The 72,089-nt window shown below is 41.1% G+C and overlaps 3 protein-coding genes, 1 long non-coding RNA gene and 1 pseudogene across 4 annotated transcripts; 3 read left to right on the top strand and 2 right to left on the bottom strand.

Moving 5' to 3' along the window:
- The first annotated feature begins 17,798 nt into the window (after window positions 1-17,798).
- On the top strand, window positions 17,799-25,806 carry LOC124271497. The gene is made up of 8 exons (XM_046706650.1): window positions 17,799-17,957; window positions 19,810-19,989; window positions 20,870-20,968; window positions 21,118-21,144; window positions 21,623-21,667; window positions 23,606-23,683; window positions 24,942-25,010; window positions 25,429-25,806. The coding sequence occupies exons 1-8, from the start codon at window positions 17,858-17,860 to the stop codon at window positions 25,497-25,499; spliced, it is 669 nt and encodes a 222-aa protein (XP_046562606.1). The 5' UTR covers window positions 17,799-17,857; the 3' UTR covers window positions 25,500-25,806.
- A 6,037-nt stretch (window positions 25,807-31,843) lies between these two features.
- On the bottom strand, window positions 31,844-33,423 carry LOC124271494 (involucrin-like). Its single transcript, XM_046706647.1, has 2 exons — window positions 33,364-33,423; window positions 31,844-32,857 (listed from the first exon to the last, which is right to left on the bottom strand). Exons 1-2 carry the CDS (start codon window positions 33,421-33,423, stop codon window positions 31,844-31,846), a joined length of 1,074 nt encoding a protein of 357 aa, XP_046562603.1.
- Window positions 33,424-36,486: 3,063 nt separating this feature from the next.
- On the top strand, window positions 36,487-50,578 carry LOC124271496. The gene is made up of 8 exons (XM_046706649.1): window positions 36,487-36,771; window positions 46,111-46,272; window positions 46,571-46,663; window positions 46,813-46,839; window positions 47,340-47,393; window positions 47,519-47,617; window positions 48,152-48,224; window positions 48,889-50,578. Exons 1-8 carry the CDS (start codon window positions 36,675-36,677, stop codon window positions 49,004-49,006), a joined length of 723 nt encoding a protein of 240 aa, XP_046562605.1. The 5' UTR covers window positions 36,487-36,674; the 3' UTR covers window positions 49,007-50,578.
- Window positions 36,989-37,113, bottom strand: LOC124271498 (annotated as a pseudogene).
- A 1,041-nt stretch (window positions 50,579-51,619) lies between the features above and the next one.
- LOC124271493 lies at window positions 51,620-52,617 on the top strand. Its single transcript, XR_006897054.1, has 2 exons — window positions 51,620-51,891; window positions 52,276-52,617. It is a non-coding gene; the product is annotated as an uncharacterized LOC124271493 (long non-coding RNA).
- Window positions 52,618-72,089: the final 19,472 nt, after the last annotated feature.

Raw genomic sequence — 72,089 nt, 5'->3', positions numbered from 1 at the left:
GGCCCTGAAAAATTAGAGTTTCCCCAAATCCCAGATCACCTGGTTTACATGTTAGATGCAACCGGGGGGAATGCACGGTTATCATTTTATATATACTCTAACCTACCACCATTGCCTAAGCTTATGCCTCCAGACTCCACATTAATCGTAACACTCTTTTTAAAAAATACCCGGGGGTTCCCATGGAACCTTTTATCTGGGGTGCTAATAAGACCATCTATTCAGGCCACTAAAGGCAGCTATTGTAGTCTCGTTATACGACAGGATGGTGAGGGGTTGCTGCCCCCCTTTTTCACCTCCTGTATATTTAGAAGTTCCCCAATTTTACCTATTGACCTTTCCTCTATTGAGATACCCGAGAACGTAGGCCTTATAAACTTCAAGTACGTTGATCGGGTATTAACTGATCCCCAATTAAAAAATATTTTATCAGATATATTATAGACACACAGAATGGGGCTATACCCAGGCATAGATGAAGTAGCGAAGACCCTGGAAACCGTAGACGGGTTTCGCTTGAGACAGTTATGTGATGTAAAACGTCAACTAGAACAAGACCGTGACACGCGGAAATCTCTATATAAAAAATACCATAGAGCTTTCAACATTGTGGATGGGACTGATACTACCCTTATGGCAACCAGCATGGGACTAGGAGCAGTAGGTGTTGGGTTGTTGACAACCATCGTGGCTGCACCCATAGTGTTGGGACTTGAAATAACGGCTGGGGTGTCAGGGTTGGCTGGATTGGTATTTAAATTTGTATCTCGCAGACTGCATCGTAAGGCATTGACGCATGACGAGATCAGGGTTCTGGCCGAAGCGAAGTTAAACACGGTGAGTGAGCGTATTTCCACGGCACTCACTGACAGTAAGATCTCGGAGGAGGAGTTTCGGTCAATCCTCTCTGAACTCACAAAATATGATAAAATGAAACAAGATATTCGATCCAAGTCTCGTAAGTCTGCTATAAGTGAGGACGAGAAAAAAAAGTACATAGAACAAGGGGTGGAAAAAGCCCGGCAAGCCTTTATAACGAACACCAAAAATATAACAGACGATTTACATTAAACTGTTTCGTCGAGGTAAACATGACATAGTGTCATAAATAAAGTTGACATCAAAGCAGACGAGCCTAACTTGTACTACTTGAGGGATGGGCCAGGGAGGGGTTTTGTAAGAGAAGAATTATTGATCGTACCGTACGGTACAGTGTTACCTCCTGTCAACACGGCATAGGGGGACATTTTGCTTGAAATTTTTATAGGTTGAGAAAGCAGTAGGGGTAATGGTAGCAAGAGCTAAGGGTCCGACCAAAGCCTTATTTGGGGAATAAGGCTTTGCAGAGGCTTTTGTTGGAAGTGATCCCGGACTGTCTTTCCCTATACTACTCTATTTGATAGTTAATAGGAATTTTACACCACCCAAATGTCAACTGGCTCATTCAACTACCAACATGACCGCAAAAACATTAAGATGTATTATTTTACATAATTTGTGCCACCGGAGTGAGTACAAGATTTATAGACTCTTCAAAGAAAGAAACTATACATAGGAAAAAATTGAATTTTAGGAAAATATTTCACACAAACCAATCCATACTGAATCCAAACATGCAGGGGAATGCTTGCCGACGACAAACGTTTGAAAAACGTTGAACAAAACGCAACCTTACACTCACGTCTGTAATGAATCGCTAAAACGCACCCAACATGAAATGCACGTGCATCATGAAATTGTGTATCACCTTGAGGTCAAGCCTGTGACTGTAGGCTTGAAAAAGCCACATCAGTGGTACTCCACATGCATTGCTTTAAGCCACGACAAGAGAATGAAAAGACTGATAGAAGCTTAACTGCACCACGCCATCGGCCGTTTACAAGGACGCGCATGACAGCTTGAGGTGGGAAGGCATTTCAGCGTGTCCAGATAGACCATCTCAAACCTATGGACCCGATACAACAATACTGGGAGTGTTAATGACAGACCCAGGTCAGGTCGACCTAGAGTTACCACCGCCGCCATGTGTCGCTACATCCGGGTTGTGACATCTTCGTTCAAACAACACGGCCGCATCATCCACAACAATCCAAATCCCTGGACTGCGCCGAATCTCCGACCAGACAGTGCGTGGTTGGCTATGGGAAGCCAGACTTTTTCCAGAAGACCAGTTCAACGTAGCGTCAGAACCTTCATCAACGTCAACGGTTCATCTTTGAGCATGACAATGCTTGACCTCACGTTGCACGTGTTTGACAGGACTTCCTCCAGCAAAACAATGTTCAGGTGTTAACTTGGCCTTCTCGATCACCCGATTTTCCCTCAATTGAACTACTATGGATACTCTTGATGCCAGCGTAATCCGCCAACCTCAGACACTCAAAGAGACTGCACACAACACTTCCAGCAAGTGTATCAAAACATTCCTCAAGACAGCATTCGGCAGTTCCTTTCTTCTATGGGTCACCGCTGCCAAGCTGTTATCGATGCTCATGGTGGTCACATCAGTTACTGACATTTTACTCTAGCCAAGCGGGCTTATATAGCCCTCTTCTGCTTTTACTCAAACACTTTCTGGCGAATCATGTTTTGGAAATTTGTAAAGTGATGATTTTATTGAATCTGAGCAATGTTGTCATGTTTGAATCAGTTATATGCACTCAGTAAGTAAACTCCAAAACAGCATGTATAGTTTCTCTTTTTTAAAAAGTATATTTCAGAGTTGATTTATGTCGATATACACTTGTGTACTGCAGTTATGTTGTTTGCTTTATATTTCATTATATGATGCTTGTTTATTGGGTATTTATTAAAATACTTATTACCTTTTTTAAGATTTTCGTCACTATATGGAGATGGAAAGTATGTGACTCGATGGTATGGCTGTAAACATTTAAATCTGCCCTCCGAAACACATTCACAAAATCATAACTCAATACCCAAAGGTTAACACGTGCTCCATATCCTGTATTAGGAACACACATTGTGAATATACAGCTAGCGAGCCTTAGTGGTGTAAATGAATTCGGAGGTAACCGCAAGTGAGGTATATGATGTAACACTAGGACACATATTAGCACCCGTGAAGAGCCACCTCCTCGTGGTGGGTGTTGGGTAACGCTAAGAGCTCTTCAACCCCCAGTGTGGACCCGGGGGTATATTTGGTCCACCAACCTGTTTCCCGGTGGAGGACGGGAGTCTGGTGGTTGAGGGCACTGGTTCATGGAATAGTGTTCCTTTGTCTAACACACCACTTCGCCCCTTACTTCACCTAGCCGGGTGGTAGAATTTGTCCGATTCTGTCAATCGGCTGGTCACGCCAAGCCCTGTGCTACAACTATGTACTGTTGCACCACATTTTGAGAATTATAAAATGATATTTTTAGTCTTAGCGAATATTTTGAACTCAGAATTTCCAATACACAATTTAATGAATGTCCAGAGTCGAATGCCCAGAAAGCGGTGGCTCATGGGCCAATCTGGTGGAATCATAAATCTTTTAATTTTTTCTGCAGCTGCTGGAGCATATCATCCGGGTATCCTTGGTGCTGCAAGTCAGAGATCCATTTGCTTTCAGCAATGTCCGTGTGATACTCCATGGTGGGTGGGGAGCTCGGATGACGAACCATTAAACATGAACCGTGGCTTTCGAAACCCCCATATAGAAACCAAACAAGACACAGATCCAGTTGATAATGATCAAAGACTGCCCACGTCCATTGCATACAAACTCCGATTTCTTGTAATTGAAACTGTTGACAAGACACGATTAAAGTTGAAACCTTTTGCCATATCTAAGGGTATTCAAGACATCGCTGGTGAAATTGAAAAACATTAAACGCTTATCGTTCCGGGTGTTCTGTTGGTTGAGTGTGGAAAACGGCAACAAGCCACCAACCGTATGAGTACAGAATCGTTTGTCGGGCGTTCCAGTCACAGTCACGGCTCATAAAATATTAAACACAAGCAAGGGGAATCATTAGAGACCGTGATCGATTGTTTGCTGATATGTCAGAACTTGACATCGGCTCTGAGATGAAAGATGAAGGCATACTCTATGTAAAACGTTTCACAACCCGGAAAAACGATGCTGTTATAAAAACCAATACCTACCTGCTTTCATTTTTCTCACCGAATGCGCCAAAATGTCTTAAAGCAGGTTATTGTAACATCAATATTGACACGTACATTCCGAACCCTCTAAGGTGTTTCAAATGCCAAAAGTTCGGTCATGGCGTCAATACTTGCACATTGTCTGTTGTATGTGCTCACTGTGGTGAAAAGACACATACGACAGAAGATTGTGACAGTAATGTCAAATAATGTACCAACTGTGCAGGAGATCATTCCTCTTACTTGAAACGTCAAATGGAGATAAATAAGATTAAATTCACCAAAAACATTAGTTTTCCAGATGCCAAAATACTAGTCCAAAGCTCAGAGCATAAGGAGAGTTATGCTTCTCTCACCAGAACACCATCAGGAGGAACCACTAGAATAACAAAGTCATCTGCATGTTGTCAGACAAACACACTTGACCTGGATTAAATCGGAATCTCCTCTGATATTTTCAGCTGCAATATCTACACAAACAACAGAATCACTTCCTGGTACGTCTAATAGCCAATCTGAAACTTCCTCAGATAATGACTCGCAGGGGTTCAAAGAAACATCCTCAGATCATTGAAGTTTACACGTTTTGACTGTCCAATCAGTCGAATCACACCATCAAAAGTACCATCTTGGTGTGAGTACAGATCCATGAAGGCTTTGGGGTTTTCTCCTTTCTCTGGCTGGACTTTTAGTTGGGTACGTTTCAACATAACACCTTCAATTTCCTGGGAAACTGTAGTGACAAGAAGGTCCTCCCTTTAGAACACGATGACTACTTCAGTGAGTAGAGGGAGCACATCCAACAGATTAAACGATGTCTTAATGAAAATCACAGTTTTTATTTTTGCAAGCCAGCCCTTTGCTTTAGAGCTCTGTTCAGTTCGCCCAGTAGCAACATTTTCAATGTGTTGAATCACTGAATGGAGACTTGTCCTGAGAGACCTCACAGCCATCAATTTGTTTGCCAACCACCTCACATTGTTCACATCCCTCAAATGAACAAAATCTGTTTCAAAGATCTGAGAAATAGTTTTAAGTTCTCTTCTCATGTTGGGGCTATTGTGGGAGAATGTGAATATCTGTTTCAATGCCTCTTCAAACTTACTCCAGTGGCAACACACCTTTTACTGCATCCAACAGAGACAGTTTTAGCTTGTGTGCTACACACTGAGCAGGTACAACATAGGGAGCTTCCCGTTTGATTGTTTGCCACTCCTGAACGGTTACCCATCATCACAGATGCACCGTCAAAGTTTACAGACACTAGTTTGGGCCCCTCGTGGTATTGTGATACAAGCTTTTCATAACTAATGTCATTAATTTCAAGAGCAGTTTTTATTCCATCCAACACCCCATCAGCACTAGCATGATCTAGAAATACAACTGCAGCATGGAATAAAACTGGAACCCCCTGGCTTACGTAACGAATAACACAGTAACAAAAAAGTACCCCCTAATAAATCCTCCAAAAAGATAGTTTATCACAATCATATTATACAATGGAATTGTAGAGGACTGAGGACAAATGTCAGTGAATTACAACTCTTAGTCCAGGATTTAATACCATCAGCGTTCTGTCTGCAGGAGACATATTTAAAACAGATATTTAAGACAGATGCTTTTGTCCTGCGTTCTTTCAATGCATACCATTGTTTTTTACCTCCGGTTGACAGGGCCACTGGAGGATCTTCCATCCTAGTCAAACAGAACGTTATCCATAGCCCTGTTGCACTTACTACTAGTCTTCAGGCTGTTGCAGTGCGACTAACTTTGCACGTTGCGTTTACATTATGCTCTCTATATATCTCCGTCTTCAACGTTTCACAAAACCGATCTTCCAAGCTCTATATGACCGACTCACGAAGCCCTGTATTATTATGGGAGATTTAAATGGTAAATCACTGGAGGAGTTTTGTTCAGATAATGATTAATGTATTTATAATGATGGTTCCAACACATATTTACACTCTGGTAGAGTAACCTATTTTTGCTCTCGACTTGTTAGTCACAAACTCAGAACCATTATATGAATTTGAATGGTCAGTCCACGATGACCTCTGTGGAAGTGACCATTTTCCTACTATACTAAAACCTGTAACTCCATCTGATGCACCTCCATCATCAAGGCGGAATTCTAAAAAGGCTAACGGGGCTTTATTTGAAACACTGTGTGCTATAAAACTAAAACCTGTACTTTTTATTGACGTTCCTGATGCCATCAGCTGTGTTTACGATGAAGTGAATACCATAGCTGATGACTGTATACCACAGTCCTCTGCAATTTTAACATATCCGAAAACCATGGTTCAACGATGAGTGCAAACAAGCTAGGAAGGCAAGGAAAAAAGCAGAACATTATTTCCGTCGCCATCCTATGGTGCATAATTAAATACATTTAAAATGTAAAATGCTTAAGCGCGGCGTACCTTTAAACAGAATAAACGCCAATCTTGGCAAAATTATGTATCCAAAATATGTTTTCGAACGCCCATGTCAAAGGTATGGAACATGGTCCAGAAAATTAAAGGTAAAGGTACTACATCTAGTGTCCATCATCTTATACATGGAGATCAGTTACTTTCCAATAAATCAGATATTGCGGATAAACTGGGTGAAACTCTCGCTTACCGCTCTTCCTCTTCTAATTATATGCCTAAATTCCAACAAAAGCAAAAACAACATGAAAGGAAAACTATTAATTTCAATTCAGATAATAGGGAAGATTATAATGAAACATTTTCTATTCACAAACTCCAGACTGCTCCTGGGCTCACGATACTGCTACAGGAGCTGATAACATACATTATCAACTCCTCAAGCACCTACCAGAATCATGCCTTGAGACCCCCTTACACATTTTTGATGATATTTGGACGTCAGGGAAATTTCCTTCCTCATGGTGTGACACTATAATAGTACCAATACCAAACCTGGACGTGATGGCACGAATCCGTCTTATTATCGACCAATCTAACTAACTAGCTGTGTTTGCAAAACCATGGAACGCATGCTAAATAATCGACTTGTTCGGTACTTGGAAACAAATAACCTTATAACAGATATACGGTTTCTGTAAAAACACAAGTACTGTCGATCACCGAATGCGTTTAGAATCATTTGTTAAAAACGCTCTAATTAATAGACAACACACTGTGTCTATCTATTTTGATCTTGAAAAAGCATATGACACTACGTGGAAATATGGCATTTTAAAAAATTTACATGGCCTCGGATTGCGAGGCGGTTTGCCTCAGTTTATAACTAACTTTTTAAATGACAGACAATTTCAAGTCTGCGTGGGTTCATTACAATCAGGATCAAGGTCACGTGGTTTTTAAGGCAGTATTTTGTCTGTGATTTTATTTAGTATCAACATCAACAGTTTATCAAAGGTTTCAAATGATTCAATTGATGGATCACTTTTTGTGGTTGATTTCAAAATATGCATACTATTGAAAGGAAAATGCAGTTGTGTCTAAACAAAATAAATAAATGCTATTTAGAAAATGGTTTTAATTTTTTAAAATCCAAAACTCATTGCATACATTTCTGCCGTAAATACAAACCACATAAAGACCCTGAACTATTCTCTAAAGGGCACACCTATCAAAGTTGTAAAGGAGGCCAAGTTTCTGGGTCTTATTTTTGACTCCCACTTGACGTTTTTGCCACATATTAAATCTCTTAAGGCTAAATGCTTGAGGGCGTCCGACTTGTTAAAAGTTGTTTCCAATTCAAAATGGGAGGGGATCAAACTACTCTACTTCAGTTATACAGATAACTCAATCGCATGAACTTGATTTTGGCACCACTGTATATGGTGTAGCCTGTAAAAGCAACCGTAAAATGTTAGATTCTATCCATCACCAAGGTCTCAGACTCTGTCTTGGATCTTTTAGAACTTCTCCTGTTGACAGTCTCTACGTCGAGGCAGATGAACCATCTCTTACACAACGACGTATAAAATTATCTTTACAATATACTACAAAACTATAGTGTATGTATGATACAAATGGTAAGATAAATTGAGACATATGCTTGAAACTTGTGGATTTGGATATGCTTTTAAACTTGATTGTATTAGCTTCCCTTATTAAATCTGTAACACAAAGGTTAAAAGATATGCATTTGCAACTCTGGACTGCCTCGATAACTCTATCACCCAAACCCTCATTATATAACACTTTTAAATCAGATCTTATTGCAGAGCATTACCTCCTTGATGTTAACATTAAAAAGTTTAGGACGGCAATTGCACGACTACGATGTACATCCCATTAATTAAATATAGAAAAAGGCAGATATCATAATGTTCCACGAGAAAATAGACTGTGTATGTTATGTGATTTAGGAGTGACACCTACTATGGTGATGTACCTACAGTTGTTGGCGATCTATAGCCCGTGTTTCATATTGTATTGTTTTCTTTAATTACACTGTTTTAGTTTTACATGCTAGTTTTATGTTCATATCTGTGATACTCTACTATATTTACTGTCCATCGTCGACAGGTTTAACTCTTCACAATGTTTTCATATTTGTATTATATAAATTGTGTTCGTCACGACATGGCTGAGATATTGCCGATGTCATGTAAAATATTAACTCACTCACGCACCAGGACACATATAAAAGTGAAACCAGTAGATAGACCTTTATTCATGAAGGATGTAGGCCTCCGACCCATGTTCATACAAAAAGTGGAACCTGTGAACGGATATTGCATTGGAACTAGTATATTATTTTCTTTCTACATTCCGTTTACATTCTTCTACATTCCCGTTTGGCGTTTGTTGTCCAATTTTATCTTTAGAAAATGTTAAAAGAGACACTGAAACAGTGAGTACGAGCGGACATCCATCTGGCCTCTACCTCGCTGACCTCAGCCAACAAATCAGCATTTCATTTCTGAATATGTCAGTATTGATATAACATTCCGAATAACATGTGTCATTGTAACTATTTACAATACATACTTCTGGTCTACTTGTAATATTATTTTGTGCAATCATTGAGACTCGTGAGTAAAAGAATCCATGGTGCATGCACTCCTGAGGTTCGATGAAGTGAGTTGGGTAAGATTTATTTTAGCCATCTATCGACCAAGCGTTTTCGTAGACAAATGGGTGGGGTAACATAGTGGTTAAAGTATTCGCATGTCACGCCAAAGACCCGAGTTCGAATCGCACATGGGTACAATGAGTCCCGCCCGTGTCTGGTCTCCCTCGCCATGATAGTGCTGGGATGTTGCTGAAAGCGGCGTAAAAATACTCATTTACTCTTAAACAAGTCATTGCAGCCTGTAGCAATCGGTCTTCTATGTTAAAAAACCATCGCCAATATGACTGCACTGCAAGCGAAGTCTACCTAAAATCAGCTGTTTTTGGCTTCAGTGTGGTCTGTCGTCAGCTTGGCCCCGTTGCACAAAGCTGTCTTAGCGCTAAGGTGTTCATAGCTCCCATACTTTAACATAGACTACTATCACCGTAGCGCTAAGATCGCTTTGTGCAAGTGGGCCCTGGTCATTAGGTTATTAAGTGCAGATTCACAAATACCTCAGTGATACAATAAACAAGGTGCGTGTCAATTCTGAGATATATTTTATGACTCAAAATGTTAAAAAATGAGGTAAACAGATCTCCTATTTCATCGTTGTAGTGATTGATCCACACGAATATTGTTTGGCTTTATCTTCTTGTGAAACCTACCCATTTTCATGATAATGTAATTTATGCAGATCTTACATAAACTTCAAGCACAGTTCACTGATTTCAGAATAATTTCGGACTTTTCAAGAGAACAATACTTTTACAGATAAGAGACAAAGATATCCATTGTACGCAATTGATCTCATTCCTGAGTGTGTCTTCAACCTGTGTTTTTACTAAAAGTGCAATCCTTCCGGTACTACTAGTTCCAAGGATGAGAGATATTACCCAAATTTCCAAATTATAATTCTAGGCGGTGTCAAGATATTTTCCACTTTCAACGGATGGCATTAGAAAAGTAGCCAACATGTGCGCAAAGGAAACAAATATGGGCAGGTTACCTGAATTAACTCAAATGGGCACACAATGTACCACCACACCAATATCTGGAGATTGGTAATTTCAACAATTTAACGTTTCAACCCTGACATTCACGAAGATCTACTTCCATCGTCTATTATATACTACCTACCCATAAATGTGAGTGAGTGAGTGAGTGAGTGAGTGAGTGAGTGAGTGAGTGAGAGTGAGTGAGTGAGTGAGTGAGTGAGTGAGTGAGTGAGTGAGTGAGTGAGTGAGTGAGTGAGTGAGTGAGTGAGTGAGTGAGTGGGAGTGAGTGAGTGAGTGAGTGAGTGAGTGAGTGAGTGAGCGAGTGAGCGAGTGAGCTTTTACACCGCTTTTAGCAATATCTCGTCGGGGGACACCAGAAATGAGCCTCACACATTGTACACATAAGGGTGATCGAACCCGGGTCTTCGGCGTGATGAGCTAACGCTTAAACCACTAGGCTACCCCACCGACCCAAAGTACTGTAAAGTGCAATCAGACAGATTTAGGTTCTTTGTATGCAGGTGTCTGGGTACCCTTTATGATATGGTGAAGTGCACTTAGCAAGCTTTTAGTTTTTGTCTCTCGGGCTCTGCAAGCCCTTTGTAATATTGCGAGTCATCAGTGTACAGAAATTAGCTACTTCGACCAGAACCCAAGAAACAGACAGCTATTCGAGACATGAATCAACCGACATTTCGTGCAGTTGATTGTATTTTGTTTAATGCTACACTCAGCAATATTACAGCGATGTGCCGGCGGTCTGCAAATAAACGGGTCTGGACGAGACAATCCAGTGATCAACATCATGAGTATCGATCTACACAATTGGGATACATGTATCAATCAAGTCAGCGAGTCTGACCACCGATCCCGTTAGCGGAAGACTAATCCTAACGGATCTTCACGGGTTCACAAATCGTGCAGAGCTGGAATCTTTGCTAGGTATGATGAACTATCTTGGAAAAATTGCTGAGTTTTAAAGATCACTTATACTCTAGGGGGTCATAAATACATAAATCACTAATTGGTATCGTTATTAGTGAAACCCCGTCTTTAAAACTACTCATTTCGATCTTTAATTAACTTAAATCGACCTTTTTGACAACAGTGCACAATTCTCACCCGCGAACGAAATTTCAACCAATCAGAGCGGCGCGTCTCTGTGACGTCATATGATGAATAGATATGAGGGCCGATGCCGAATTCATGTACATTTCAGGGGGTAAATGATCTTGTTTACAGGTTTGTATAAACCTGAAATCGTGACAACTGTTGTGAAAAATGAAAGCTATATGTTCTCACAATCTACTGTCATTTCATTTTGTCTCCTGCTTTGCCTAGTTACCGAGTAACAACTTGTTTTCATAGACGATTCTGTCAAAATCGCTTGGTGTCGCTAGGCCTTATTTGTTCGCGCCAGACGCTAGTGATAGTGAAAACGATGATCAGCCTTGCCCATTACGGTTACGGTTCATTTCTTCAACCTAAACAGTGCGACATTAAGAAGGGTGGATGCCCATTAGATGCAGTTATTGGAAATTATCCCGGTAGTTCTTGTCTGATTGTAATCAAGTATCATTAAAGCAGTGTGGGCTTTTTCAGGTTTTCTAATGCCTGGATGGTATAATGACTGATCCAAATTGATCCCATTTCTGTGTTTTTTTCCCTCGATATTTAATCATGTCATGTAACAATATGACGTCTATTACGTATGATATTAAAAATGGACTTCTGATTTATTTGAATCCGTACACTAGACAACCCTACTTTGCCATTGCTAGAAGAATCTGAAACTTACTTAGGTAAATAGGTACATACAGTTTTAGCACACAGCAAATGCTTATATGTATTTCTTATGCAACAATGAAGTTCTGTTTGTATTTTCAAAAAAGTGTCCGCCCATAAGTTTTTACATGCAATTAAAATTGCATGCAATACAGCAATTAATACTCCCTTGTTGTAACCCGTGTTAGGTGGTACAACCTACACATGTTATTTGTCATCATTCACGTGATGGTCAGTTAATGAATTTATAACAGGCATAATTAGTGGTAACACCACTTAGATTACCCGACAAAGGTTCCCATTTGGCATTTCTTGTGTCTGGAGTAAATATTCAATATTTTAAACATCGATCAAATGATTTACCAATAACACGCTGATTGATTAATTACTTTTATCTTACACAGCGGATTTGTTGTCAAAAGGTAGTGTTATGTATGTAGATTTAGTAATCTATACTGAATGCACTCTGTCGTGTCTGTGTCTGTAAAAACAACGCCCTTCTTTCAAAGAATTAACCCCCAATACATTGATTGATTACTCATTATTGGCTAACTAAATTACCCTTTTTTAAAGAATAGCAGACATTATGCAATAATTTAGTTGCTAGTTGTGCTATCTTGGGTGACCAATGAGACTATACACCAACGTGAAATACCTGAAACGAAAGATCACCTTTTCCTATATTAGACTGTTAAAAGACACATCTCATGGAACAGCTGCAGATGAATGGCATTTCAATCGTTTTTTGTGGATATTGATGGATACATTTCTCGAACAAGGTAATAGCCTGACATTGTTCCTATAACTTTAATCTGTTTTAATTTTGATATTTGCATTTTGTTTCTATTCATTTGTCGTAGCATTCAACATAATCATTGTTTTCGCCGTGAAGTGCAATGAGACAGACAACACACTGGGGCGTGTGTGCGAATTATGATTCACATTGGTAAACGATAAAATGTCTGGATATTACAGTCCTGTTATAAATTCATTATACGTATCAGCAGATCGCCACCTTTATATTTAATTTCAAAATGCATACAAGTATGATAATAAACTAATTTGGACCAAATATAAAGACGTACTTGGACTAATATCTACATACTGGTGAGTTGACGTTAACCACGTGAATGCAGCAAGAAATTTATCGCGCAGTAACACGAACTCCACATCCGCCTGAAACGATATCCTACTTGTGTTCATATCGCTTCATATCGCTTCACGGAACAATTTCTCTCGTGGAAGCGAGGTGGGTGTCAATATAATACTACTTACAGTATTATTGTCACTTCGACCACAACCTCGCTTGCGAGGACTGACTGACTGAGTTTAGTTTTACGCCGCTTTTAGCAATATTCCAGCAATATCACGGCGGGGGACACCAGAAATGGGCTTAACACATTCTGCCCATGTGGGGAATCGAACCCGAGTCTTCGGCGTGTCGCTTGCGAGGAAGAAATCGTTATGTTACAAGTTGTGTCATTGAAAATCTTTATGGTCATCAATCATATACATATTTTACTACAACTAGTAAGTAGTTTTGATTCTTTAACTTCCGTGAAGCGATATGAACACAAGTAGGATATCGTTTCAGGCGGATGTGGAGTTTGCGTTAAATTGCGTTATATATGGTGCAATGCACGTTTGATTGCTAATTGGCGCTAATTGGGAACCACGCCTCTAGGTCTATACTTATCTTGGTACTTTTGGAAACATCAATTCAGGTAGAATGTGGGTTAATTGTACTGAAAAGGAATAGAAACAACAAAACTATTTGCAGAAATGGAACCTCTTACCTTACATTAGCATTCAATCATGGTAGATATCTTTGGTAATTTCATTCCAAAAAATCTGTTTTAAATACTTTTCATCACCTTTATTCGTCTAATAATATTTTAATCATATAAGATGCGGCATATGCGATAAATTCACAATCTTGATATAACTGAAGCTGAATTGTGGAGTTTGCGTTAATTGCGTTATATATGGTGCAATGCACGTTTGTTTGCAAATTGGCGCGATACTGCAGTCTATCGAAGCGTCGTAAAATGTGTTTGAAATTGTCGTTTTAAGCTTTGTGTTCTTATCCCAACATTGTTCTGGTGCGTATTTGTTTCGCAACTGTTCACGCCGCACACCACCAGTCTGTTGGTAACTGAGTCTGAGCCAGACAATACAGTGATTGCATCATGAGCGATTGGGAAACGATGCAATGCAATCGTGTCAACAAGATGCTGTCTCCCCTTATATTGATGTAATACGCTGGAAATGTCCTGTAAATACTTACTGTGCAATTCGTTGTGTATATATAATGTATTATTATGTTTGTTTGTCTGCTGTTTTACGCCGCACTCAGCAATAGTCCAGCTCTATGGCGGCGAGCTGTAAATAATGGAGTCTGGACTAGACAATCCATGAGCATTGATCTACGCAATTGGGATACGACCATGTTTACTGATTAATCTTTGCAGAATCTATAGTGCACATGCTGATCTCAGCATTACTGAGGAAGGAGATTTTGCTGATGCTTCTATGTTTATCAGTCCACGTAATAATGGCGACTAGGCTGACGAGGACAGTGGTGAGGGGTTAACTGTTAACAGGTTAACTGTTCACAACACCACAGGTTGATATTTATCATGGGACGCTATCGCGGTGGTTAATGTTGTCGCCATCGGGATTATGAACGGCTACTGACATTTAGCATTACAGATATATTTTCAGTTGACTGATGTTTAATCTTCTTTTCTGTCACAAATAATGTGACACATAGTCGCAACTCGTGTAATACCATTGCAGCAATTCCGATTGTCTCGTTTGACCGTGAAATTGAAGCAACTCTCCATTATCGCGGTATTGCTATTTTCTTACTGTGGCATACGACAATGATTACTGATTTTGCTGATGCTTCTATGTTTATCAGTCCACCTAATAATGGCAACTAGGCTGACGAGGACTGTTGACACCATGACAGGTTGATGTTTAATGCAGGAACGACGTGATACAATTTACCGCGAACTGGCTGAAATTGAATTTATAATAATGTATATCTTGAGAGAGGGAGTTTATATGAATTTACAAGAAAGATCCAGTATATTAGTATGTAAAAGGAGTGAAACTCAAAAATATATCTCATTTTGTAAACTGAAGAAGGCAAATAATAAATATGCCACATTTATGAATGCATGTATCTGAGTGTTGAAATCACACTCCCTTTGCATTGCTGGGGTCAAACGTGAAAACGTTGCAATGCTCTCGGTAAAATGTTATCTCAGGACTAAGAGGGGTAGCCCAATGGTTAAAGCGTTCTCTCGTCAGACCGAAGACCCGGGTTCGATTCGCCACATGAGTACAACATGTTAAGCGCATTGCGGGTGTCCCCACCAAGGAATATTGCTATAAGCGGCGTAAAGCCATACTCAGTCATTCACTCGGGACCAAGATAATCAGCGCTGTACATCTTTCATAACTATCATACGATGACAAAAACATCTTATTATGGTAATCAATGTAATGATTAATGATTGAATGTAGGTACCCTTATTGTCACTGATGGATGACTGCGCGTAAATATTTTTAAGTGAGTGAGTGAATATGGTTTAATGACGCGTATGTCCAGTTGTATGACGAGATCTCTGCTGAATGTGGGACGTCACCCGGAAGTGATCCAAGTCTTAGGCGTTTACCACTATGCTGAAACTAGCAAACCATAGGCGGATCCAGAGAGGTGGGGGGTGGGGTTGCAGAGGTGCGCACCCCCCACCGCCCCTTGTGCTCAAAGTTTGTTAAATGACCGTTGAAACTTGGGTGAAAATGAAGTGTGCACCCCTCCTTTTCTCAATAGTGTGCACAAACACCCTCCCCCCCTTCTCAAAAAGCTGTATCCGCCCCTGCAAACACTGGTATAATTCTGACAATCATAATCATTATTCGAACACACAACCATTTCAGGTTTCTGACATTCCTAAGGGAGACAAGTCCGCCTGTCATCCGTATCGCCCGCCACATTCGTAACCCACTCGTGTTATTCTTGGAGGGTACGGAAAGGGGCGAGTGGTGACGAATGGTATCACCACTGTAAGCAAGAGTTGTAAATTGCTCTCATCTTCATATAAAAGTGACTCTCTCGAACACTGACTGTGGCGTGAATAAGATCGGGGACATACCATTTGATTCACCAGTTATGCAGTTATGCTAATCTGTGTCCATTGTGACAGAACGCGTTTCAGTTTCACATGTTAGACTGTGGCTTACCCAACCAGGAAGTAGAGGATGCAGCTGTTACTGTACGCGCAACCTGGAGCGTGGGAATCCTTACGTTAGGTTGATATTCACGTGGTACACTCATTGAGCCCATCGTTGACAAATCCTTTCAAACTCTTCCAATAGGGACTAAATACGATTGATGTGGAGTTTAGATTCTGAACATGTTTCATGTTCGGAAAGAGTCGTGTGACTACCTCAAGACGTGAAATACTGTTTGGTGCGGAGTTAAGCCAAAGTAGCTCTTCCCATACCCACTCATCCACCTCGCTTACCATTCCGCTGCCCAACTCGCTCACTCACTCACTCACTCACTCACTGTCACAGTTGAATAACTGTCATGCACCTCACTATCTCACTTACTCCACTCACTCGCTCCACTCACACACTAATTGTCACTGTTGAATAACTGTCAAGCACCTCACTAGCTCACTTGCTCACTCACTCACTAACTAATTGTCACAGCTGAATAACTGTCAAGCACCTCACTAACTCACTTTCTCCACTCGCTCACTCACTCACTAATTGTCACAGTTCAATAACTGTCAAGCACATTCTGTTGGCATGTGTGGATTTTTCACTTATTCGCCATCGTTTTTATATCGATCATGGGATTCACTCAGGCCTCACACCGTCACTTGAAACTCACCAACCCTGAACCCAACCACCCTTGTTGTTGACAGAACGAAAGGTTAACAATAGACACCAATAGATGGGGAATTGGAGTGAGTGGGTAAATGTTGTTTTACGCCGTTGCAGTGCTGTGTCTGTACCTCGTACATCACTCTTGACAGACAAACCAGTTTTTAATCACCAACCTTATGGCGCTGTTGATGTGGGGACAGAATAACGCCGATAACATTTCTAACCCCTTAATGTAATTATTTGGGGAAAACTAAAACAATTACGATTGCTCGTACAAATCACCAATCATTTTTCGAACTTTTCAACGGGCGGTGGGGTAGCCTGGTGGTTTAACATTCGCTCGTCACGCCGAAAACCCGGGTTCCATTCCCCACGTAGGCACAATGTGTGAAGCCCATTTGTGGTGTACCCCGCCGTGATATTGCTGGAATATTGCTAAAAGAGGGGGAAAAACTAAACTCACTCACTAACTCAAACTTTTCAAAAATACGTTTCTGTACGGGATTCTGAATTTTCACGATAGGCCGGGTTCGATTAATGAAATATTTACAGTGTGTGGAGCCTATCCTTCGTCTCGTGATTTTACTGAAAGTTGCATCAAACCCAATGAGTGAGTGAGTTAAAACTGTACATGGCATCGGCAATATTACAGCCATATAGCCATGAAAACAAGGTATTCCTTGTAAAATATCTGTCCACAAAGGACATTAAAATATATAGTTAGGTATATCACATGTTGTCCTCATGGAAATTAACACAGAATGATAATCAATTAATTCATTGTCATCAATTAAAACCAGGCTATAAACCACTAACAACCCAAGTTAGACCACCTTACTGGGGATGACTCACTCACTGATCGGGGAGTTACGACACACTACCCAGCCCCGTCTCATCACAACGAGTTTCACAACGACTCACAGTCTACATTTACAGAGAATCATGACTTAACCCCGGAAATATTTTTGAGCATTTCGATTAATGTTAAAACTTTGGAACTACTGACACAAAGTATGTTTGCAGGCTCAACACTCGCAAAACGGTTTTTCTTTGTGCTTGTGTTGCTGTTGTTGGTATACACAAAATTTATATACACACGGACTATTTCTTTTGGTGAGTATCATTTAGCAAAGCTTCCATTCGTGACTTTGCCATGTTGTGTCTGGCGTTATCATGTGGGCGGTTCGTTACAGTGGTACATGCTTTCACTTTGTGAAATTTCCAGTAATTGAAAACAGTGTCACGAGTGCGTGGATGTCGTGATTGTGTTGTGTTTATTTCACGAGTGCGTCCTGATTGTGTCAGGGTTGTGATGATTGTGTCGTGATTGTGATTGTGCTGTGTTTATGTTACGAACGTGTTGTGATTGTGTCAGGGTTGTGATGAAGGTGATTGTGTTGTGTTTATGTCACGAGTGTGTCATGATTGTGTCATGATTGTGATGAATGAACTGTGTATATGTCACGAGTGATATGTGTGTCGTGGTTGTGTCAGGATCGTGATGATTGTGTTGTGTTTATGTCACGAGTGTGTTGTTGTGTCAGGATTGTGATTTTGATTGTGTTATGTCACGAGTGTGTTGTGGTTGTGTCAGGATTGAGATTGTGTTGTGTTTATGTCACGAGTGAGTTGTGATTGTGTCAGGATTGTGATTGTGTATATGTCACGAGTGCGTTGTGATTGTGTCAGGATTGAGATTGTGTTTATGTCACGAGTGTGTTGTGATTGTGTCAGGATTTAGATTGGGTTGTGTTTATGTCATGAGTGTGTTGTGATTGTGTCATGATTGTGATTGTGTTTATGTCACGAGTGTGTTGTGATTGTGTCGGGATTGTGATTGTGTTTATGTCACGAGTGTGTTGTGTCAGGATTGTGATTTTGATTGTGTTATGTCACGAGTGTGTTGTGATTGTGTCAGGATTGTGATTGTAATGTGTTAATGTCACAAAAAGGATTTTGTCAGTGATATGTAACCATTGTGTCACGGGCGTGTCCTGATTGTCATTTCTCTCACGGACAGACAGTTTATTCCGTACTTCAGACATCACGTAATGAAGCTGACTGCAGAGTGTCATTTGTCACGTGGTCTACATGGTAGATTTTATATCACATTCACATAAAAACAACAACAGTATGGATAATATCACGGCTGTATTTTAATACTTTAGAAGATTTATCATTAACGAGCGTCTTAAATATACCCAGCACCATCGGGAGAAATGTATGTATGTATGTATGTATGTATGTATGTATGTATGTATGTATGTATGTATGTATGTATGTATGTATGTATGTATGTATGTATGTATGTATGTATGTATGTGTGTGTGTGTGTGTGTGTGTGTGTGTGTGTGTGTGTGTGTGTGTATGTATGTATGTGGTGTATGTGTCGTGTGTCTGTCTGTCTGTCTGTCTGTCTGTCTGTCTGTCTGTATGTATGTATGTATGTATGTATGTGAATGTTGTGTGACGACAGATTGATTGTACTGTGGATGTAATGTGAATGTTGTGTGACGACAGAGTGATTGTAATGTGGATGTAATGTGAATGTTGTGTGACCACAGATTGATTGTACTGTGGATGTAATGTGAATGTTGTGTGACGGCCGAGTGAATGTACTGTGGATGTAATGTGAATGTTGTGTGACGACAGAGTAGTTAATAAACATAGTGTGAATACAAAACGGATATAATACGGAAATTAATAAAGAGTAAATACATGACAGATGTAATGTATTAAATCCATAAACACAGTGAATACAGTGCGAACACATTGCGAATACAAGACGAGAGTGTTGCGGTACATTGATAAACAAAGTGTGAAAATATGACGGATATTATTCGGTAAATCAAGGTACAAGTGTGACTACTAGTACATTGCATGTCTAGAAGGGATAGGAGATGTGAGTGAAGTACCGAAGTACTATAGAACACCAGTACTATATAAAACTGATGTTATCTTGCAGGTAAAATTGCCTTTGAATCGTCCTGTGAACGCAAGACATGGATCTCAGCCAACGAGACATGTGCTGAAAAAGGGGGAGTGCTGTACAGTGTGTCTGACCTGAAGCACCGCTATGGGGGATATGTCAACAAACTGGCCATTGAAGAACACGCGACGATATGGCTCGACAAGAAGATACAAGGTGAATACGTAAACTTTATATGTCATGTCTCCACAGACAGAGAAGTTACAACTTCAGGACACGGTCGACAAACTTATATTCTCTTCGCCCCTGACCTCCCTTGCTCATCGTCATGCTCACCCTCCCTTTTGTGACGTCGTCGCATGTGTTCTCTGACGTCACTATTGTTATAACAGCGGCATATCTTGGGAGGTTCTTCATACAGTCACCAATCTAGGGCCTGTAAGTCTTGTGAGGCGCTACTTCCGGTGCTCAGCTGGTTCCCGTCTCCCCTTGCGCTTGACCATTTGCGATATTCGAGACGGGGCCCAGCTTCCGGTACTAGATTTCTGGTGACAATAATATATTCAAGAACCAGTTCAGGTTCCAAATTGCCCGACCGCCAGATATGACTTTACTAGACCGGACCAGGTGTACAACCATGCTCAGCTGTCACATCCGTTGGCAGATGTATTAGTTGGCTAATTAAGGGATGGTTAGATATGTTATTCCTGCAAGAATTGTGGGTTCCTTACTCTCAACTGACCACCATGAGACCTTTTGAAAAGGTATGAAACGTGTTTGCCACGGGAAGTACTAAGTTCTCCCGAAGTGCCGTGACTTACTTACGGGCCCTATAACTTGCAGACGCCCAAGGTCAGTTGAAAAGCTGTTAGTCGGGGATTTAATTTCAGACCTCTGTCTCTGCACAGGATGATGTCATGCGCCTCGTTCCACAAAGCGGATCTCAGATCATCGTAGCGCTACTTTGTGCAGCAGTCACCTGAACAATAAAGTGCTTTATACATGCATTAACGTTTGTATGTGTCAGTGATATAAGTACCAGAGGCTGGATTGTATTTGTATCGCTGTTAAACGCTAGTAATTGCACTTTTTTCAGAAAATGAAACCGAGGCCTGTCCTGTTTTGTCCAAAGAACATATCCGCATCGACAACAGCTGTGAAGAGAAACATTACTTTGTCTGCCGTGTGACATCTGGTGAGTAATAGCACACGTACTTCTACACTATGGACAGCTGGAAAAGTCCAACAAGGTTTAATATGTTCAGCCTCGGTTAGACTTTCGTCAATACAAATGAAAAAATATCTGTTAGTATACATGTATATGTGGATTTCTTTGATTTGTAGATGCTGATTTCATCTTCAATGGAAAAAGTAAGTATCCATGTAGGGTTTTTTTGTTTGTTGACGCAATCTGGTAGCTATTACTAACATTCTACGTGTATTTGTTGGTGTGGTGGTGCCTATCCAACCAGAGAGGTAGAGCGTATAATTTTAAAAGAAATGTCAACCGTTTCTCTTGTCCAACGCAATACATTTTGAGTGATTGAGTTTGTTTTGTTTTACGCCGCACTCAGCAATATTCCAGCTATATTGCGGCAGTCTGTAAATTATCAAGTCTGGACGAGATAAACCAGTGATCAACAGCATGAGCATTAAACTGCGCAATTGGGAACCGATGCAATACATTTTGAAATGCAATGGCAAAACAGGTAACATACAGAACATAATTCGTATTATCAATACATAGTGTTATCATGCCAACGTTTTTGTACCTAGTACTTACTGTATCAATAAGTGCATTGTTAGATGTATGAACTCAATTTTATCTCGGTAATGCTTCCTCCTATAGTTGCAGATGTGCCATACCAAGGGTGTAATAGCGGTACTACTAAAGGTAATGATTATAATAATATGGATTCTTATATTGCGCTAAACTCCACACCAAAGTATGCTCAAAACGCTAACAGAGTTCATAGATATCACATGTTTACAACCAATTTCTATTGAACAGGTAGGTCTTGAGATGTTTCTTGAAACAAGTTAAAGTTGAAGTTGATTTCAGATCAAATGGGAGAGTGTTCCATTCAACGGCAGCATTATATTCGATGGATCATCCGCCAAATGTTTTGAGCCTGATGTCCGGGACCTTTAGTATTATTTGATCACTGGAATAGAGAGTTCTTGAAGGGACATAGTCTTCTACTTAATCATACATATAAGCAGGAGCTGTATCACTGATACACTGATATGTGAGGGTAAGGATTTTATGATGTATCCGTTCTTTGACCGGCAGCCAGTGGAGATACCCGAGTACTAGAGTGATGTGACAAGACTTTTCTTGACAGTGTGACAATTCTAACCGCTGAGATGTTTTGCAGCCTTCTGATTTGTTACGCTGGAGCAGACTATTACAACAGTCAATCCTGACCAGGATCATTGAACGTGCAAGTGCTGCAGAAGGTGGCGTATGTTACCTATGTTTCGGAGGTGAAAGTAGCATTTTTTACGAGGTTATTGATGTGCTTGTCCATGTTGAGTGATGAGTCTAGCTTCACACCATAGTTTCTAACATCTGTCGAAAAGTTGATTTCATCACTGTCGACTGTGATATGAGTTTCTTTTATCTTAAGCAGCCTTTTGTCGGGTCCTACGAGCAAAGACTCTGTCTTATCGCTGTTTAACTTCAGCATGTTGGCGTTCATCCAGGTGCTAACTTTGGATGTATGGCTAACTATCCAGGCGCTAACTTTCCATCCAGGCGCTAACTTTCCATCGCACTTAGTCCTGGCCCCTGTGACTGGTCATCAAGAGCAAAACTATTGTTTGTCATCAGCATAAAAATGATCATTGATGGCACAGCTACTAATGACTTGAGAGGTTTGCTTGCTGTAAAGCGTAAATAGAACCGGACCCAGTACCGAACCTTGGGGTACACCACAAGTCAAAAGAGTGTTGTCAGATGATGTAGCATTAATGCTAACTCTCTGGTATCTGTCTGTCAGATACGAGCTGAACCAGTCCAAACAACGACGTCTAAACCATATTCAGTATGAAGTCAGTCTATTAGCAAGGTGTGGTCAACAGTATCAAATGCCGCTGATAGATCTAACAGGAGCAAAAACGCAACATTTCCATCATCCAAACTGGTCATCAAATCGTTTAATGTTCTGTTGAGAGCTGTCTCTGTACTGAATCCACTTCTGTAAGTCGACGGATACATATCAAGCATATTGTTTGTACTGGTGAATGTTTGTGCATGAGTGTACATGCGTGTGCGTGTGCGTGTGCGTGCGTGTGTGTTTGTATGTGTCTGTTAGTAAGTGAAAATACGCTTGAGTTGTCTTTTTGTTTGTATATGCGAGCATGTGCGTTTTTATTGTTGTCTGTGTGTGAGTGCTCGTTCCCGTGTGTTCAGTTGTGAATGTGTGTGAGTTCTTTCCCGTGTGTTCAGTTGTGTCTGTGTGTGAGTTCTCATTCGTGTGTGTGCTTATATGTGCTCGTTCCAGTGTGTTTATTTTTTTCTGTCTGTGAGTGCTCGTTCCCGTGTGTTCAGTTGTGTCTGTGTGTGACTTATCGTTCCTGTGTGTTCAGTTTGTGTCTCTGTGTGAGTGCTCGTTCCTGTGTGCTTAGTTGTGTCTGTGTGTGAGTGCTCGTTCCTGTGTGTTCCGAGTTCGCATTCATTGTGGTTCGTGATTTGTCATACAAACTCGTGAGCTTCTCTGGGCTGGGAATTGTCTAAAACATGCACCCTGTTGTATTTCCCTGTTAGTGTAACCTGTATTCTGTTACAGCGACAAGCCATATGTAACTCATTCACTCTATCTACTTTCAGAGCCTTTCAGTGAAATAATACTTCAAAACATTCCTACCACCAGACCACCCTCTTCATATCTCTCCTATACTCACAGAAGTATGTATGTCGCTCCCGAACTATTACCAATACCTACAACGGTGGTAGGGGACGGGGGCAGCTTACTAGTTGATTAAGCTATTTTGAAGGTGTCTAGTTGATGCCCAGTGTTTACCTGTACTATTATATAATAGAAACATTAATGTTGTGATGTTGATCTCTGGGTTCCTCCATTTTATATTGTGTGTGCCGGGGTCGTGGTTGGGTGGGGGTTCTCATAGTCCTAATGTAGGAAATGTAGGGTTGGTAATGAAACCGAAAACTGTAAATCCATTTAAATCTGCAATGGATCTGGATATAGCCAAAGCCCTACATGCTATGATTTGGTTTACACGAAGTCTAGAATATAGATATAAGAATGTTTCCATAACGAACATAATCTGACGTGCGAAAGATAGAATACCCAGTTTGTTTTTATGTAATTAATAGAAAAAACGAAGTTTATATAATTATCTTTATTAAACCATCGCTCATTTGTGCGCAGTTTGTAAAGTGAGTGAGTGAGTTACGATTTAAGTCACATGGGCAATATTTCAGCCATATCGTGACTAAAACTAGTTTTAAATGCATGATAAATGCATTTATAAATAAATCCATGTACATATAATGTATAAAACTCTTTCAACTGAAAATTAAACATATGTTAAAATCAGTTCTCTGGTTTGATTTTATAACATCTGAACCCATGGAGCCGTAGAACCGTTGTTAAATATGGGGGTAAACACACAAAAATATCAAGCTTATGTTACAGCAGCATTAGGTTGGAAATATGGTTCCGCAGTGTTAGGCAACAAACACTCACCTTATAATGCAAGCTATATTAATAGCGGGCGCTACCCTTAAAGCGGACACCTGGTGTTCATGCAAGGAGGGGCGGAGGGGTCGCCGAGTGAGTAAAGCGTTCGTTCATCACGCGAAAGACCTGGGTTCGATTCCGTACATGGGAACAGTGTGCGAAGCCCATTTCTTGTGTCCCCCGTCATAATAATGCTGGAATATTGCTAAAAGAGCCGTAAAACCATACTCACTCACTCACTCACTCGTGACCAAGACAGTACATCTTTATGTTATATTTCCGTAAGTGTATGTTTGAGAATCATAACGATCACTCACTCACTCACTCACTCACTCACTCACTCAACAATATGTTCACAGTATCTGCTCTCTGCGCCCATTAGAATCTGTTTCGGCAGATATGATCTGGTATTTGCGTTCTATATTTATCCTAATGGAAATGTTTTCCCGCTTCTATTTGCAGCTATACTCATCTTTGTCGTGTGCTTTCTGGTGATTGCGGCGGGTGTCGTGGCTGTCTGTTATTTCAACCGTTAGTATGAGTTTCCATATGTGTCCTTTATTACGACAATAAATATCATTTAAACATAGAACTGTCTCTCTGTGCAGTAACCCGTGAAGATCCTGGTTAGAATTGATCTTCAATGACCCATACTGGTCGTAAGAGGCGACTAACGGGATCGGGTGGTCAGGCTTGCTGACTTGACGTCGTCGTACACCATATGCGTAGATCGATGTTGTTGATCACTGGATTGTCTGGTCCCGACTCGATTATTTACAGACCGCCGCCATACAGCTGGAATACTGCTGAGTGCAGCGTTAAGCAGCAAACCAACCAACCAATTCTGTGCAGTAAAAGTTTTCTTCGCCAAGGGGGGGCACATGTTACCCAGGATAAAGGTTCGGTAATGAATGTAAAGAAATATTTTCTTTTTTCTTTTCTGTTTCAGGAATAGGAAAGAAGATAGGGATGTCAAGGAAACGACGACGACATAGGCGGCACAGATGTAGCCGATGTTGAAGACATGACTACACGAAGAATGGATGGTGGACAGATTCAGTTATGTGTTTTAAGACATCAACAGACTGACTGTTCTACATGCAGACGGCCAGTCACACAGATATGTTGCTGTGCACGGGTGGTCAGTACTCCTTATGTACTGTATTGGTTTCTGTGATGTGTTTACACATCACTTTCTTCGAAATAGTGAATAATGTGATGACTATATATATGAAGGACACCAGTCTCGCAAATTCGTATGTAATGAGACCGAGTGTGATATTTTATTTATTACCCACGTATTACCTGCATAAAATTGACAAAATAGCGTATTTTTTATGCTTTCAAACCGAAACCGGTTGCGGAAGAATTTTGTTGATGACTAACCTTTGCACTTCTTTGACTTTCCTGAATATGCGCAGTTGTATATAATTCTCACCCGTTTTACATAATAAGGAAGACAAAATATGTGAAAACGCTTTCAAATTTTAATAACAGCAATTCTACAATGCCTTGCTTAGAAGACAAAACTACTCTGTTTTTAATTTTTGCGGTCCTTTTAAATATCATTGTTTTTAGACCGCTAAATATAATTTAAAAACCGAAAGCGTCAGCGTGAGTTTTTAAAATGGAACATTTAGCGGTCTTGACGTAGTAAAAGTTGTATGAAAGAATTCACGTTTTTCATAAGAATGAGAAAGTAGTTCCGTCACAACGTGACCTAATTGAGAGGTCATCGGTTATCCGATCCAGTCGTTAGAATCTCAGGTCAAGTCGTTAACGTTACGGTCAGGTCAACGCGATACGACACTCGTGTGACGTACGATATTAGTATGCAACTAGCCATACGTTAACCACGTGGGTAATAAATGCACGTAGCATCCGAGAAGATCCGGGATTAGCTGGGCTTCAGCAACCCATACTTGTAACATGGGTATTTGGTGGACAGTTTTTTTTATATATTTGTGTAGCTTGATGCTCATCATGTCAATCACTGGACTGCTCTAGTCTCGATCTGTAAAGGACCACTGTCATACAGCTTGAATATTGCCGTGTGTGGCGTTAAACAACACACACATATGGTCAGGGTTGATCCTCATTCTCCACACTAACATGTCGACGAGCAGGCTATGCCCTGCAGTGACTTACTCGGTGTATTTTCGAATGTCACTTCCCTGTACATCTTCCCTGTACATCTAACCTTCATCTCACGTATATAGCACAACATTGAATAATTGTTCAAAATTTATCGGCCAGGTGTTTGCGTCATAGGATGTCAATACCAAATTAAACAAAAACTAATTTGTGCAAAAACACGTGAAGACCCGGCTTAAATTGATCTCCAGTAACCCCTGCTTGTCGTAAGAGGCTACTAACTGGATCGGATGGTCAGGCTCACTGACTTGGCTGACACACGTCATCGTATCTGAAATGCGTAGAACGATGCTTATGAGGTTGATCACTGGATTGTCTGATCCAGATTTGATTATTTACAGACCGCCGCCATATAGCTGGAATATTGTTGAGTGCGGCGTGAAACTAAACACACTCACTAACTCATTTCTGTAAAACGTTTAAAACTATCAGGAAAAAAGTAAAAACAGCAGGAATGCCATGGCTGTGTTGACCTGATGACCTGTGAGTCGATGGCGTTACAGCAACGGGAAACAAAACGAAAACAAACATAACAATAACAGTTCACATGAATTATTATAATAATTTCAACCATTTCTGTTCCCCCTGACAGGGAAATAAGAATGACTGTATTCACGGCATCTATACTGACGTACTAAAGAAAGTACACACCTGAAGCTTTGGTAAAATGTATTCCTAAAAACAGCGTAATATTTAGAAAAGTGTTTTGGCTGTGACTCACAAGTCACCAACATTGTGTACGTGTTGCAATAACACCATAGATATCGTGCCCAACTCGAATATTCCCAGCAAAATATTTACGGTTTTTTGAAAGTCTCAAAACACCAGGTGTATACTTTCTTTTGTACATCAGTATAGTTAAACATGTACTGCGTAAAGCAAAGTCCATAAGGAAAGAAATGTGACGCGACAGTGGCATAAAACATGCGGAGTGAAACTGCTGATATGTGATAAAGTTGAAGCACGTGGTCCTGCGCACAGCGCTCAAATCAGTTGAAGTTAAGAAAGGTTGGTCATGGATTGACCTGGATTGGCAGGTTGGCTCCTGTATGTTTGTAAGGCTTCAGTCCGACATTGGCGATCACGCGGAACACGCGGCGTCTCCTTCAGCATATGGCTTTGTTCGAAATATGCCTCTGTTCACCCAGCAGTGCATGGGTACCCGGAAGTATGAGGAGACAATGGGGCAGTCAACCTTTCAACGCATAACGCATGGCACGCAGCTTATATTGTATGCTCATCAGGAAGCTGATATGATCCTTTGACTGGTCTAATTATGCCCTTAGACGAAAAAGCCTGGAAAAAGTTAAATAGAAATACCCTATTATTATATTGCATATTGCTGTGGTCTACCATGTCACATGCAATCAAGTCGATATGAATATATCCTGGCACAGTTACAAATCTACTTCTATTGTTTCCGATCTCTCTAAGAAAGTTGCTGAAGATAAGATTACATGGTGAGTAGCAAAGAATATTGACTGATTTCACGCATGATAATCTCATAGACTCCATGCCATGATAAAGACACGAGATCCATTCACCACCATGGTAACAAATAATATTGACAGATCATGTTTGACGAATTGATTATGCCTCAATTCTGGTTCGTTAAAACGCTGAACCATGAATCTAATTCACTGACCTTGAATTTAACTGTGTACACAAATGACTGACTGACTGACTGAGTTTGGTTTTACGCCGCTTTTAGCAATATTTCAGCACCATCACGGCGGGGAACACCAGAAATGGGCTTCACACATTGTACCCTTGTGGGGATTCGAACTCGGGTCTTCGGCGTGACGAGCCAACACTTTAACCACTAGGCTACCCCGTCAGGCCCTGTACACAAATGAGAAGTGACAATAACCACCTAACCAATGGCAACAAAATCAGTAGATATTGGCTTATTTCATGTTATACCCATGAAGATAGGGGATAGAAATGGTCTTCAGCTTGTCGAAGTGTCGACTAACGGGATCGGGTGGTCAGGTTTAATTAATCAGTTGGTGCATGCTGTCGTTTCCCAATGGCGTTGATCGATGCTCATGATGTCAATCACTGGATTGTTTGGTCCAGATTCCGATTTGGGGCAGTATATTTACAGACCGCCGTTATACAGTGCCGTGTTTTACAAAGCGCTCGTATAGGAGTTACTATTACCTTAGTGCCACGATCGCTGTGTGGAACACGACTCTTTTAATATTGAAACCTTTTTGATATTAAACATTAAACACGACCCTTCTATGATCTAAGAAATGTCCTTTTAAACAAAGGAGCAGTCTTTATTATCCAAAGGAGTATATCGACTGTCATGATAAATGTCATGAGCATAATAGAAACGGTACCATTTGCAAAGAATACCGATGTGTTACTGATTTAAATGGTTTCTGTACATTTCATTTGTATTTGGTGTTGTCTTTTTATTGTTGTAATATCCACATGAATTAATTGTGTAGTCGGTTCATAACGATGGCTATACCGTCAGTCGCGATGGAAACAAAACCCGGAAGTGAAAAGCCACAGAGTTTCCTTACCTGTGTCGTGTGTAGCGTTGGTACCGTCCACTTTCACCACTAAACTACAGAACACGGAGCTCAATAAGAAAATCAGTGTAAAAGGTTGACCGTTTGTTCCACTAGGTGATTGATGATGCATGACTGATAGTGCATGATCGATGATAAATGATTGATGATGCATGACTGATAGTGCATGATATATGATAAATGAATGTTGATGCATGACTGATAGTGCCTGATCGATGATAAATGATTGATGATGCATGACTGATAGTGCATGATCGATGATAAATGATTGTTGATGCATGACTGATAGTGCATGATCGATGATAAATGATTGATGATGCATGACTGATAGTCCATGATCGAGTGTTGGAAATTAGTAACTAAAGTCAAAGACCGTATAACTTGAAGGGACCTTTGCAAATCCTTCGAGATTTTACGAGGTTCGACAGAATCGGAAAAGGATGGTTCAACTGGAAACAGTAGTAAATTCGACACATCAAATTTCCACACAACGGAGTTTGACTGCGTTCTGAATATGTGGGATGGGCCAGTTCAAGTAGGTCCTCTATAATAGCATCGTTGAGTTGCTGGTTTTCGATAAACACCATGTAGTGCGATCTCACGGTTATATATACCAAATAACGTGACGCTACCAAAGCGGCCGACTTGACTTTGCACACGTCCGGTTCGTCCAAAGTACTGAATCCTGTCAGAACAGTCTGTCATTATTCAGGATGCGGATGCTATAACACTGCAACTAAGACTGAAATAGCGCGAACTCCGTAATTTCACAAACATTCATGTTTTGTGAATAGGTTTCAAACGCTTGATATCTATAACACCACTCTTCACCTCACCGCTGGTATCACGCCAGTACCGTCGGACAGGATAATACGAATGTGCACGGTCTCTGACCCACCACATCCGCTCCATCCACTTCTCACAACAAATACACGGTGAACCCAATTGAATACACACGTCACTGCAGTGTCATGTTGACTGAGTGACTCACTGCAGAGATCAGGGAAATAGAAATTGTTCAGAAACGATCATTTGATATGCACAGCTCTTGAGGCATGGGTCTCGATCCAGAAAGAATTCGTAGCATTATACGTCATGATAAACTATAGAGTTACGACAGGTCGTAACGTTACGAACGATTCGTGGATCGGGACCTAGGTGGAGCATGGCTGTACTAACTCACCCGTTTAAACAATGGACGACTGTTATTGTGCTCACCTTTGTGTTTCGGACAATTCGGTTGACCTTACCTATCTCAAATATTCATGCAACATGGAGAAAAGTACCTGAAATTAAGTTAATATTTTCGTTACATCACTACAAGTTAACTAAATATGGAAAGTAAATAGTGTCAAGCGTATTAGTACAAACCTAATGGATGTACAAAACTGGTGAAAAAAGGTTAAGCGCCCCATAGTATGTTGCCCGCAAACAGGACTATACTCAAGTTCAGCTTGTGTATGGTAATATGTATGATAATAATGCTCATTTGAAAAGTTATTGCAAGTGTTATTGGTGGAACACAGCATGTGGAACATGACCAGAGTTAAAAAGTGAGTTGGGTTTACACCGCTTTTAGAAATATTCCAGCAATATCACGGCGGGGACACCAGAAATGGGTTTCAAACATTGTACCCAAGTGTGGAATCGAACCCGGGTTTTCGGCATGATGAGGGAATGATTTCAGATCAGGCTACCCCAGCACCCCCTGAAAACAAAAAAAAGCAAACAGATATTTTTACAAACCAGTCAAAAGATAGCGAACACTCACACCGAACGTTAACGTGACATATAAAATGGCATTCAGGAGCAATAGAGCGCTTCCTTTTTTAAGCGGAAGTAAGTAGGTTCGTCCTTAGTAACCTCCCTGCCTTTCTTCCAGTTATGATCATATCTATTTCCTGCATCTTGCTGATGGGGACGTATACTGGAATCTGCTGCTTTCTTACTGAGTTGAGTTTTTGTGTCTGATGCTTGAACATATTGGCCTTTTAACTTCTTCAAGAAGAATTTTAGAAGTTGATATGATGATCCCTAAGTTACCATGGGGACATATAACTTGTTCCTCTTCATCATCGAGCCCTCAGTTACCATGGGGACATATAACTTGTTCCTCTTCATCATCGAGCCCTAAGTTACTCTGGGGACATATAACTTGTTCCTCTTCATCATCGAACCCTAAGTTACTCTGGGGACATATAACTTGTTCATCTTCATCATCGAACCCTAAGTTACTCTGGGGACATATAACTTGTTCATCTTCATCATCGAGCCCTAAGTTACTCTGGGGACATATAACTTGTTCCTCTTCATCATCGAGCCCTAAGTTACTCTGGGGACATATAACTTGTTCCTCTTCATCATCGAACCCTAAGTTACTCTGGGGACATATAACTTGTTCATCTTCATCATCGAGCCCTAAGTTACTCTGGGGACATATAACTTGTTCCTCTTGCATCATCGAGCCCTAAGTTACTCTGGGGACATATAACTTGTTCCTCTTCATCATCGAGCCCTAAGTTACTCTGGGGACATATAACTTGTTCCTCTTCATCATCGAGCCCTAAGTTACCATGGGGACATATAACTTGTTCCTCTTCATCATCGAGCCCTAAGTTACTCTGGGGACATATAACTTGTTCCTCTTCATCATCGAGCCCTAAGTTACTCTGGGGACATATAACTTGTTCCTCTTGCATCATCGAGCCCTAAGTTACTCTGGGGACATATAACTTGTTCCTCTTCATCATCGAGCCCTAAGTTACTCTGGGGACATAAAACTTGTTCCTCTTCATCATCGAGCCCTAAGTTACCATGGGGACATATAACTTGTTCCTCTTCATCATCGAGCCCTAAGTTACTCTGGGGACATATAACTTGTTCCTCTTCATCATCGAGCCCTAAGTTACTCTGGGGACATATAACTTGTTCCTCTTCATCATCGAGCCCTAAGTTACTCTGGGGACATATAACTTGTTCCTCTTCATCATCGAGCCCTAAGTTACTCTGGGGACATATAACTTGTTCCTCTTCATCATCGAGCCCTAAGTTACTCTGGGGACATATAACTTGTTCCTCTTCATCATCGAGCCCTAAGTTACTCTGGGGACATATAATTTGTTCCTCTTCATCATAGAGCCCTAAGTTACTCTGGGGACATATAACTTGTTCCTCTTCATCATCGAGCCCTAAGTTACTCTGGGGACATATAACTTGTTCCTCTTCATCATCGAGCCCTAAGTTACTCTGGGGACATATAACTTGTTCCTCTTCATCATCGAGCCCTAAGTTACTCTGGGGACATATAACTTGTTCCTCTTCATCATCGAGCCCTAAGTTACTCTGGGGACATATAACTTGTTCCTCTTCATCATCGAGCCCTAAGTTACTCTGGGGACATATAACTTGTTCATCTTCATCATCGAGCCCTAAGTTACTCTGGGGACATATAACTTGTTCCTCTTCATCATCGAACCCTAAGTTACTCTGGGGACATATAACTTGTTCCTCTTCATCATCGAGCCCTAAGTTACTCTGGGGACATATAACTTTTTCCTCTTCATCATCGAGCCCTAAGTTACTCTGGGGACATATAACTTGTTCCTCTTCATCATCGAGCCCTAAGTTACTCTGGGGACATATAACTTGTTGCTCTTCATCATCGAGCCCTAAGTTACTCTGGGGGCATATACATCTGAGTGACCTTGCTATTTAAACTAAATTTGAGGTCGCATATATTCGATACTATTCTTGCCATATTAGGCAAAGGGAACTTAAAGCTAACAGACTTCTGGAAATTAGGTGCATGGAATATTGTAAGTTTACAGTTTTCGAAATCATCATTCAGATCTTCTTGGCATTGTCGTTTTGAAATCAGAAGAAGGGACCTTAACTAACTTAACACATTGGTAATCAGTGAGTGAGGGTGTTCAGATTTACGCCGCTTTTAGCAATATTCCGGCGATATCACGCTGGGGGGACACCAGATATAGGCTTCACACATTGTACCCATGTGGGGAATCGAACCCGGGTCTTCGGCGTGACAAACGAACGCCTCCATTGTTTATGAAATTACTGTGCTTTTCTCAGAAAAAGCGAGTCTGCTTGTCTAATGACACTGGCCCACTGGATATATTTAAATAAAATTTTGAACCCTGCGTTTGAAGGAAACCGGCATAGATCACTTTCAGGTAGGTCAGCATCCTCATCTTATGTAGTGTGTCATGATCGCCTGAGTACAGCATGTTAGCTTAGTGTTTTCAATGGTTGGAGTGAGTGAGTTTAGTTTTACGCCGCTTTTAGCAATATTCCAGCAATATCACGGCGGGGGGGCACCAGAAATGGGCTTCACATATTGTACCCATGTGGAGAATCAAACCCGGGTATCTGGCTTGACGAGCGAACACTTTAACCACTTGGCTACCCCCACCGCACCTTCCCCTAACGTTATAATGTTCGGTGGAATGTCTCTAATGGTTTTCTATTATGCAGGACTGTGTACTGTTTCCGTGTTGCGGAAGACTGTGATGTTTCAGTATTGGATTGAACTACCATAATTTTAGTTTCAATGCGAAGGGGTGTAATGTTTGATGGAAATATCGTGTGTATGTGTAATGTTTGATGGTCATAGCGTGTGTGTGTGTGTGTGTGTGTGTGTGTGTGTGTGAGTAATGCTTGATGGTCATAGCGTGTGTGTGTGTGTGTGTGTGATGTTTGATGGCAATATCGTGTGTGTGTGTGTAATGTTTGATGGTCATAGCGTGTGTGTGTGTAATGCTTGATGGTCATAGCGTGTGTGTGTGTAATGTTTGATGGCAATATCGTGTGTGTGTTTAATGCTTGATAGCAATATCGTGTGTGTGTGTAATGTTTGATGGTCATAGCGCGCGTGTGTGTTATGCTTGATGGCAATATCGTGTGTGTGTAATGTTTGATGGTCATAGCGTGTGTGTGTGTGTAATGTTTGATGGCAATATCGTGTGTGTGTAATAATTGATGGTCATAGCGTGTGTGTGTAATGCTTGGTGGCAATATCGTGTGTGTGTGTGTGTGTAACGTTTGATGGTCATAGCGTGTGTGTGTGTGTAATGCTTGATGATCATTGTGCGTGAGTTGAGTTGAAATTGGGTTTAACGTCGTGCTTGAGAATATTCCGTTCATATGACGACGTGCATGCGTGTGTATGTGTATGTGCGGCTGCTTGTACTAGCCCACACTGAAGCTGGTTTTATAGTGCCGCAGTGAAGCATGAATACCCCACTCAGACACATTATACTGACTCGGAGCCGACCAGTCCTCGTTGTACCCATAAATGCCGAGCGACAGGCAGGACCAACAAGTACCATGGTTTAACGTCTTTTGGTTTTGGTATGACGCGGTCTGGGAACGAACCCGTGACCTTCCGCTCTCCGGGCGGACGCTCTAACCACTACACCACTGAGGCGGTCTCATTGCGTGTGTGTGAGAGAGATACTTCATTGTCATATATGATAGCTTGTGAGCATATTGTACCATTGTCCTATCATGTAGTGTACCATGGTCATATCGTGTGTCGGTAATGTGTCATTGTCAAATTGTGTGTACATGATGTAGCATTGCCATAACGCCTGTGTGCAGTGGAGCGCTGAAATTTCTGCAATTCACGATCCTTTTCTAAATATAAACTTTGAACAAAGAGTTTCGCACCGGCCCTTTTCTGACTAACAACATAAGTGACTACAAAATGCATTCGTGTCGTTTTATAAGATCACGGAAATGAAAACACATTCAAAAACAGTTCAGGTGAAGAAGCATTGTTAAACTGCGGAAAGAGAAACAACAACATGTTACATGACAGATGATTCACCACATCGCAAACAGCTATATGACCGCCTCCGTAGTGTAGTGGTTACGGGCTCGACCCCAGACCGCGTCATACCAAAAGACGTTAAAATATGGTACTTGTTGGTCCCTGACTGGCGCTCTACATTAATGGGTACAACGAGGACTGGTCGGCTCGGAGTCAGTATAATGTGTCAGAGTGGGGTATTCATGCTTCACTGCGGCACTATAAAACTAGCTTCAGTGTGGGCTAGTACAAGCAGCCGCACATACACATACACACGCATGCACGTCGTCATATGAGCGAAATATTCTCAAGTACTATGTTAAACCCAATTTCACATGACCTCACACAATTATGTCTTTTATTATAGCAAATAGCTATCGTTGAAAAAGAAACTTAATAATAATAATGCTAATTTTTGCGCCTAGAATCCAACACAACGTGTTACATTCTTACCCTACTAAGCGCTTCGCACGACCTTATAGGTCCGTACATCCACTTCCAAGGTACCGATTTTGAACAGCTGAGTGGACGTGCAATGTGGACGAAGTGCCTTGCCCATGGACACAACACAATATGAGACCCTGGTAACAAATTTTGGTGTCTCCACCTGGATTCGAACCTGGGCCTTTGGCGTTAGAGGCCAGCATGCTAACCACTACACCACCGTGCTCCACATATATACAATATATACAATGTACATGTACATGCATAAAGCTCCAAAAGGTTTGCACAGTATCAACATTGTAACATTATTTGGTCAGAGAGAGTGTAACAGGGTAATATACACTTTTGCTAACAAAATGACAACGGGACCGAGTTGCATCCCTTGGGCACCCTGGATATCTCTGATTGTGGGTTCGAATCCCGATTCTAACCTAATATTTTACCATTAGTCTAACGGGGCCATCTATTTTCCATAGATTATGCATAGCGGAGTGAGTGAGTATGTTTTACGTCACCTTAAGCTATATTCCAGCAATACTGAGACGGGAGACGTCTGCATATATGAAACGGGGACTTTTACAAATCATAATGACTGTTATCAGGTGTGTTTTAAGAATAAGACTTTGTTCAACAGTTGTAACAGTTTGGGAATTTAAACTGGAAATATGTCAAGAGCGATGGTTTAAGAGATTTTGTAATCTTACAAGAACAAGGCTTTGATCTAAGGTAATTTACTTAAACTTAGAAGGTAAATCCATTCAAAGCAAGCACATAAATTACATCATATTATGATAAGGACCTGTTCATGCTTTTGAAGTTACGCTGAAAACTGTTTTGACAGTTAATCAAGACATTGTTCTCTTGACATTTTATAGCTATTGTGTATCTATTGTTGTTACAAAGTGTTATTAATAATATTTATCACTTATTACAAGTAGTTTTGCCTTTGAATGTACAAGTTGTACACCCCTCATATTTAGCCAAAATGTTTCCTTCCGCTCTCATTCTACCGGGTATGTGTCATTACAACCCGAGTGACCTCAGTCCTAATCATCAAGCCAGTTTCGCACCGCCAGTGTTCTTTCAAAGATCATTTCAGATCTGATTCACATTCACACTGGCGTGTCCTGGTAATGTTATTGAGCGTAGCAGGAAGCTGGAGTACCTGGACATATATCTCAGTTGGGACAGTCGAGTAGACGTAGCTGTAGCGAGACGTAGACCATGGCATCAGCTCGGACAACACAACGGGCATCTCACGTTGTGTCTGGGATGGTGGTGGTGCTGGTTCTCTGTTGGCAGGAGTGTGTCACACAACACGGTAGGAAACATATATATGAGAACTGGATTAATTATGATTGTCCTTCGTGGGGGTGTTGGTTACTGAGGTGTCACGACTCGGTTTTGCTCGATTAATCACATCCACCTCTTTGCAAACCTAGTTGGGGAAGCAAGGTTTGACTCAGTTTTTGGCAGTATTAAACTAATATTAGTAATATTAATAATAATTTAATAATAACGATAGACCAGAAAAGCGCCTCAGGACGATATTATATCGTCCTCATATAACTTTCATATCGTCCTCGTGTTTTGATAGAGTGTCAGTTTTACCAGAAATCATAGTGACGCATACTATAGACATGATCCCTAAAAGTATGATCTTGTGCCCATGTGGGAAATACAACCCGGCGTGACGAAAGAACGCGTTAACCACTGGGGTACCCTGGTGTCTAAAACACCAGGTGTCATCACACTTGACGAGGAACGCGTTAACCACTGGGCTACCCTACCGTCAAAACGTCAGGTGTCATCACCACTTGACGAGGAACGCGTTAACCACTGGCTACCCTACCGTCAAAACTTCAGGCGTCATCACACTTGACGAGGAACGTGTTAACCACTGGCTACCCTACCGTCAAAACTTCAGATGTCACCACACTTGACGAAGAACGCGTTAACCACTGGCTACCCTACCGTCAAAACTTCAGGCGTCATCACACTTGACGAGGAACGTGCTAACCACTGGCTACCCTACCGTCAAAACTTCAGATGTCACCACACTTGACGAAGAACGCGTTAACCACTGGGCTTCCATGGTGTCCAAAACACCAGGTGTCATCACACTTGACGAGGAACGCGTTAACCACTGGGCTACCCTACCGTCAAAACGTCAGGGGTCATCACACTTGACGAGGAACGCGTTAACCACTGGGCTTCTCTGTGTCAAACACCAGGTATCATCACCACTTGACGAGGACCGCGTTAACCACAGGGCTTCTCTGTGTCAAACACCAGGTGTCATCACCACTTGATGAGGAACGCGTTAACCACTGGGCTTCTCTGTGTCAAACACCAGGTGTCATCACACTTGACGAGGAACGCATTAACCACTGGGCTTCTCTGTGTCAAACACCAGGTGTCATCACCACTTGACAAGGAACGCATTAACCACTGGGCTTCTCTGTGTCAAACACCAGGTGTCATCACAACTTGACGAGGAACGCATTAACCACTGGGCTTCTCTGTGTCAAACACCAGTTGTCATCACCACTTGACGAGGAACGCGTTAACCACTGGGCTTCTCTGTGTCAAACACCAGGTGTCATCACCACTTGACGAAGAACGCATTAACCACTGGGCTTCTCTGTGTCAAACGTCAGGTGTCATCACCACTTGACGAGGAACACGTTAACCACTGGGCTTCTCTGTGTCAAACACCAGGTGTCATCACCACTTGACGAGGAACGCGTTAACCACTGGACTTCTCTGTGTCAAACACCAGGTGTCATCACCACTTGACGAGGAACGCGTTAACCACTGGGCTTCTCTATGTCAAACACCAGGTGTCATCACCACTTGACGAGGAACGCGTTAACCACTGGACTTCTCTGTGTCAAACACCAGGTGTCATCACCACTTGACGAGGAACGCGTTAACCACTGGGCTTCTCTGTGTCAAACACCAGGTGTCATCACCACTTGACGAGGAATGCATTAACCACTGGGCTTCTCTGTGTCAAACACCAGGTGTCATCACCACTTGACGAGGAACGCGTTAACCACTGGACTTCTCTGTGTCAAACACCAGGTGTCATCACCACTTGACGAGGAACGCGTTAACCACTGGGCTTCTCTATGTCAAACACCAGGTGTCATCACCACTTGACGAGGAACGCATTAACCACTGGACTTCTCTGTGTCAAACACCAGTTGTCATCACCACTTGACGAGGAACGCGTTAACCACAGGGCTTCTCTGTGTCAAACACCAGGTGTCATCACCACTTGACGAGGAACGCATTAACCACTGGGCTTCTCTGTGTCAAACACCAGGTGTCATCACCACTTGACGAGGAACGCGCTAACCACTGGGCTTCTCTGTGTCAAACACCAGGTGTCATCACCACTTGACGAGGAACGCGTTAACCACTGGACTTCTCTGTGTCAAACACCAGGTGTCATCACACTTGACAAGGAACGCGTTAACCACTGGGCTTCTCTATGTCAAACACCAGGTGTCATCACCACTTGACGAGGAACGCGTTAACCACTGGGCTTCTCTATGTCACACACCAGGTGTCATCACCACTTGACGAGGAACGCATTAACCACTGGGCTTCTCTGTGTCAAACGCCAGGTGTCATCACCACTTGACGAGGAACGTGTTAACCACTGGGCTTCTCTGTGTCAAACGCCAGGTGTCATCACCACTTGACGAGGAACGCGTTAACCACTGGACTTCTCTGTGTCAAACACCAGGTGTCATCACCACTTGACGAGGAACGCGTTATCCACTGGGCTTCTCTATGTCAAACACCAGGTGTCATCACACTTGACGAGGAACGCATTAACCACTGGGCTTCTCTATGTCAAACACCAGGTGTCATCACCACTTGACGAGGAACGCAGTAACCACTGGGCTTCTCTGTGTCGAAAACACCAGATGTCATCACACTTGGCGAGGAACGCGTTAACCACTGGGCTTCTCTGTGCCAAACACCAGGTGTCATCACACTTGACGAGGAACGCGTTAACCACTGGGCTTCTCTGTGTCAAACACCAGGTGTCATCACACTTGACGAGGAAAACGTTAACCACTGGGCTATCCTGGTGTCCAAAACACCAGGTGTCATCACCACCTGGCAAGGATTCATTATCACGCGCTTATGACAAAGTAGAAACAGTAAAATGGTTTCTGATTTAAGCAGAGATTTCTCATGGTTGTGGATTTCGTTTGTGTTCTGTGAAGCTATTGGTGAATGATTAGACCATTGTGTACATGAGGTAAACGGGTTATACAATGAAGTCGTCTAAAGAGCCGTATTTATTTTTGCAGACATGCGCCCGTTATGCATGGCGTTTTACATTTGAACGTGGGTTCGAACCTACTTTTCTTAGCAGGTACTCGTGAGGTTCGTGGTCAATGTTAACGACCTGTCTCCGCTTGCATCCAACATAAATTGGGCATAATTAAAAAAATAACGTATTTCTCAACACGAGTGTGAAACGTTTTCTATTCCCTAAAGTTTCAACAGGAAGAACTTGGTTTCTGACAGCTGGTAACATCAGACGAGCGCACATACAAACGTGATTCCCTTAATCATGTAACTTCTTTTCACTTAGGGGCGATGGGGTAGCCTTATGGTTAAAGCGTTCGCTCTTCACACCGAAGACTCGGGTTCGATTCAACACACGGGGACAATGAATCCAATTTCTGGTGTTCCCCGTCGTGATATTGCTGAAATGTTGCTAAAAGCGACGTAAAACCAAACATACTCACTCACACTGTTCCTTTACTGGAAGGTGAGAAGTCCGTACTGTAAGTATATACTCTCCCAAGAAAGAAACGCATCATGAAAATAGCAATTTCATGCAGCAATGAATTAAAACGTGATTCATTTTACAAAAGGTTTTGCTCTGTTTATGAGTCCTATGGTGTTGATGTTTTGAAACATCACAAGAAAACGCATCATTCGTAAAATACCCGTATTTAATAGCATGATTGTTGTACACAGGTTGTGTACAACACATGATTTTCAATTTCGGCGTGTAGTGTCACAGAATACACAATTCACATGCAATGCACGTGAGAGTTTGGGATCAGGTAGTCTCAATGATGTGTATAAAAGGTTGATCGCTGTCTGTCGATAATTCACTGTATTTAGAATATTGTTGACGAACGCAAAATGCCACGTCTAAGTGAAGCCAACCGTCATACCGCCATTGGTTTGCTTGAAGCTGGCGAGTCTCAACGTGCTGTTGCACGACGTATTAATGTTCACCAAAGCACTATTTCAAGGCTCTGGTAGAGATATCGCCGGCAGAATTCGGTAGCAGATGCCCATCGTAGTGGGCGACCTCGAGCGACCACTACGGCGCAGGATCGCTACATCCAGGTACATCACCTGCGTCATCGAACAGCTACGGCGACCAGTACCGCTCGACAAATACCCGGATTGAGGAGGCTTTCTGCACAGACCGTCAAGAACAGGTTGAGAGAGGCTGGTTTACGTGCCAGAAGACCTTATTTTGGCCCTGTGCTTCGACAACAACATCGTCGACATCGAGTTCAATGGTGCACCAACGTTCAGGCCTGGAACCTACCGAATTGGCGTAGAATCTGGTTCAGTGATGAATCACGATTTCTATTGGAATAACGCAATGGAAGAAAGCGGGTGTACAGACGTCGGTGTGAACGTTTCACCGACGCTTGTGTTCCCCAGGTGGACAGATTCGGCTGGGGCATTGTTATGATGTTGGGAGCGATCACCTGCCGTAGGAGAAGTGATTTGGTGATGATCCAGGGCAACCTGACAGCTCAACGGTACTGTGACGAAATCCTACGCCCACACCTCCTTCCAATCATTGATCGCCAGAGGGAGTTGTTTCAACAGGAGAATGCCAGGCCCCACACAGCACGTCAAACTAAAGACTTCTTCCAGAACCACAACATCAATGTGCTCCCCTGGCCCTCAAGATCACCGGACTTAAACCCGATCGAACATCTGTGGGATGCCATGGACAGACGGGTGCCACGCCGTAACCCTCAGTCCCAGACACTTCAGCAACTCGCACAGGCACTACAGGCAGAGTGGGCTGCGATTGGGCAACACGAGATTCTGAGACTTATTCGTTCGATGCCGAGGCGATGCCGTGCAGTTCTGGATGCCCACGGTAGTCACACGAGGTATTGGACTTCAGCGCCACCACACGTCTTCATGTGACACTCAAACTGACTTTCCTCGAGTTGGTGCCAATGACGGATGTCTGCATTCTCAGTGTGCAATTTCGCTATATTTCATTCACTCATAACGCATACAAGATGTTTCAAAATAAACATAAAAATACAGTTGAAATTCATATATGCGTTTCTTTTTTGGGAGAGTATATTATATTGGTGGTGCTTTACATACACTGATATCTGATAGTGATTTGAAAACATTTGTCTATGATTCAGTCGAGATCGAACACTGGTCCTATATACACTGGTTGATATATACCATTCAAAAACACTTGGGTATATTGGATTTGCAAGATGATAAAATGCAAATGATGAAGCAATAAAGGAAACAAATGATGAAGAGAAAGTAAGGGAAATGTGACATTTTATTCCATTCCTTTGGAAAGTTTTCATCCGTGTGGATATATACTACCCATCAAAAGTTTAGACTCACTAGTGTAAATGTAGCCACTTACTTCAGTCAACTGTTCTGACCTAGATTTTGCAAAATATTCCATACTGTTTAAAGGTACTGTTTACACATGAACTGATGTATTGTACAACAAAATCGTAACGTTGATAAAGTTAGTGTCATAGGTTCAATAAATGATGAATCTCGGTGAAAATTGGCGAATTCTTAACAAAACTTTACACAAAAACGCAGCTGTTCACATGCACGATATTTGCACATGCTTTTCAGCAATTTGATGCATGATCCTCATGCAATTTATCTGCATAAGGTTTGCAGTTGGTTCCCCCAAGTTAGTGGAGAAATTTCTCTTCGAAGTAACCATATATATATGCATAACATATAGTAAGTGCTTTAAGTGAGTCTTAACATGTGACGGGTAGTATATATTACTTTTTCTCATATGCACTGGCAGGCGAGTGGTATGTTCGCAAAATGGAATATCCCCTACATTTTTTTAATGGTATACATTGACATATCACTGTCTGATAGTAATTCATAAACATAATCTATAATACTGCAGGGTTCGTACTGTGGGCTTTTTTGTGACCACGATCATTTATATTTTGGTATTTATTTATTGACATACAATTTATGTATTTCTTTTTATTTTGATGTGGTTTACATTGTATGGTGGACATATTATAGTTAAATCGAGTTTTAAAATGTTTAAAATTATTAAACAAATTATTCGCCACGGAATTGCTAAAACGTAGTTATGAAGGCATACTCCATCATATGTTTACGGTGGGGACAGATGAGAAGGAAATGAAACTTATCTCATTTCATCTTTAACTTACACATCATGCATATCCTTTCTTCCGGGGTAAAATGATTTTAATTACAAACCGAAACATGAGGGTCATGAACCAATTCAGACAATGACCCACTTTTCAGCTGATCCGAATGTTCTCATGTGGTGGTGGTGGAATTGGGTTTAACGTCGTGCTTGAGAATATTTCGCTCATATGACGACGTGCATGCGTGTGTATGTGTATGTGCGGCTGCTTGTACTAGCCCACTGAGATACCATGTCGCAGTGAAGCATGAATACCCCCACTCAGACACTTTATACTGACTCCGAGCCGACCAGTTCTTGTTGTACCCATTAATGCCGAGCGCCAGACAGGGACCAACAAGTACCATATTTTAACGTCTTTTGGTATGACAAGGTCGGGGATCAAAGCCCCGACCTTCCGCTCTCGGGGGCGGACGCTCTAACCACTAAACCACGGAGGCGGTCATTTTCTCATGTGAAAGTGAAAAGTGAAAAGAGACACTACAATCAACACCAAATTCAAATTCCTTGTTTCGCAAGAAAATGGTATTTACAAATGAATTTGAATGTGAAACCTTAAAGAAATCATATTTCTATATTATATGGCGAGGCTTAGCCAGCATGACGTCAACTAAGACGTCACAGACTGTCCCTGTCTGATGAGGTCGTAAAATGATTCCCAATTCATCTGCCTCACTGGTTACATCTACTATGTGTTTTATACGCTTATTAAGTGGATTTTTGTAAATACAATGTGATTGATATAATATCAAGGCCGTAAAAGACCGCAAAACATTTCTTGCGGCCGAGTGGGGTAGCCTAGTGGTTAAGGCATTGGCTCGTCACATGGGTACAATGTGTGATGCCCATTTCTGGTGTCCCTCGCCGTGATGTTGCTGGAATATTGCTTAAAGCGGCGTAAAACCAAACTCAGTCAGTCTTGCGGCCTAGCCTCATTTTGAGATTTCCACGATTTCCAGATTTCCGTTTGTCAGGGCACGCTGTACGACAGAGCAAGCTACGTGTTTGCAAGGGGTAGAAGGAGCGTAGTGTTGCAATTTACAAGTGATTAGATGTAACAGGTAATACTGATTTATATTAAAATATCCAGTTGAAAGAGTTGGTCTCAAAATATTGGACTGGCTATTGTACTAAGTTGCACAATAGGACGGAACCCAGTCAGCAGGAAACGAGACTGTTATGTAATCAATATTTTGACTTGCTGTTACCAACACATAACATGGTTTAAAACTTACTCATATTGAAATTTGAGTCTTGAAGCCAATAAGATCAACATGACATCACACACAGTTTGCTGTAGTGTCATGTCTATTGTGACGTCATAGGTGCAAGTAGGTCAGAGCGCGCTGTCTTCATAACTTCATAACTAGGTATCAGTTTCCGTACAGTGCTTCAAATCGTTATCACGCAAATATTCCTTTATAAAACTATTTTAAAACTTAGGCAGTGAAGGGTCGAACAGGGTAGTGTCATAGAGAACTGCGATTTTACGAGTAATTTGCGGGTGGATGACATTTATCGAAATGATTGCATTTACATAAATATTATGTAATATATTATATTATTTGGTCAGGAGTATGGAGCTGTGTACTGAACAAACTCAGTTTCGACGTACTGTATCGTGTACCCTACTGGGAACTCTGAGAGACCATACTTTAAAAGAGTATTATGTATAAATAACACAATTTCAACCATGGACCTACTTTGTCCCTTTGGAAGTTATTAGCAGTGAAGATCATACTCAGTTCCAATACATGTATCGCTTTACCTGTTTTGCTGCTTATTCACAACCACGGTGTCAAAACCTTCCTGTCCACCACATAATTAATAACAGAGCTTTGAATAACGGGACCCCCTGCCTGCCGACCCCCCTTCTTCGTCGAAAATGATTCCCCTGAGGAGCATGTTCCCCTAAACTTTGGACTTCATGACGTATGTGCATACCCAGCCACCCACGCCCCAACCCCACTCCCACCCCTTCAAAATCCCGGATCCGCTCCATAACGGTACAAACTTCGAAAAGCTACTGCAGTATCTGCAGATCCGATTATAGGACCATCTGTGATAATGGGGAACGAAGTAAAGTTAGACAAATCATGACAAGACCCACCGTCCTATATTTAATAATCCTCAGGCGGAACTGTCCTAGAGAATTCTTAACAAATACGCTTGAGTACGTTCACTGAATGTTGTAATGGGTGTCTCCTTCAGAAATGATATACTAGTGTTCGTAGCATTTTACTGTTAGTGACTACTCTCGATCGAGCGTGGAATGTAGAATAATAGAGTTTAATAATTCGACAGTTTCACACGTGGCTCTTTCTTGATGTTGTTTATTCATTTAAAGGATATAACCAGCATCGATTAACTGTTGAAAGCATGAATGCCGTCTCTTGTACCGTACCTGAGGTCATAGGGGCGGTGGGGTAGCACAGTGGTTTAAAGCGTTCGCTCGAAGGCTCGAAAGCCCGGGTTCGATTCCCCACATGGGAACAATATGTGAAGCCCGTTTCTGGTATCTCCCGCCATGATATTGATGGAATTTTTTTTTATAATTGATAATTTGTATTTCCTGCTTCCCCTGATACAGAAACGTCCGTAGAATCAGGAAACTCTAAGGTCCTTTGCAAGAAGATTAACTGATCACAGGAAAATTAGGATTTTTCTAAAAAAGCACAAAACAACAACACCAGACACGACAACACATTCACGCACCAATCACACTTACAAGCTTCAAATATTTACAGTAAGTTTAAGTTCAAATCCATTCAGCCTACCGGTATATTTTTCATTAGGGAACAAGAAGAAAGAATTCAGAAAATCATTGCTAAAAGTGGCGTAAAGCACCACTCACTCACTCAGACGTTCACTCTCATTGTCACGGAATGATCAGATTACGTCATCTGAACAAAATACATTTACTAATGTGTTAAACGTTACCTTCATTTTCTTTCTAAGAATTACAATGGATAACAGATGGAACAACATTTCCCAAAATATCTATCCCTCCGTGAATTGTCCTGCCCCATCCTTCCTGAATCATTCTGTCAAACGGTCTAAGGTTTGCTCGGGGAACACGATTCTCAGATCCTCGTAGCTCGTTGACCAGTGATTGTGTAAAATGTAAACGTTATGAAACACTTCAAATATTTTGTTTCCTCGCTCTTTTTGCAGCACATATAGCTGTCCAGTCGTCTTGCAAGCCTGAAAATAACTCCAAGGCCACAAACACGTGCATCGAACAAGGAATGCACATTTTAATCATAAATGACTTAAAACTGGCCAGTCGTTTTGCAATAGAAGCCGAAGCAAAGCATGGATCGATATGGATTAGTGGTAAAATTCTCATTTCAGTTATTTACAGTTCGATTATATAAAGCCTTTTTTCCATCATATTACATATATCCTCTTGCATGGGTTTATTAATGATATGTAAATCACTGACACGCTGTCTGTGTTTAGTGTACACAGCTTACATACATGCCTCTTTACAGATGACAGTATGTACGTTAGCTATTTTTCGACAGAAACCCGCTTTTTTACATCATTGACATGTATCCATGTTTGTGTACTGAGGATGCGATATACATGTATGTCACTCGTTGTTTCACAGTTGTATGTCATACTTTTTCAGGTTATCCAGAGGAGTGTAAAATTCTAAAGAACGGGACATTCACCGCGGCGAGCTGCGGCGAACAACACTATTATCTTTGCATACGTAAAGCCAGTGAGTTATTTTGTTCCACTTCATGGCATAGAGTTATATGGAATGAAAAGATGGTGTGAACTTCTGGATAAACCACAACAATACTGTGTAAATCATCTGAAGCAAATTAACGACTATGAATTCCTTGTCATATCCATTCTCTTTTGCAGCAATGGAAGAAGAACTGTTGAAGAATGGTTCGTAATTTTTTGTAATTTATCATTTTTATAACTAACATCATATTACAATTCATCAAGTCATGTGTGAACGTAATGCAGATTACCACCTCTTCGGCTCTAAGTGGTTCCTCTCCGTTGTAGCTGTGTTCCTTTAAGTGTCATCGTGTTTTATGTGATCATTTTAGACTCGTGAAGATCCGGGCTAGAATTGGACCTCAGTAACCTATGCTTGCAAACTATGACTTGGTTGACCACATGTCATCGTATCCCAACTGCGTAGATCGATGCTCATGTTGTTAGTCACTCGATTGTCTCGCCAAGACTCGATTATTTGCAGTATAGACATTGTTAAAATAAACAATAGCTGTAGAAGGGATTACAGACGTTGCGAAGAAAGCAAACTAGAAAAATGGAACCTTTTTACAACTGTCATAACATTTGGATCATGGTTCATGTTCATATATATTGTCACGTTTATGTTTAAAGTCGTGTTCATGTTTATACTTCTGTTAATACAGACACACGTACCTGGCCCATCTATGTCCCGTGTCAAAGAAAAGAAACTTCAGTGTGTAAGTAAGGCTTATTTAGCTATCACAATCAACTGGAAAATCTTCCTCTCATACCATAACTGTTTACATATATACTGATTAATCGAGTATACTTTCTTATATCGTTTGTTTTCCTTCTGTGGTAGCACCTATGTCGTCAACAGCTCCAGGGATGTCAGAGACAACGGCGACGACAAACACAACAAGTCGCTCTGATCCTAGATCTAAAGGACTCTCAACTACAGGTTTGATGAAAGGATACTGAAAAAAAGAAATCCATATCTTTTCCACTCATCCTTCCGAGATATGTAATACATTTCCTACCTCCTCATAGCATCAATGTTCCAGTTGGCTATAAATCTTGCAACATTGCCCTTGTAATTCACTGTACTGCAACAAACGCTTCTTGTTGCAAGCAGTGGGGCGGTGGGGTAGCCTAGTTGTTAAAGCGTTCGCTCGTCGCGCCGAAGACCAGGTTCGATTCCCCACATGGGTATTGTGTAAAGCCCGTATCTGCTGTTCCCCCGCCGTGATAGTGCGGCGTAAAACAAACCTCAGATAGATAAATAGATTAATGGATGGATAGATAGATAGATAGATTAATGGATGGATGGATGATGATAGATATAGAGATAGATAGATAGAATAATGGATGGATAGATAGATAGATTTAATGGACGCATGGATGATAGATAGACAGATAAATAGATAGATTGATTGATCTGATACACTTCCCATTATTATCCCCTTGTATTCATTACATCCTGGTATTGTTGTAGCCGTTTACCTGATCGTCGCAGTGGCTGTCTGTGTCATTGTGGTCTGTGTCGTCGCGGCTGTCGTCATCAAACGGTGAGTGCAACGGTACTGATTCCGCAAACTGACGACGTTTGAAAAAGTCATCATAAAAACAGTCTGTTTAGATATTTGTCCACGTGGCACTGCAAAGGGAGACGTTATTCGTTGGTTCTTTTCGTCTATGTATCTAAATCCAGACTGTTTAAATATTTGACTCGTGTTCTCAATTTTTAGCCTCCGTGACGTTACTAGGAGAGTAGTGAATAAAAACTTGCAACTTGTTTTCGTTTAGTTATTTCTCCAGTGATACTACAGCGTGAACAATGTACCGAATATTATCATGTGAGTGAGTGAGCGAGTGAGTGAGTATGGTTTAACGCCGCTTTTCGCAATATCCCAGCAATATCACAGCGCGGGACACCAGGTTGGGGCTTCACACATTGTACCTGGAATCGGACGCGGCTCTTCTGCGTCACGAATGAACGCTATTACCATCAGGCTACCCTGAATACCTGTACTTTGGATCAAAACTAATAATTCTTCTGGTCACAGTTTAAATTGTGTACCGTTTGGAATTCATCTATATTATATTTCAGTTCTGCTGTAAATAGAGCGATAGCTAGACACAGACAGACACGGGATATTTACTATCCAACGTCGGTCTGTGGGAGCACTGAAAACAACACGACATGATACGGAGGACCTTATATTGTTTCAGTTGCACAGCGAAGAAAGAAGAAAATGTTACCCTGAAGAACGTCGATGTGGTTCGTCAGAAGAACGAAGGAGAGGCTCTGACAGAAAACGGTGGCAACAATGACGACACCCCTATGTAACACTCACGAGACTCAGCTTGATGCCAATTCCTGGAGAAACGTGAAAATAGGAACTGCAATCTGTTGCTGTTCAAATAAGGTGTTTTATTATGATTAAACCCAACAAAGACCCGGTGTCCGTAAAAAGAACATGTATAAAATATACACCATTATGTGTACGATTACGAATATGTACGATTAAGTCTCTTTTCCATGAATGTTTCCAAATCTGGAATGTCATTGAACTTGATTGCCTTCAATTGCTTTGGGTTTGCCTTAGTTTGTTTGGGACATTTCTCATTTCATCAGATTGCCTTGGACTCCTATGGGTGACAGGACCGAATTGGCAGTGCATATATGTGATCTGGGGTTGCCTTTGATTGTTTTCGAATTTCTTTATGTGGTTTGGGTCGTGGCGTTAGATTGCCTTGAACTGCTTTGGACGACTGCAATGGCTTGCTTTGGGTCGTTTTATTTTTAATTGATACGGGATTGTACTTCATTGTCAAGGTCACGGCAACAGATTGCTGGGAATGTGTTAAGTGAAATGCTTCTATTTGCTTTAGAACATTGTATCTCTTTGCTTCGAATTGCTTTGGGATTGGCTCCAATACTTTGGATCATTTTTGTCCTTGTCCCTTGAATTGCTTTTGGTGACTTTCGAGTTTTTGGGTCATTGTATCGGATTGCAATTGTTTTGTCTTCGATTGTTAGCGTCAGATTACCTTGAACCGTTCTGGGCAACTGCAGCGGATTGCCTGTATTGGCTATGGATTATTGCATATGACTGTAGAGGGGTTGGCAATTATTGTTGGAGTACTTTCACCAGCTTGTCATGAAGTGCGTTGGGTTGCAACTGATTGGGTCATTGCATCAGATTACCTTAACTGCTTTAGGTGACCGTATCGATTTGCCTTGGATTGCCTTGGATCATCTGTGCCTTGAATTGCCTTCTGTTGTCTGAGTGATTCCATCATGTGACCATGTATTGATTTTGACTCGCCTTTCATTGTTTGGGCAATTACATCCGATTGCCTTGAATTGCTTTGGGGGCCTTCTATTGTTTGGGGGATTCTATTGTCTGTTGTCTAGAATTAAGTTTGATATTGTTTCATTGTTTAGGTCATCGCATCAGATTCCTATCAGATACGCTTCTATTTCTTTGGTTTGCATTCTAGTGTTTGGGTAGTTATATCAGATCGCTTTGAATTGTTTTGGGGTGCATTCCATGGTTTGGATCCTTGCATTGTTTTGGGCTGTATTGGGCTGTATTGGGCGGTATTGTTTGACGGTATTCTAAAACTTCAATACTAATGCAGCCTGGTATACCCTGTTGTCTGTATTAATACAAACCAAAATTGGGCTGATATTTGGGTTCTTATTTTGTAATTCAACAACGCAGTGTCTGACCGGGAGGTCGCGGATAGAATCGGATGGTTGCATCAGCACGGGTAGTGATAAATATAGCAATTGTAGTAGTTTTTTAGTTGAAATTGCGTCAGCAGTAGCTGTAGTAGTAATTGTAGTAGTAGTAGGTATAGTAGAAGTAATAACAGCAGTAGTAGCAGCAGCAGTAGTAGTTGCAGTAGTAGGAACAATAGCAGTTGTAGTAGCAGCAGCAATATTAGTAGCAGCAGTTATAGTAAGTTATAGCAGTAGCAGCAGGAGTGGAGTGAGTGAGTTTAGTTTTACGCCGCACTCAGCAATATTCCAGCTATATGGCATAGTAAAGTGGTGTCTGTAAATAATCCAGTCTGGACCAGACAATCCAATGATTAGCAGCATCGTGGATGAAGTGAAGTGATGGAAGTGGGAATTAATGGTAATTAGTAATTAATTAGGAGAGTAAAGATGGTAAAGTGGGGTTAAATTAAAGGGTGTCCGATCTGAGCATGTAGTAGTAGTAGTAGAAGCAGAAGTGGTAGTAGAGATAAGTAGTAGTGAAGAACAGCGCTTGTGCTAAAGTGGGTCAAGCAGCAGCAATATTAGTAGCAGTAGTTAGAGCAGCAGTAGCAATGGCAGCAGCAACAGTAGTAGCAGTAGTAGTAGTAAAGATAGTAGTAGCACTAGCAGAAGTAGTAGTGATAGTAGTTCTAGCAGCAGCAATAGTGGTAGTAGTGTCGGTGGTGGTAAGAGGAGTAGTAGGAGTAGTAGTAGTAGTAGTAGTAGGAGCAGTAGTAGTAGGAGGAGTAGTAGGAGAAGTAGTAGTAGTAGGAGGAGTAGTAGTAGGAGTAGTAGTAGTAGGAGTAGTAGGAGTAGTAATAGTAGGAGTAGTAGTAGGTGTAGTAGTAGTAGTAGTAGGAGCAGTATTGAGGAGGGGTAGTAGGAGTAGTAGGAGCCAGTAGGAGTAGTAGGAGCAGCCAGCAGGGTAGTAGAGTAGTAGCAGGAGGGTAGTGCAGTAGGAGTAGTAGTGAAGAAGGGGTAGTAGTAGTAGGAGCAGTAGTAGTAGTAGTAGGAGTAGTAGTAGTGGTAGTAGTAGTAGTAGTAGGAGTAGTAGTAGTAGTAAGGAGTAGGAGTAGTAGTAGGAGTAGTAGGAGTAGTACTGGTAGGAGAAGTAGGAGTAGTAGTAGTAGGAGTAGTAGTAGTAGTAGGAGTAGTAGTAGGAGTAGGACTAGGAGTAGTAGGAGTAGTAGGAGTAGTAAGAGGAATAGTAGTAGTAGTAGAAGTAGTAGAAGAAGTGAAATCAGCAACGACACCAGGTGTTCACTGGAGAATTCATGAAGTGGCCACTGAAACCAGTACTGACACCAGGTGTTCTATGGGAATACATGAAATGACCATTGAAACCAGTGATGGCAACAGGTATTCTCTAGAGAATACATGAAGTGGCCACTGAAACCAGTGATGACACCAGGTGTTCTCTAGAGAATATATGAAGTGGTCACTGAAACCAGTGATGACTCCAGGTGAGATGAGATTAGGTGAAATTGGGTTTAATGTCGTGCTTGAGAATATTTCGCTGATGTGACGACGACGTGCATGCGTGTGTATGTGTATGTGCGGCTGCGGCGGCTTGTACTAGCCCAGACTTAAGCTGGTTTTATTGTGCCAGCCCAGTGAGGTACCATGCCACAGTGAAGCATGAATACCCCACTCAGAGACAGTATACTGACTCAGAGCCGACCAGTCCTTGTTGTACCCATTAATGCCCAACGCCAGGCAGGGACCAACAAGTACCATATGGTAACGTCTTTTGGTATGACGCGGTCGGGGATCGAACCCGCAACCTTCCGCTCTCCGGGCGGACGCTCTAACCACTACACCATGGAGGCGGTCAATGATGACACCAGGTGCTCTCTAGAGAATACATGAAGTGGCCACTGAAACTAGTGATGACTCCAGGTGCTGACACCAGGTACTCTCTAGAGAATACATGGTCAATGAAACCAGTGATGACACCAGGTGCTCTCTAGAGAGAATACATGAAGTGGCCACTGAAACCAATGATGACACCAGGTGTTCTCTAGAAAATACACGAAGTGATCACTGAAACCAATGACGACACTAGGTGTAAGTGTTTTATCTGATACAAGCATGTATTTATAAGCGTAGTCATAGGCACTATTTTCAATATCGCTTTGGAATCCATAGCGAAATATTTCTAATGTATTGAATAAAGTGTCAAAATTGAAGTGTGCTCTATGATCATTTTCACAGTCAGAAATATTTCAGCCGTCTCCTAGTAGCCTGCAAATAATCCGCTCTGAGCAAGACAAATCACTGTTGCACACAATTAATCAGAGATTATGACCACTACACAGTTTCAATTACACAAGGTTACTGGATATCTCGGTGGGGCGTTTATTTAAATACTGACAGCCAAAAGAAAGTATACACCCTTTTCCTTAGTGGAAAAAACTGAAACGAACAAGACATGGTTATACGATGTTGTGCAAGTTGTTTGGGATCCTGGAGGTGGTTTTGACTACTGTTTTAGCCATGGAACATTTTTTTGAAAATGACTGTGCTTGTTTGGTCAAAGTCTGTTTCTAGTGTATACAGTCCTTTTACCCGGTACCTTAGAGTGAGCGAGTGAATGAGTTTGGTTTTACGCCGATTTTAGCAATATTTCAGCAATATCAGGGCGGGGGGACACCAGAAATGGGCTTCAAACATTGTATCCATATGGGAAGTCGAACCCAGGTCTTCAGCGTGACGAACGAACGCTTTAACCACTGCGCTACTCCACCGCCCCTCGGTACCTTAGAATATGTCATAACTGCATTATTGCACCTCCGTAACTGTCACAAACAGAACAAAAATATTTGGTTACAAAAAATTTATTAACCCAAACACCCAACTATACACGACAAAAACACGCTATCATACACACATTCATTCTATACAAAACATTGACATATGCAGTACCACGTGTGTCTCACATGTAACTCACACGCAGTAACCCCAACTTTGCCTTCCTCATCACAATATACTCAAACTATGATGCACACTTTATCACAACACCTTCACATCGGCACAGTCATACGATCATAACTGATATCGGGTACAATCTATAGTGATACAACTGTAGGTTACTATGGCAACAAGGAATTGGTGGTTATTATGGCAACAGAATAAGTGTCCGTGTTTGGCATCAATCCCTGACCTCTGCCAGTACGAACCAACATTTCACATACACCATCCCAAGTCACTGGTGTTGTTAGCCGTCCTCCGTAGTTCCACTGTCCGACTAGTCAGCCTACAATAGCCACTACTCCAAACTTGGCAATTTCTCCTGGTGATCTTTACGCTTGCCCTCTGGTCATAGCACATCACCCTCTTAAAGAATATCAAGTTCAACACTCCATCGTTGACAAACCATAGGTCTTCATGACAGGCTCTCTGTAACACCATATCCTGGATGCTTAAATACAAACCACTTGTATTTACTAATATGTCCTAGGATTATGTATTATGCCTTTTTAACACAATCTGTTCAGTTGCCCATTATACCATCAATAACACTATTATTTTTACCTCTTAATACAATTTAATATCCGTACAACTATCCCACAAATATTCAAATGTATAACAAAACCCGTCAAATTATCACCCAATACTACATTTCTTATTCAAACAGTAAATTCACATTTTTCACAGAATGTCATTCGAAGTGCGATACAAAACACTCAATATTCAATTAATTCACACACTTCCAAAGAAATAATATCAAAAATACAATACAAAAATACACTCCCGCATTTCTGCCACCAACACCACTGAAATACACGACATTTGCTGGGTCACACAGTCATACGAAACGTCACGCTTTTTTAACTCCCTGATCGTGCATGAAAATCACGCACCCCTTCGCACAGCCGGTTGTGTCCCCCCAGTAACATAGATTAGTATAACGCGATTCAGTTGATATTAGTTGTGAGTGAGTGAGTTGGGTTTAACGCCACTTGTCAGCGTGATATTAAAAGAAAGCCAGAAGTTGTACAAGTCAAACACGTATACTACACTGGTGGAGCACGACGTCGCAGTTGACAAACCTAGAAACATAAATTAACGTGAAGAATGGGGAGTTCAACCCACAAGATCTGGCACAACTAAGGGCCACAACTCTGAAGAATAAAGTTGCAATGCAGAAGTAAAATATCTTCTTCCAACTAAGTTACAAGTCAAGAAAGTGGCATGTGGTGTAAGTACTTCAAGAAAGTGGTATATGGTGTAAGTACTGCTAGAAAGTGGTATGTGGTATAAGTACTGCTAGAAAGTGGTATGTGGTGTAAGTACTGCAAGGATGTTGTATAAGTACTGCAAGAAAGTGGTATGTGGTGTAAGTCCTACTTCCAGCGTTAGGCAACAAACAAACACTTACTTAGTATGCAAGTTGTGAAAGTGGCTGGAGTTTCTGATGCAGCCGTGCATGTATTTGGACTTCAGCGCCAAGTGGAGTCTGTTTGGGTGAATGACCGATATTGATAAATCTCTGACGTTGACGTGATCACATGACACGTTTATTGTTATTTGATATTTATATAGCACACATGTCCACGCACAAGTGCATGTTCAAGGCGCTGGTATTTTCTCCCCTCGATCATTGGATGTCAATCTCAACGACACATCTTATTATCAATCACTGGGCGCACCGAGTTATTGCGGCTTTCCCATCATTACGAGATACCCATTCACAGCTGGGTGGACTGGAAAACATAGTCACAATACTTTGTCCAAGTTTACTACACGTTGCTGTACCCACAAATAGGTGTTTGCATGTATTCATGTGGCCACCATCTGGTCATATACCAATGGATTCGTGGGTTCTTTTAAGTGCACAGTGTTGTGTATAGTACACTAGGGGTTGTGACAACACTGAAAGAGTCTGCACGCAATGTTGACTCACAAGTGGGCTCGATCCCGGCACCTCATGCTCGCTGGATCACTACCCAGGCGCCTTGGCCAGCTCGCCCACCACGCCCCAACGTTTACTGGCAATAGAGGTAACAACTTATGTTTATTCTGTATCACGACGCTAACTGTTGTTTTGACATCGGGTGAATTCACTTAATGCAGAAGAAGATATTATCCATTCTAAATCCCTTTCAATAACTCGGTGCGCCCACATACACGTTACATTAATAATGTAATCTTTAAATAGCACACATGAGGAAATATTAAATACCGATATTGTCAGGCCTGAATATTGAATACGTTGACTAAATACTTCCGTGTGATACACTCACTGCACAGCAAGCACACGGAAAAGTTCAAAGGACAGACAGACGCACATATGGTTTACTATCATCTCACTTCAAATATCACATAAAAGTATATGTGGTATTAAAATGAGCCACTCCTTTTGGAGTTATGAGAGCTTAAATATTAGAAATGTACAAATTAAATTTACTAAAATACAAATTAAAAACTAAAATGAATAATATACACAAATAAAGGGTTAAAAGCACTATAAAGTATATATATAATATCCTTAAGTAAATGTAAAATGGCCTTGCAGGTTTTGGCACTTACAAAGTACAACATTTGGGCGGGTCAGGATAAAACGTAGTTCAACATCATCATTTTGTACATTGAAATCAGGCCACTGATCATTACATTTAGTTAAAAAATCCTTTCGGACATCATTATAAACTGGACATTGCACGAGATATTACCGTGTCGTTTTGACTATAGTCTGATTGCAGTGAAAACGTACCGATGAATTTCGCTTTAAGCCAAAAAGTAAATCAAATATAGTATGACCAGAAATTATTGAGAATTTTAGGAATATGTTTAATTGCATTTCTAGTATAAACAACCTTGACCAGATATCAAGTGCGTGGTTTCATTCAAGAGAGACAACTCCGTTAATTCTTTTCATTAGTTTGTGAAGAATTATCCCCTTTTGTTTACTTGCTAGCAGACAACATTATCAGTGATCCCAAGTATGGAGGATTTAGAGAAGAGGAAGTTGATTTTAGAGTGAGTGAGTGAGTTAAAATTTAACGTCACATCGGCAATATTTCAGCCATATCGTGACGAGAACAATTAATTTTATGCATAATAAGCAAAAGCAAACTATAAAAACCTGTCAACGAAGGACAGTAAAATAACTAGATTATCACAGATTTGAATTTAAAACTAGCAATCAAATCTAAAACAGTTTAACTATAGGACAATACAAGGTTAAAACCTGTTATATATTGCCAACAACTGAAGGTAGATCACCATACTAGGGACCATGGGTACTTACAGTACATTGGCTTCCTGCATGGACCCTAGCTGGATTTACACCATCCCCTCAGCTATTAGCAATGTTAGATAATCTAGCCATAAATTAAACGAACATATATTCTACGATTAAAAGAGTAGTAGGTTTAAATTTACTTTGAATGTTTTGGGACTTACGTACCCTCACAGGAGGACAATAATTTTACGCTACTTCAACCCCCTTTGAGGGCACTGCCACTCACAATCTAAGTTACTAATCAAATCTACCAATAATTAAAATACATATATGTACAGAACATATTAATCAAAATTCATTCATTAAATCAATTTCTTTTAAAAAGCCAATAATTAAATGAAAATTAACAGTGTTAAAAAGATCCTTAACTGTTTTCACATTGAAGTATTTACCCCTTATGATGGAGAATTCAACACAGTCAAGCAGGACATGCTTGACCGTGGTTCTCTCATCACAAGGGATACAAAATGGAGGATCCTCACCTTTCAATAGGTATGCATGAGTGTATCTAGTGTGGCCAATACGACATCGTCGCATGATGACCTCTTCAAATCTGGACTGACAACCCAAGTAGGTATAACAGATATAGGATTTTATTTCATGTAATTTATTAATACCTACTTGGGTGTCCCACTTCTTTTGCATCAGATCACGGATGTAAGATCTAATGCAAGCTTTGTAATCAGAGTATGGGATCAGAAGTTGTGTCACAGATTTGTTGAGTGCTGCCTTAGCAGCAATATCAGCCATTGTGTTCCCAGAAATGCCAACGTGGCTGGGTAACCAACAAAAGACGATGTCGCATTTGCCAGTAGCAAGTTCATTGTACAATTCAATAATTTCTAATAAAAGTGGATGTTTGCAAGAAAGATTTTTAATAGCCTGAAGACACGAAAGAGAATCGGAAAAGATGATATATTGTTTATATTTACGGTGTTTATTAATATATTTAAGAGCTGTTAGTATTGCGTTTGCTTCTGCTGTGAAAATTGAACTGTCATTGGGTAATCTGGAAGAGATTGTTTTGGACCCAATGACAGTGGCACAAGCAACCGCGCCACCATCCTTGGACCCATCTGTGAATAAGGATTTATACGTATTATATTTACTTTTTAATTGATTATATTCTTGTTTATACTGTAGATCATTAGTTTCTGATTTTTTAAATTTAGTGAGTGTTAGGTCGACTTGTGGCCTCACCAATTGCCAAGGAGGAGAAGAAAGAAGACGGGAAGGAGCTATATTTTCCAGCTCAATGCCAGTAGCAGACAGGAATGGCTTAATTCTGTGCCCAAGAGGCGGAACAAAAGAAGGTTTTTTGTTGTATAAATCCTCATAGAGGGGATTGAAAACACAGCTAAATGCAGGGTTAGACTCGCTAGAATATAGTTTAGTAATGTATTGTAAAGACAATTTTATACGACGTTGTGTAAGAGAAGGCTCATCTGCTTCAACATATAGACTATCAACTGGAGAAGTTCTAAATGATCCAAGACAGAGTCTTAGACCTTGGTGGTGAACAGAATCTAGCAGTTTAAGGTTGCTGTTACAGGCTCCGCCATATACGATCGAACCATAATCAAGTTTAGATCGTACCAATGATCGATATAGGTGGAGGAGGGTAGTTTGATCCCTCCCACTTTGAGTTGGAAACAACTTTCAACAAATCAAGGGCCTTCAGGCATTTAGCTTTAAGGGATTTAATGTGAGGCAAAAAGGTTAAATGGGAGTCAAAAATTAGACCCAAGAACTTGGCCTCCTTCACAACTTTGATGGGAGTGCCATTTAAAGATAGTTCTGGGTCTTCATGCGGCTTATATTTTCTACAAAAGTGTAGACAATTAGTTTTGGACTTGGAAAATTTAAAGCCGTTCTCAAGACACCATTTATTTATCTTATTTAAACACAACTGCAATTGCCGTTCAATAGTATGCATATTTTTACCACGACAAGAAATATTAAAATCATCCACAAAAAGTGATCCATCAATTGAATCAGTTAAAACCTTGGATAAACTGTTGATCTTGATACTAAATAAAGTGACAGACAAAATACTGCCTTGCGGGACACCCTGATCCTGATTATAATGATCAGACAGGGTTGAACCCACACGGACTTGAAATTGTCTGTCTTTTAAAAACTGTGTTATAAAAAGAGGCAAACGGCCTCTTAAACCGAAATCATGTAAATCCTTCAAAATGCCATGCTTCCAGGTCGTATCATAAGCTTTCTCAAGATCAAAGAAAATTGATACAGCATGTTGTTTATTTACTATAGCATTCTTAACAAAGGATTCCAAGCGTACCAAATGATCAATGGTACTACGATTTTTCCTGAAACCACATTGAATATTTGTTATCAGGTTATTGGTTTCAAGATACCATGTTAATCTATTATTCACCATACGTTCCATGGTTTTACAGACACAGCTAGTTAAAGATATTGGTCTGTAATTCGACGGATCTGTATGATCCTTACCAGGTTTTGGAATAGGGACTACAATGGCATTACGCCACGAGGGAGGAAAATTTCCGGACGTCCATATTTTGTCAAATAAGTCTAAAAGTGTGACCAGACATGGCTCAGGCAAGTGCTTCAGTAGCTGATAATGAATGTTGTCATCACCCGCTGCAGTGTCATGAGCTTGCTCAAGAGCTGTATATAGCTCATGTAATAAGAAAAACAGTTCATTATAGTCTTCACCATTATTTGATTCAAAATTAAGTTTTGTCTTTTCCTGTTGTTTCTGATATCTCTGAAACCCACGGACATAATTTGCCGATGAAGAACTTTTGGCAAGAGTTTCGCCAATTTTATCTGCAATTTGAGATTTGTCAGTAATTAAATTATTACCATCTTTAAGATGGTGAACAGCAGATTTTGAACCTTTGCCTTTAATTCTTTGAACCACGTTCCATACCTTGGACATTGGCATTCGTGAGTTAATGTTGGAGACATAGTTCCTCCAAGATTGCCGTTTATTTTGTTTGAAGGTGCGGCGTGCCTTTGCATTCAGTATTTTAAATTTATTCAAGTTGTGGACAGTTGGGTGATGGCGGAAATATTTCTCTGCCTTTTTCCTCGCTTTTCTAGCATTTTTACAGTCTGCATTAAACCATGGCTTTCGTACATGTGAGGTTGTAGAGGACTTTGGTATACACTCATCAGCTATTACATTTAAAACGCCAGGAAATACCTGAATAGGATCAGCAATATCACTGAAACATTCGGGTCTTAGTTTAGATGTGCATAAAGTTTGAAATAGGAGCCAGTCTGCCTTCGAAAAATTCCATCTTGTAATACATGGAGAATCAGTTGGAGAAGTTTCTGATAGTATCGTTGGAAAGTGATCACTTCCACAGAGGTCGTTGTGTACTGACCAATCAAATTCATTAAGTAGATTTGAGTCTGCAAGAGACAAATCCAGAGAAGAGTAGGTGCCTGTCGCAGGATGCAGGTACGTGCTTGAATCATCATTGAATATGCACATGTCATTATTTGAGATAAAATCTTCCAGTATTTTACCTTTAGTGTTAGTATTTGTACCGCCCCAGAGTGGATTATGGCCATTAAGATCACCCATTATAATGCAGGGTTTCGGAAGTTGATCACAGAGAGCTTGAAGATCAGTCAGGCGAAGTGTTGAAGAAGGCGGAATATACAGAGAGCATAATGTAAAGACAACATGAAGTGTAAGTCTCACTGCAACGGCTTGAAGATTAGTTGTAAGTGAGACAGGGCTGTGAATAATATTCTGCTTAACAAGGATTGATGATCCACCAGTGGCTCTATCACCCGGAGGTGAGAAGGAATGATATGCAACGTACTGACGTAGATTAAAAGTATCTGTCTGTTTCAGATGAGTTTCCTGCAGACAGAAAGATGATGGTGCCAGATCTTGAACTAATAGATGTAACTCATTTAAATTAGTTCGTAATCCTCTACAATTCCACTGTACTATATTTCTGGAAGACATTATCTTTTTGGTGGGTTAATTGGGGATCTACCCCGCACTTTCTTGGAGGGCGACGAGCTGTGTGCCCGAGGATGGATGTTATCAGACACATCCATATCTTCTAATGACCCAAACTTATTATATAATTTGATCTTGTCTGACCCCTTAGGGGCTCTATTTGTGCTAGAAGTTTCTGACCTTGGTTTGACTTTTGTTTTTCCTGTTTGTTTTTCAGTTTTCTCAGGTTGAGATCGAGTGAGTGAAATAGGAGATTGTTGCTGAGAGAGGTTCTGCTGATCAGGAAGTGAATTTGCGGTCTGTGTTAACTGTTCAGGGGAAATGAGTTCCGGAGTGTCCGTGCTGATCAATGTCAAGTCTGTTTGACAGGCATGTGACAAAGTAATTACTGTTGAAGTGTTTCCTTTGGGGCTGTTTCTGATGGTTTCCTGGCGATGGCTGCATAGGTTTCAGTAGTATCAGTTGACTGTGTCAACTTTTAGCTTCAGCAAAACTGATATTATTGGTGAATTTAATTCTGTTGATCTCCATCTGTTTTTCCAAAGGGGACAATCCTTAGAAAAGGCTGAATGATTACCATGGCAGTTTGCACATTTTTGGAACTACTGTCACAATCTTCTGTCACATGTGTATTCTCAGCACAGTGAGCATGTAACAGACAATGTGCAAGTGTTCACACCATGTCCATACTTTTGGCATTTAAAACACCGCAGAGGTTTGGGGATGTACAAATCAACGTTAACATTACAGTAACCTGCCCTGATTGATTTTGGTGGATTCGGCGCAGAAAACGAAAAAAGATATGTGTTAGTTGAAACAGTCTCATTATTTTTCTTGGTTGAGAATCTTTTTACATATATCACTCCTTGATCCTTCATTTCTGATACGATGTCAAGTTCAGTCATATCTGCAAATAGACGATCTCGATCTCTTACAATACCTTTACTGGTGTTCAGAGTTGTGCAGAGAGCTTAACCGGAACTCCAACAAACATTTCAGTGGACAACAGGTTGGTTGCTTGCTGTTTTCTATTACATTCGAGCAATAGAGATCCTGAACGCAAGCGTTTCACGCCTTTGATTTCTCCTGCTATTCCGTGGACACCCTTAGATATCGCAAACGGATTCAGCTTTAAGGGAGTCTGATCAAGAGTCTCAAGAATCAGAAAACGTGGCCAGTAATCAATGGATTTCGAGGGTCATTGTTCGTTGTCATCATTGTCGAGTAGACGTTTCGTTTTTTTGTTTGGGGTTTGGTATTCCATGGTGAGTTTATTTTAATTCGTCATCCGGGGTCCCCATCCCCCACGGAGTATCACTAGGACAATGCTAAAAACAGGCGGGTTTCCAGCCTGCAGCACCAAGGATACCCGGATGATATACTCAAGCAGAATAATCAACAAGTGAGTTATTCCACCAGATTGGCCCATGAGCCACTGCCTTCTGGACATAGGACTCTAGGCAAATTACGAAATTGGAGTTGAACAATCAAGATTCAGATATATTTTCATGAAGCTAAGACAACTGACAAAATTTGTTGAAGAATTTCAAAATTGGTGCAACAAAATGTACATGTACAGGGCTTAGCATGACCAGCCGATTGATAGAACCGGGCCAGTTCTACCACCCGTCTAGGTGAAGTAAACGTCGAAGTGGTGTATTGGGCAAAGGAACACTGTTCCTGGAGCCCTTGCCCTCAACCACCAGAATCCCGTCCTCCACCGACACAGGGGCGCAACCCACGGCAAACGGGTTGGTGGACCAAATATCCCCCCGGGTCCACAACAGGGGGTTGAAGGGCGCTTAGCGTGACCCAGCACCCACCACGAGGAGGTGGCCCTTCATGGGTGCCTTGATTTTAGAGTATTATAACAAGGACATCAGATCAGCTAAAGTGATTTCAAGTAGAACAGGCATCCTTTTGTCCACTGTTTATCGTGTTCTGAAAAAATTGCAAATGGATATGGCATAGAGCACCAGGGAGGCGCAGGTAGGCCCAGAAAATTGACTGTCGATGACAGGAGGCGGCTTGTTATTCTTGTTTCTAAAAACAAACGAAGGGATTTAGAAAACTTTAGGCTGGATATGATTGATAGAGGAACTGTGGCTGTGTGTAAGGAGACAATTAGAACTGACCTGCATGCAATGGGTTTGCAGAAACGTCCAAGAATTCCATCACCGATCATGAAACCTGAACAAAAGGAGCGACGGTTGAACTGGTGCTTACAGCATAGAAATTTTGACTGGGACAATGTGATTTTCTCAGATGAAAGTTCCGTGTGGCTGTTTCCTAATACACTGAAATTCTGGACCAAACAAACTGAAAAACCTTTGTATCAGCACCCAAAGTACAGTCTGAAATTTAACGTGTGGGGTGACATATCTGTGTTAGGGGCAACGCCCTCTGTGTATTTGAAGGGAATATGAACAGTGAGCTGTATACAGATATTCTCGAGGGACATTTACTTCCATCTGCTCACGTGTTCTATGGAAATGTTTGGATTTTCAAGCAGGACAAGGACCCAAAACATCGTTCAAAGCATTCACAGGCCTGGTTTCGGACCCAAAATATGACATTATTAGATTGGCCAAGCTATAACCCTGACCTAAATCCAATAGAAAATGTTTGAGGACTTATGAAGGAAAGTGCCAATAAGAAAAATCTGACAAATATTGCTGAAATGAAAGAAGAGGTGGTCCGATATTGGGTCAGCATGGACCACGACTTTCTAACTTATTTGATCAGTAGTAGGCCCCGCCGCATTGAAGCCTGCATTACTGCCCATGGTGACTTGACAAAATACTAACTGTTCACCTGTCTTTGAATCTGGAGTTATGTTCTGCTAATATTCACATTTAATACGTGAGTAATGAGTGAAATAGAAAAGAATTACAATCTTTAAATTCTCAATAATTTCTGGTTGTACTGTAAAGTGAAATTAACATTGCAAATCCTCATAATTGTACCTTGCCAATTGAACATTTAAATCTCAGAATTTTATTCAACTTAGGATAACAGTAGGATAGCAATCAAGGAAGAGTGAGTGAGTATGGTTTGACGCCGCTTCTAGCAATATTCCAGCAATATCACGGCGGGGGAACACCAGAAATGGGCTTCATACGTTGTACCCATGTGGGGAATCGAACCCGAGTCTTCGGCGTGACGACCTAACGCATTAACCACTAGGATACCCCAATCACGGAAGAAATTAGAATACAAACAAGACAAAACTGTACATATCCACAGGAAACCTCTACTAAAACCAGGGTCGATCACGATGATATCAGTAGCATGTGGTTTTGAATTCTTACTGAGAGTGATAGTATCACGTGTTCACGAGAAGGAGAGGTCATCCTGCCCCATCGTAGGCTCAAGTCAACTGTAAACTTCAGTAATATGCATACCTTTGGAGTCAGGTGGAACATGGTTGTAATAGCCTTGAACGCAGCGTGAAAGCATTATGCTCCACCTACGTGATTGTATCTAATTTATTTATTCAGTGTTCGTATGTGGTAAGGGGAGGTGGGGTAGTCTAATGGTTAAAGCAACCGCTCGTCACGCTGAAAATCCGGGTTCGATTCCCCACATGGGTACAATGTGTGATGCCCAATTCTGGTGTCCCCCTCGTGATATTGCTTGAATATTGCTGAAAGCGGCGTAAAACTAAACTCACTCACTCGCTCGTATGTGGTAAATATGCTTCATCAGCAGTAATGCGGTTACCTTCTTTTGTGACGTATACTATTAAAACAAACTAGGGAATATTCAATTAAAAAGGCGTCATAACTATTGACATATATATATATATATACTCTCCATAAAAAGAAACGCATAATGAAAATAGCAATTTCATGTAGCAATGAATTAAGACGTGATTCATGTTACAAAAGGTTTTGCTCTGTTTATGAGTCCTATGGTGTTTATGTTTTGAAACATCACAGCAAAACGCATCATTCGTGAAATACCCGTATTTAACAGCATGATTTTCAATTTCGGCGTGTAGTGTCACAGAATACACAATTCACATGTAATGCACGTGGAAGTTGGGGATGAGATAGTCTCAATGATGGGTATAAAAGGTTGATCGCTGTCTGTCGATTATTCACTGTATTTAGAATATTGTTGACGAACGCAAAACGCCACGTCTAAGTGAAGCCAACCGTCATATCGCCATTGGTTTGCTTGAAGCTGGCCAGTCTCAACGTGCAGTTGCCCGAAGCATGAATGTTCACCAAAGCACCATTTCACGGCTCTGGTAGAGATATCACCGGCAGAATTCGGTAGCAGATGCCCCTCGTAGTGGGCGACCTCGAGCGACCACTGCGGCGCAGGATCGCTACATCCAGGTACATCAACTGCGTCATCGAACGGCTACGGCGACCAGTACCGCTCGACAAATACCCGGATTGAGGAGGCTTTCTGCACAGACCGTCAAGAACAGGTTGAGAGAGGCTGGTTTACGTGCCAGAAGACCTTGTTTTGGCCCTGTGCTTCGACAACAACATCATCGACATGGAGTTCAATGGTGCACCAACGTTCAGGCCTGGAACCTACCGAATTGGCGTAGAATCTGGTTCAGTGATGAATCACAATTTCTATTGGAACGACGCGATGAAAGAATGCGGGTGTACAGACGTCGACGTGAACGTTTTGCAGACGCTTGCGTTCCCAGGTGGACAGATTCGGCCGGGGCATTGTTATGATGTTGGGAGCGATTACCTGCCGTAGGAGAAGTGATTTGGTGATGATCCAGGGCAACCTGACAGCTCAACGGTACTGTGACGAAATCCGACGCCCACACCTCCTTCCAATCATTGATCGCCAGAGGGAGTTGTTTCAACAGGACAATGCCAGGCCCCACACAGCACGTCACACTAGAGACTTTCTCCAGAACCACAACATCAATGTGCTCCCCTGGCCCTCAAGATCACCGGACTTAAACCCGATCGAACATCTGAGGGATGCCCTGGACAGACAGGTGCGACGCCGTAACCCTCAGCCCCAGACACTTCAGCAACTTGCACAGGCACTACAGGCAGAGTGGGCTGCGATTGGGCAACACGAGATTCTGCGACTTATTCGTTCGATGCCGAGGCGATGCCGTGCAGTTCTGGATGCCCACGGTGGTCACACGAGGTATTGACTTCGGCGCCACCACACGTCTCCATGTGACACTCAAACTGACTTTCCTCGAGTTGGTGCCAAAGACGGATCAGTCTGCATTCCCAGTGTGCAATTTCGCTTTATTTCATTGACTCATAAAGCCTACAAGATGTTTCAAAATAAACATAAAAATACAGTTGAAATTCCTATATGCGTTTCTTTTGGGGAGAGTTTATTTAATTAGAATGACAGTTTAACATTGTAACATGGCCATCTGACTGAGATTTGCATTAAACGTTGAACGTCGAATGGCCATAGATTTTGTTAGTTGACTGACCACATCGCGTGAATCCGCCACTATTCCCAAGACAATTCCGGATTCGACGGGGCCTCCTCCTACCGAAGGGTCCAGTGTCATTCCATCCCATTCGTTTTGACAGTTAAAGTTTTTTCCATTGATATTGTTTCCAACGTCTAGTAGCCCTTGCCCTACGCAACCAGACTTGTCCATGTCTGAGATTCATAGCAATTCAACGCAGAGGACAATAGGCCCTGGTGCTCATAGAACATAGAATAGAATCCGGATCGGATGATACATTGTCCAAGTGACGTCGCTGCTGCTAACCTTGCCGTCGTGAACCTATTGCGGAGGTGTATTGTCCGGAAGTGGCGGTTTGGGTTGTAACCCTTTGTCTTCTCGTTCTGACACGAGTTCTGTCTGTCAACCGGTAACGTTCAAAAGCCTATACACTTTGCTTCGAGGGCAGCCAAAGGTTCTTGCAATGTAGGTCTATGACACAACCATATTAATGGCTTTTTCCTCCTCTTCCAACAATAAACGGGGTATTTTTGTGTGTGTTTTTATATCTGGCATATCAAACGGTTGTCTGGCCCTTTTTATGTTAAAAGTTTGCACGTGCATATTCTGTAGTTTCCGAAAAACATGTTTTAGCATTTTTAAAAAAAAATTAATGGAACTTAAGTCTTTGTTTTTAAGGAATGTATGAACTTGTTGCAGTAATGTTAGGCCCAGACGGTGGTGTTGTGTTTGGGAATAAGAACCATCAGAATTAGCAGCAATTTATTTCATAAAAAGTAGGAAGAATATAATGAAGTGTAGTGAATGTATATTAGTGTAACAGACCAAGGATGATAAATGGGCTAACGGGAATCGAACCCCGAACTACCAGTATATTGTGCTGTAAACTTTAACGATAACGATAATACACCCATATGAATCCAAGCATAGCTCAATGAACCATTCAAAGGTGGGATACCGGGTAAGGCTACAAACTGTCTGAAGGGTTACCAATTACATGTTCTCTATCTGGTCTTCAGGATTTTTAACACCTGAAATCAATACATATGTCATGGTTGTTATATGTTTGTTTTTACTGAGAGTGGTTCAAGGAAACTGGGGTATTTACCGTACAATGGCTTGCAGAATGGCTGCTTAACGAAACCAACGCCCCGAGAAGACATTAGAATAGCGTCACTAGATCTTTTTTGGAAGATCAACAAACCTCAAAAACAAAACAATGACGCCAATGAAGGCATATAAAACTCAGTTTGAGATAAAGATAATTTATAACAGGTTTAAGGTTATTAATGTCCAGTTCCCGGTCATTATTTCCCTGGTAAACGGGTTAACATGCAAAAATGTGAGTGAGTGAGGTTTTTAGTTTACACCGCTTTAAGCAATATTCCAGCAATATCACGGTGGGGGGACACCAGTAATGGGCTTCACACATTCTCCCCATGTGGGAAATCGAACCCGGGTCTTCGACGTTGCGAGCGAACGCTTCAACCACAAGGCTACCCCACCGCTCAAAAGGATGCTAGTGCACTAGACTTAATAAGCTATGTGTTACATAATATAACGTAATCGTTGTTTTGTGGTATATCTGACAATATCTTTATCAGGATGTCAATAGTGCCTCAAATACGTTGTGGTAGGGTTGAGGTACCGGTGAGGTGGTATGTCTCAAATTTGAAATTTGAACTCGCTGACACGATTCGGTGCGTCATACCACGTCCCCTTCCTTCTTATCCAGCACGACCTCACAGACATAGTTGTAGTTGGCATTGCAGAACTGGTCTTCCCACTGTAACGCCTCCGACAGGGTCTTCCTATGGTAAACGCCACACTCCTGGTTATCACTGTCCAGCGAACCAGGATACCAGTTTTCATAGCCAGAGATCTGACTCCCGTCAGCCCACCTGGGAGAGGCCTCGCTTTTATAATCCACCATTCCGAAGAATACAAGCACCATATCGATATCTGAAGAAGAATGGAAATTAATATATTGGCTATGATTGCGTTACATTGAAAGACAGTTACTGTATTTGGTTATACGGTCTTCATTCACCTTCACTTGTGCAGACAGTGTGCACCTCCGTCAATACCCACTTATCAGTCTTTAATTTGCAGAATGTATTGACATCGTTACAATTTATTCTTTTCCCATTTGTCCAGAAACTCTCTTCACTCTGGCCAGTTTCTGACAAAGGATTAGACAATTCGCTTTCAACAATAATTCAAAAACACAAAATTTAACTTTTTACTCACAACTCATGTTTTAGAAATTGCGAATGTATGAAAATGTAATTACTTGAAGCAAAATGCACAAAAATGCAACTTATTTAACCTAATGCTGTTAATTTATAGCGTTATTAAACTATCTCGCCGATAGCCGAAAATAATTATCATGTTAAAAGGGTATCGTCTTCTTTATATTTCAAATAACAATTGTTCGTTGCGTTTATCAACTGCATAAAAGTATTTGTTTTTTCTGTGTGATCCTACAGGTTTAAGGAACAATATCCCATGCATATGAAACTGTACGAAGAGACCCGTTCGATGTCACGTGTTTTTGTAACTGTCTAATATCTTAAAGTAAGTATAGCGTTTCGCGTTATCATAACTCCCCTTCTTTCCTAATCACCCGTGAAGGATTGAGTCCCATTTCTGGAAGTGAGATTATCACACCTTTTAATTGGTCTAGCGCGTTGTCCCATTTCTGGCAGTGAGATTTCCGTAAGTCCTATTTCTGGCAGTATGCTGTTCACACCGCTTAATTGATAGGTAATAAATTACTAATTGAATTGAGTAGGCTAATTAAATGGGCTAACTGAATCGGTCAATGATACTTTTTACCAGGAGAGACACAAGCAAATAAAAGAAACATGGTTGGCAAGTCATAAGATTGTATTATATACAAGGAGGAGGAAGTTCTGATCCAACTTATGAACCGACCGAAGATAGATATAAGTTCAATATTTGGTATTGACTGCTGAGGTTAACTCGGTAAAAGGTAAACCTGGCGAGACAAAAGCGTGACGTCACTGGAAGTATATAAGTCAGGTAGTAGGCAGAATAACTCCGGGACACTTCCATAACTGGTAGAAGAGTTTGGGACAAATCTTAAAAGTTTCATCCATAGATGCTGTTGGGGAATCACATAGTCTCTTCAGGTCAGAATGGGTACAACAAATATGGAGAAAGTATCACCGTCTTCTGTCATCACCATATTTCCTTCTCTCAATGTACCAAAGAAATGTGATTAACATATAAAAACTAAATATTTCCTGACTCATAGTGTACCAGAGAAATGTGCTTATAATATAAAACAAAGTGTTTTCATAACCATATACACCATATCCGGTCCAAAATGTAAATCAAGTTCCCAAAGAAAAAATCACACTGTGTTCATAATCAATAGAGGAGCAAACGATTGACCTGCCCAAGTAGCAATTGATCAGGTAGGTAGCAATGGATTAATTAAGGATTAATTAACCCAAATTCATTTTCACACAGACCAATTAGTCCTAATTTTTTCAGCAATATCACGGCGGGGGACAGCTGAAATGGGCTTCACACATTGTACCCATTTCGGAATCGAACACGGTTCTTCAGCGTGAGGAGCTAACGCTTTAACCACTAGGCTACCCCACCGTCCCTGCCAGAGGGCAAGGTTTCCCAAAGACTAATATATAACGCTTAGTCTTATTAATTTGATAATAACTGGCGACTTACATAGCGCTCTAAGCGCATACAACATGATGAATATTATTACCCCGGATAACCCAAGCTGCCTGTGCGGAGCTGAACGGTTAATAGTCATATGACTTATACCACCGGGTACCCATTTTCTGCTTGGTCAACAGAAGTTGGCCTAACGTGTGACCATATAGGTGCTTCCTTGTGGGGCAGAACAGAGGTACTACAAACTCTCAGGTGTAAAAACTGCCAAACACAGTCACCCATCTAAGAACTCCGTGACCAACGTTGCTTAACTTCACCTGATTTGTGACCTGCGCACTATGCACAAGACCACCCACCATTTTGATAGAAACAAATCATTCCTTTTAAATTGAAATGGAGCCCAATGTATAAGCGAGATCCTGGACTTGACTTGTTACATAGCATTGCACAAAGGACTGGGCGGAAGGGAAATTAATGCAGTTCAGAGACTGCGAGACAGACTAGGCCACCAAATTTGAAACCTTGAAGAAACAAGAAACCTTGTGAGTTCAATAAGTTGTCAAAGCACTTACATTCAGCGATCCTGTTCAATTGCCAAGCATATCTGAAGCCCATTTCTGGTGTCCCCCGCCGTGATGTTGCTGGAATATTGCTAAAAGCGGCTTAAAACCAGTCAGTCAATTGCCAAGCTGACAAATATTTGACTAGTAATTATTTGTCGTCGATATTTCATTTTACAATTCTCCATCACGTACACGGATGTACTCTGGACAATAAACATAGCAGCAGGGCTGCTGGAAACGTGAGATCAACATGTAAGGTGGTTCAATATACTGCATCTACATCTGCCACGAACACATATATGGACACAAGTCGGACATTGCCACGCCTAAAGTGGTGCACTTAATGCAAGAAAACATTTCAAACAATCTATTGTCACACGTAAACGGGGATCTATGGCCGATATTCGACCCCAAGTTTGCAGCAAATGTCAGTGAACAAATGCGAAATACTATTTCCCAGTTCAAGAGCATATACTTATAATGGATAGTATCCCCCTGCAGAAATAACTTGCAACTTATGAAAAAAAATGCCAATTTTGAACTAAATAATACTGATTCCCCCCATTTACCCCGCATTGGTACTTAATTTAGCATAAAATCTTAGAATCCCCCTTAGAGACTTATAATGCGCATAACGGTCATGAGTTTGACATTTTCTCCCGGCTTGTAATGGGTGTCGTGTGTTACATTGTGCAACCTACAGCCACAAAGGAGTAGGTTGTAATTCATGATATCAAAAACTTGGTGGAAGGCACTTTCTCGATTATATGCAAGTTGCTGCGTCACGTTAAGTCTTAATTTATTCAATGCATCATTGAGATATATTCTTCATATTTTACGATTGCCAATAATTATAAAATTATGATAATTGTCGACTCATAGCGCTGAACATCAAGAAACAGGGACATGCTCTAAGCATGATCGACATGATACCCCGATAACCCATAGTGCCTCTGAGGTGCTAGGAAGGTCAATAGTCATATGACTTATACCACTGGGTACCATTTTCTGCTGGGTGAACAGTGGCAATTTAGAACAAACTCAATTTGCCTAATGTGTGACCACATAAGTACCACAATGATATCTAAGCACTTAAAACTGGTGATCCATGTCGGTGATCCATGGCTTTTATGGGATGATTACAGGGGAACAATAGTCTGTTGCAATTGTCATCAGTCGGAGTATATATTCAACGATTTATTTCAACAATGTCTATAAGTTAGAAAATGGCAAAATTAACTATATTAGATTCGGATTTAAATATTACTATTGTCTATGGATACTACAAACGGTATCGATATTCACAATGATATTTTATAGGTGTCACCCGGTCCCTGCTATCGGACCTGGAACAAATTGGATATGTCGACAGTTCTATCTCATGTGTTTGATTAGATTACGTATCCTCATCTATTGTTGACTGCGGAATAAAACAACATTAAACACAATCACTGTGAAGGAACAATAATCCTCTGCTGTTATTTTGAGGCATTCGAAATACTGTCCTTTTCTGTTGACAACAAATATCTGTAAAACATTACAAACATTAAAAACATATATGTCCAAATATACTATTCCAAACAGAAACGCATAACCCAGAAATCTTTGGCGACAATGTTGCATTTCCAAACATGTATAACTCGTCCACAAATAGACTTTAAGAAATAAATTTTTACATCAGTTTAGACGAAGGTAATGTATATACCAACCAATGGTGACCACGTAGCATGGTCCCGACGTCGGGTTTCCTGGCATCAGTCCAATCTGTCTCAACCTATTCCGTACAGTTT

This window comes from Haliotis rubra, unplaced genomic scaffold, assembly GCF_003918875.1.
Source record: "Haliotis rubra isolate DU_JTF1 unplaced genomic scaffold, ASM391887v1 Scf1605, whole genome shotgun sequence".
NCBI lineage: Eukaryota > Metazoa > Mollusca > Gastropoda > Lepetellida > Haliotidae > Haliotis > Haliotis rubra.
This window is presented reverse-complemented; position numbering and strand designations above follow the sequence as displayed.

Bases quoted from the DNA above. Each gene is read 5' to 3' on its own strand.
- LOC124271497 (XM_046706650.1), top strand. From the start codon at position 17,858: ATGTTTGCAGGCTCAACACTCGCAAAACGGTTTTTCTTTGTGCTTGTG. The intron at 21,145-21,622 runs GTAAGTATCCAT...TTCCTCCTATAG, and splicing joins TTTCATCTTCAATGGAAAAA to TTGCAGATGTGCCATACCAA. The intron at 25,011-25,428 runs GTTAGTATGAGT...TTTCTGTTTCAG, and splicing joins GGCTGTCTGTTATTTCAACC to GAATAGGAAAGAAGATAGGG.
- LOC124271494 (XM_046706647.1), bottom strand. From the start codon at position 33,423: ATGCTGTACTCAGGCGATCATGACACACTACATAAGATGAGGATGCTG. The intron at 32,858-33,363 runs GTGATCTATGCC...ATATGCCCCCAG, and splicing joins GGATGCTGACCTACCTGAAA to AGTAACTTAGGGCTCGATGA.
- LOC124271496 (XM_046706649.1), top strand. From the start codon at position 36,675: ATGGCATCAGCTCGGACAACACAACGGGCATCTCACGTTGTGTCTGGG. The intron at 46,273-46,570 runs GTAAAATTCTCA...ATACTTTTTCAG, and splicing joins TGGATCGATATGGATTAGTG to GTTATCCAGAGGAGTGTAAA. The intron at 46,664-46,812 runs GTGAGTTATTTT...TCTCTTTTGCAG, and splicing joins TCTTTGCATACGTAAAGCCA to CAATGGAAGAAGAACTGTTG.